General features: G+C 43.6%; 1 protein-coding gene and 2 long non-coding RNA genes across 5 annotated transcripts; all 3 read left to right on the top strand.

Moving 5' to 3' along the window:
* Window positions 1-6,673: 6,673 nt before the first annotated feature.
* PSMB1 (proteasome 20S subunit beta 1) lies at window positions 6,674-24,332 on the top strand. Of its 2 annotated transcripts, XM_040448650.1 has the most exons (6): window positions 6,675-6,839; window positions 10,628-10,735; window positions 14,495-14,576; window positions 16,869-16,998; window positions 22,924-23,030; window positions 24,039-24,332. In XM_040448650.1, exons 1-6 carry the CDS (start codon window positions 6,727-6,729, stop codon window positions 24,222-24,224), a joined length of 726 nt encoding a protein of 241 aa, XP_040304584.1. In that variant the 5' UTR covers window positions 6,675-6,726; the 3' UTR covers window positions 24,225-24,332. The 2 variants fall into 2 exon arrangements, with proteins under 2 accessions (XP_040304585.1, XP_040304584.1); XM_040448651.1 differs by lacking the exon at window positions 10,628-10,735 and having other exon boundaries at window positions 6,674-6,839.
* A 2,594-nt stretch (window positions 24,333-26,926) lies between these two features.
* Window positions 26,927-36,427, top strand: LOC121013161 (uncharacterized). The gene is made up of 4 exons (XR_005782537.1): window positions 26,927-28,016; window positions 28,218-28,439; window positions 29,152-29,163; window positions 36,289-36,427. It is a non-coding gene; the product is annotated as an uncharacterized LOC121013161 (long non-coding RNA).
* Window positions 36,428-38,386: 1,959 nt separating this feature from the next.
* On the top strand, window positions 38,387-46,356 carry LOC121013160 (uncharacterized). 2 transcript variants are annotated; one of them, XR_005782536.1, is made up of 2 exons: window positions 38,387-39,122; window positions 46,141-46,356. It is a non-coding gene; the product is annotated as an uncharacterized LOC121013160 (long non-coding RNA). The 2 variants fall into 2 exon arrangements; XR_005782535.1 differs by lacking the exon at window positions 38,387-39,122 and adding an exon at window positions 42,101-42,179.
* Window positions 46,357-71,362: the final 25,006 nt, after the last annotated feature.

A 71,362-nucleotide genomic window follows, 5' to 3' on the forward strand; every position in this document is an offset into this window, starting at 1 on the left:
AGATTTTTATTGAACTTATGCAAATAATTATAACTGCCATGAAAGAAAGAATACTCACTGAGAGTTTCTGGATTCAGGAAGGTTCATATAGGGAGAAAAGTTAAATGTTTCAATATGTTCACAAATGAATATTTTATCATATTTCTATAAGGCATAGATACCTTAAGAGAAAATTTCTTTAAATGTGGAAAAGCAAACATTAGAGAATCAGCAATGTTTCAAGTAAGGTTTATCATCATTTGTTTGACAGTGTTTCCCAAGTCGCTTAACATACCAAATAAACAAGCCTAATTAATGAAAAAAACTTATTTAGAGGCACCTGGGTGGCTCACTCAGTTGAACACATGACTCTTGATTTCAGCTTGGGTCATGATCTCACAGTTAGGTTCATGAGATCAAACCCCACATTGGGCTCTGAGCTGACATCAAGATGCCTGCTTAGAATTCTCTCTCTCCCTCTTTCTCTGCCCCTCCCCTGCTCATGTGCTGGTGCTCTCTCTCTATCTCTGACTCTCAAAATAAACAAACAAACAAAAAAAACCCTCAAAGTTCTAAAGCACATGCCTAAATACGATCATTATCATAACACTCAATATATAATTATCTTTTAAAAAAATTATTTTTTAAGTAATCTCTACACCCATTGTGGGGCCAGAACTTACAACCTGGAGATCAAGAGTCACAAACTCTACTGACTGAGGCAGGCAAGCACCCTTTATTACCTATTTAGCCAAGATGGCAATAAGAGATTCTACACAGAAGTTATATAGTTGTTAGCAAAACTTACCTCCTTTAATATTCGGAAGTTTTAGTTCTCTTAAGTAATCAAAGACCTGATAAAGACAAACATAGAAACTTTCTGTGCAGATAAAGAAAAAAAAAACTTTGTTTATACTTTCTTATCAAGAACAGACTGACAATCGAAGAAAATGTCTTTTTTTTTTTAAATTTTATTTGAGAGAGAGAGAGAGAGAGAGGGAGAGAGAGAGAGAGAGAGAGAGAGAATCTTAAACAAGCTGCACCATCAGCACAGAGCTTGACATGGGTCTTGATCCCACAACCTCGGGATCATGACCTGAGCTGAAATAAAAAGTCTGACATTCAACCAAGTGAGCCACTTGGGTGCCCCAGAATCCATTCATTTCAATCTTAGTTTTGACCACAAATAAAATTCTTTACCAAAGTTTTCCCTTCACAAACCTTCTACAATTTTTCTTTTTCACTCAGATTTTGTCCTAAGCCTTTTCTGTCTAAATAACCAGTCTCATTTTAGGACAAAATTACTTTTACCTCAACAAAAATGTAATCTCATTTCTTATATCTTTCTTACACATCTCTTACTTTCCTACATACAGAGTTGCTTTCCTTATTTCCATCAGTCTTACTGACATTTAGAAGAATTTTAACTCTTAGAAACCTTAGTCTCCAGTGAAAATTAAGTAGGAACCAATTGTGAACTGTCTGTTACACTAAGATTCTTTAGATGGTTGGGGTGCCTGGGTGGCACAGTCGGTTGAGCGTCCGACTTCAGCCAGGTCACGATCTCGCGGTCTGTGAGTTCGAGCCCCGCGTCGGGCTCTGGGCTGATGGCTCAGAGCCTGGAGCCTGTTTCCGATTCGGTGTCTCCCTCTCTTTCTGCCCCTCCCCCGTTCATGCTCTGTCTCTCTCTGTCCCAAAAATAAATAAATGTTGAAAAAAAAATTTTTTTAAAAAAAAGATTCTTTAGATGGCAAATTTATGAACACCTTCATAATTTCTAAAAACATGTTTTTTTGTACACTCTTTCAATTAAGTATGAACTGTGTTTGTTAGCAGACCCAAGTACCTTTAGTTTCTCTGTATGAAGGAGCCAGAAACAGATAAGCCTATGTTTAGTAAATATTTCAGTACTTTATCTCATTTGGAAAAGAATTAGATATCTAATGAGTTCAACCCAATTTATCATTTAACTTAGAAAAACTTTTAAGTTTTGGGTTGCCAAACATTTTGAAAGCTATAAAATTTTTTATTTATTCAGACTACTTATTCTTAACAATTAGGAAAACTTTGAGACAGACAAAATCAACCATCATTTTAAGTCATTTTTGTTGACAAATTGCAACTGATACGACATGATTTTAACTAATAAATTCAGGTAGAATAAAAGCTGATTATCTGTGTCCTATTCCATGTTGATAACTCCAAAAGCATGTCTATTTTAATTAAACCAAAAACCTTGAATTAGCTTTTATTATTTTTAAATTTTTTTTCAATTTTATTTATTTATTTTGAGAAAGAGAGAGAGAGAATCCCAAGCAGGGCTCCAACTCACGAACTGTGAGATCATGACCTGAGCCGAAGTCGCACGCTTAACTGTCTGAGCCACCCGGGCGCCCCAACCTTGAATTAGCTTTAATACCAAGTGTGTTGTGCCTGTGTCCACTAAAATTCAATTAATTTGTTCCCCACTGTCACTTTTTACTTGAGGCATCTGTGGGGAAATCTGAGATAAGTGGTTTAAGTTTGGGGAGTCCCTGGATCCCTCCATGGGAATTTGGGAGGTGCTTTAGCTTGAACCTCACAGGAGGGGCCCAACGGCTCAGGGTGCTTTTTGCTTCTTGATAAGGAAAGGAGGAGGAGGAGCAGAAGCTGACGATGCCCCAGGCACCAAGGATGGTAGAGGAGCCATCTATGTGAGCGGGTGCCCACAGAGGTACAGAAATAGGGGGAGGGGGAGGGGGAGGCGGAGGTGCGAAGGTGCCACCCGAAAGGCCAGAGGCAGATTCAGAGTTTAGAGTAACATCCCTTTTTTCTCTGTCTCTTGTCTCTCTCTCCTGAAAAACAGGGTTTTTGTCTGGTTGCTTTTCAGCTCTCTGTACCTTTTATTTAAATTACGTCCTAATGGGGGCGCCTGGGTGGCGCAGCCGGTTAAGCGTCCAACTTCATCCAGGTCACAATCTTGCAGTCCGTGAGTTCGAGCCCCGCGTCAGGCTCTGGGCTGATGGCTCAGAGCCTGGAGCCTGTTTCTGATTCTGTGTCTCCCTCTCTCTCTGCCCCTCCCCCGTTCATGCTCTGTCTTTCTCTGTTCCAAAAATAAATAAACGTTGAAAAAAAAAATAATAAATTACGTCCTAATGGACCTTCTTTGGGAAGAGAAGGTGTATTCCCAATCTTCCTGGCCAAAGGTTCAGAAAGAACACACAAGACACACAACTATGATTGAATGAAGCCCAGAGTATCTCCGTTAGCATTTGTTCTTTCCTAAAAGTTGGGGGCTTCACCAATTGAACTGAACACTTCCTAGTTTCTGGTTCCACCCCCGAAGTTGGAGTTTCACTAACTGAACCAAATGGTTTCCTTTTTTTTTTAATTTTTTATTTATATTTTAGAGAGAAAGAGAGACAGAGTGAGAGCAGGGGAGGGGCAGAGAGAGAGGGAGACACAGAGAATTTGAAGCAGCCCTAGGCTCTGAGCTGTCAGCACAGAGCCCGATGCGGGGCCCAAACACACAAACCGTGAGATCATGACCCAAGCCGAAGTCGGACGCTCAACTGACTGAGCCACCCAGGCATTCCCAAATGGCTTCCTAAGAGAACCAAACCAAGACCCCTTGTTTGGAGGCAACTGAATGGGAGGAAGGAACCCAAGAGAGTCATTTAGTGGCCATCTCATCTCTAAATGGTACATGGACCACCAAGCTGTGTTACAGTAAAAGACCACCTTCTTCTTAGTCATAGGTTCCTGCCTATATTCCTTTCACTTATTCAAAATTCAGTCCAGTGGGTTATTTGGTGGGATAGAAATGGAATTTCCCATTATACACACATTTAACATAACACAACCCCCTCCCCCTGCACACACACCAAAACAGATCTGTTCCAAATTCCAAATAAATTGACCATTATTCAAGTCCCTTTTAGTTTCTCCTGAAAGCTGTGACTTTCTAATGGGAAACAAAAAAACATGGACAATGAAACAAAAGCACCCAATGCTTCACAAATGAGAAACTTGCATCAGCAGGCACTCCGATGGACTTATCCGGTCCAGAAGTTTGTCAAGTCCCTCAAATGCTCCTTTCCTTTCCAGTCAAACCAAAAAGCGAAATTGGCAGCTAGTGTCATTCGGGAATCAGCAGGGAGTTTCCCGGAGACAAAAATAGTCTCATCAGCTGTACGGACAGATCCCTCAGATTTCCTCCTGGAGACCAACTAGCCCTGAGAAGCTAACGTCCTGCGGTCCTCCAAGCTACAAGCCCAGGAAACTAAAAGGAAGCCGTGGCCCTCAGCTCTGCCTTAGGATTCCCTGGGGGGGGTGGGGGGTGGGCGGGGACCGGATGCCACGGGGGCATTGGTTCCTGAATGGCTTGCCAAAATTTGTTAGTGAATCCCAAATTTGGCTGCCCAGGGCTTGAAAAGTCAATGCTCAAGTGGCACCTGGTGGGCTCAGTTGGTAGAGCATGCAACTCTTAATCTCGGGGTTGTGATTTCAACACCAACATTGGGCCTGGAGGCTAGTTAAAATTTTAAAAAGGAAGGAGAAAAGAAAAGAGAAAAGGAAAGAAAAGAAAAGCCAATACTCAAGAGATGAGTTTTGATTGGAAAGGAATATGAGCTTTCTTCAGGAGGCCAGCCACCTGGGGAGAAGGTGAACTCTTGTCCAAAGGCCAGCTAAGAGGTTCTGCCAGGGATTTTTAAAGGAATTTAGGGCAAGTAATCAGTAAAAGGAGTGCAGTGGTCCATAATATTTCTTGATTACGAGCAGCCCCGATGGTGCCAGCTGCAGATATTATTGCAGTGCTCAGAGGTTGTGCAAGGGGGTCTGGTTTCTGTTTCCTCACATGCAGAAGTGCTTTGCTCTTTCTAGGAAAGAATGCATGACATACAGATAAAGAAAGGTTAATCAGTCAGGCTAAGGGTGCTTGATAAAGTTCAAAGACTACTAGGTTGGCTGGAGGGGCCAAGGCAGTTTCAAGAGTATGGGTAGTTGTTTCTTAGTCTTTTCACTTCCGTATGCTTGGTTGGACCAGAGTATCTTCATCTCTCCTATGGCTCATTTAGGCATAATCATATATTGTATTATAATTTGCTTCCTTTGTACTCTTAGCCCTTGAACAACGCAGGGGTTAGAAGCACCAACCTCCACATAGATGAAAATCCACACATAACTTTTGACTCTGTTCGGGCTACTGTTGACTGGAAGCTTTGCTGATAACATAAAAGTCAATTAACACATATCTTATATGTTATATGTATTATATGTTGTATTCTTATAATTATATGTTGTATTTCTTATAATTAAGAAAAGAAAATGTTATTAAGAAAATCATAAGAGAAAATACATTTACAGTACTAAACTGTATCAAAAACAATCTGGGTATAAGTGGACCCATGCAGTTCAAACCTGTGTTGTTCAAGGGTCAGCTGTACTTTATATAATCAGTAAGGTTGTCGTTGCCATGAGGACGGGAAATGTATTATATAAGTTTTTGGATCCAGGACAGAATCTAAATAAGTATAATACTTTTATGTCCATAACCATCAAAGAAAATCCTGTTTTATCCTATGTTTACAATAAAACTTGGGGAAATTTTTTTTTCCCCAACGTTTATTTATTTTTTTGGGGACAGAGAGAGACACAGAGCATGAACGGGGGAGGGGCAGCGAGAGAGGGAGACACAGAATCGGAAACAGGCTCCAGGCTCTGAGCTATCAGCCCAGAGCCCGACACGGGGCTCGAACTCACGGACCGCGAGATTGTGACCTGGCTGAAGTCGGACGCTTAACCCACTGCGCCACCCAGGCGCCCCAAAACTTGGGGAAATTTTTAATTAAGCAAGTGCTTTTCAAAAATCTTCTGTGGTTCCCAAACTGCACGCATATAACAGGTGGTCCATGCTAAAAGAACCAATTGCTTGTTTGCTTGTTTTTTTAAAAAAATATTGTAAAACTGTAAAATATAATATTCATATAAGGGAGTGCATAAACACATGTGAAGATTCACAAATGGTTACACATCAATAAGCCTGGTGTTGCCAGGGCTGGAAACTCCATCCCATAGTCCAGTCAAACAGGTTCTTCCTACTCACTGTGTACTCATAAGTTATGTAACATATTTTCTTTTGCTCAACCTTCTAAGACTCATCCACGTTGCTGTATCTTTCCTGTCGTTGAAATTGGTTAGTTTTTTTTGGTTTTTTGTTTGTTTCTTTGTTTTGTTGTGACATAACCGTCAATTGGTTTATGCACTCTGCTGTTTACGGACATTTGGCTCATTTCCAACTTGGAACCATGAAGAACACTGAATGCCACAAAAACATTTTTGTACTTGGCTTCTGGCGAGGACGACATACAGCTAAGCCGGGAGTTGCTAGGTCATAAGCTGTATGCATCTTCAAATCCGCCAAGCGATGCCACTCCCTTTTCGGGTGCACCGACTTACACTCCCATACAGCATTCGAGTTTCCGCTACTCCACAGTTTTGCCAACTTTTTTTGTATGGTAAGACTTTAAAATGTTTGTCCATCAGGCGCAAATTCGAATGTTTTCTTAGGAAAGAAACCTTTCTAAGGAAAACAACAAAAAACCTGACCCGCCTCCTTGGGATAGGGGGCGCCCGGCTACCGACGGGAGCAACCAACGAGCGGCGCGAGATAGAGCGGCCAGAGCTGGCGCCGCGAGAAGCCGGAAGCGGCGGGATGTCCGGCTGGGCGCCATCTCGCCGTGAGACAGCAGCGGCCGGAGCAGCGCGATGTTGTCGACGGCCGCGGGGTGCTGGGGGCCCGGCAGAGACCTGGCGGCGGAGCCCCACGGCGCCGCCGGCCCTTTGGAGATGCGCTTTTCGCCCTACGCTTTCAACGGAGGGTAAAGACCAGAGAGCCGACCTTTCAATCCCCACCGCCTTCGTGCCTGCTGAAGCCTTGGGAGTCGCGGCCGAGCCCGCGTACCCCGCCGACCGCAGGCCTCCCTCTCCATGGGTTGCGGAGGGGCAGCTTTGGCCTTAAGTGCTTCACCTTGCAGGCCGGTCACTTGTGCATAGCCTGCTCTTTGTTGCAGTGAGACAGAAGATAGAAACTGAAACCTGGGCTCTGCTACGAAAGAGGTTTAAAAATGGGCCTAACCTTCTCTTACGGCCTAAATAGGTTTCGCATGTCAAAGGCGAGGCGAGGTTTAGCGCCTGATGTTAAAAAGTTAGGATTGGTTGGCCACTGTCGTTGGATGCACGGTCGTGTCTGCAGTTGATGATTCTAATCAAACAGCTTAATCGTTTTCTGTTGTTTTAAATGGAAGGCAGCGTTGGTTGACTAGACTTAGTTTCGTAGATGAGAGCTTGGTAAGAACCTGTTTGGACTATGGGATGGAGTTTCCAGCCCCGGCAACACTAGGCTTATTGATGTGTAACCATTTGTGAATCTTCACATGTGTTTATGCACTCCCTTATATGAATATTATATTTTACAGTTTTAAAATATTTTTTTTAAGTTAAGTTTAAGCTTAAGTTCAGGGGGAAAAAAGTCAGAAGAGGGACCCTTTAATATGTGTACTCTTGCATGTTACCTTCAAGTTGTGTTTTTAAAATTAGCTTTATCTTTAGTACTTTTCCTTCATTGTACGCTAAAAGTGTTACTAGCAATGTGGAAGGACCCTGCGTTTAGGACTTGTTAACAATGAAGAGGTGTAAATTGAGGCAGTGGTTGTAGGTTACCAACTAAACTTTGTACACACACCCGATTTGAACAAACAGACGGTTCTTGGACATAACCATGTTAATTAATCATGTCTTTATGGATTTGAAACTTTAATGCAGACTTTTGAAATACGTTGGAAAGAGAGTGGAAGTCTCCAATTTTAGCCTCGTTTCTGCCACCGAAGGACAGTGTGGTGTTTGAACAGTGTGGTGTTTCGACTTCTTGAGCCCAGATTTCATTCTCTTTCTTAGCTGGTCATAGTTTAGAGGGAGAATCCGTAGAAAAGCATTTTGTGTACTGCAGGCAGTTCCCTTTTTTAATTCTCAGGATAACGGAGTGTTAGGTGGTATTAGCTCCATTTTTACAAATGAGCCAGGGCTCTTGTCATTGCTCTGGTCATAAAGCTGGTGTGCAGTTGAGCCAGGACTTGAATCCATAGCTCGTCGTTGGCCACTGATTTTATGTATGCTTTTACCATTGCACTTCTAAACGCTTTCTGTGATAACGAAGTAGTTACGTCCCAACATGGGAGGCACATTGTGAGGCAGTTGTAAGAATGACTCTCCAGTGTGTAGAGTACTCATTACTCTTTAGCCCCTTGTAATCCAATTTCAGCCATTACTGCTTTACACATTAGTAACTTGTGACCTTGTGATTATTAAGTTACCTTTCTTCAGTCTTCTTTTTCTGTAGCGCCTGTTGCTGCTGGCTCATGGGCAGCCTTTGCTTTGGCAGAACAGGGCTTAGTTCCATGTCCTTTTTCTACTGTCTCGTTAAATGCAGTTCAATCCCATTATTAGCATTCACATCTCATTTGCAGAAGGATAATTCCCAAATTTGTTTCTCTAGGTTTACCTCTCATGAGTTCCTCCTTTCTGGCTTCTTAAATGAAACATTTCTACCTGAATTTTTTCCTGTTACCAAAACTCAAGATATTAAAACAAAAAGCTAGCTAATTATTCCTCTCAGTTACCTTTCCTTCTTTATGCTCATAATTATGCCATTGTGCTGCTCCACCAAGTTTAAAATCTTGGATGTCACAATTGCTCTTCCCACTTCTGTCGCATATTGGTAGTTAGAAAAACCATGTACAGTTTGTGTGTTTCCTCAGTATCCCCACTTCTTCCAGTACCACTGCTGCCTTTTTACTGCATTAGTTTTTTTTTTTTTTTAACGTGCACCATATCTTTTGTTTGTTTTATTTCGAGAGAGCTTGCATGAGAGAGAGCACGAGGGGGCGTGAGGCAGGCAGAGAATCGCCAGCAGGCTCCGTGATGTCAGCACAGAGCCCGACTCGGGGCCCAAACTCACGAACCCGCACGAACCTGAGCCAGAATCAAAAGTCTGACACTCAATCAACTGAGCCACCAGGCGCCCTTCTATTGCTATTGCATTAGTCTTATTGGAGCGGTGCTTTCATCCCCTTTCACGTACTATGTTATTGTCACCGTTGCTTCTTTTTTTTATTAAAAAATTTTTTTTAATGTTTTACTTATTTTTGAGAGAGTGTGAGCAGGGGAAGGTCAGAGAGAGAGGGAGACACAGAATCTGAAGCAGGCTCCAGGCTCTCGGCTCTCAGCACAGAGCCTCATGTGGGGCTTGAACCCACTGATTGAGAGATCATGACCTGAGCTGAAGTCGCACGCTTCACCAGCTAAGCCACCAAGGCGCCCCTGTCACAGTGGCTTCTTAAAACTTCACTCCACTTTGCAAATGTAACTGTTCTCATTCCAAAATCTTCAGTTTGGCATTTGGGATTTTCTCAAGTCAGACCCATGTCCCTCACATAAGCCTTATGTTCCTCCACTAGTTCACACAGAACACCTTAGTAAGTTGTTTGAATGTTTATTTGTATTATTACCTGTTTCCCTTTATTCATTGTCCACGTTACCTGAAATGCCATCCTTTTGTACTTCAGAACTTCAGTGCAGATCCCACCTCAGTAAAAATAATGGATAACATTTTCTCAGTGCTTATGTTCTGTGAGGTACCGTGCTAGGTGCTTTATGTGATCTGTGTCATTTGACTCAGTCATCCTGTAACACAGGAACTGTTACTACCAACAACTCGAACTTGGATAATTTGTCTGAGGTCACAGAGCTAGGAAGTGGCAAGGACAGGTCTCCAGTAACTCCAGAGCCCAGGTTCTCAGTGGTCACAATCTACTGCCTCATATATCTATGCCATAGCGATCATAGCTAACACTAGAGGACCAGTTATGTTTCAGGTACTAGTAAAAGGGCTTTGTAATTATTAACTTAATTCTTGCGGAATCCTAGTAAGGTAGTTACTGTTACAATCTCTGATCTATATGAGGACATTGATGCCTTGGGAAGTTGAACAGCTTACCCGCAGTCTCATATCTAATAAGTGAGAGATCCAGAATTAGAACTGGACAGACTGCTTTGGGAGTTCATGCTCTAGCCTCTTCAGTAAACTGAATCATAAATCATACAGCCACGAAAGAGAAAGTTTGTTCTTTGTTCATTCATTTCTAACAGATATTTGGGTGTCCACTGAGTGGTAGATACTAAATAAGGACTTGGATAAAAAATGAAAAGCATTAAGTCCTTTGAGCTCAGAGAGCTTTTGGTGTGGCACCACTGTCTACATCTGATCCTCATGGCCCTGTTTTGTGATATCAGTACCTTGCATAAGTAGGTATTTAATTTTTTGATGATGTTATGATAATTCAGTGGTTTTTCTGTTACCTTCTGCGAAGTGACCTGCGCTTTGACTTAGGCTTGTGTTGTTTTTTAGGGAGTACTTAAATTTTTTTTCCTAGACGACTTATAGCCAGGGATCCTTTCCCACTGATCTTTCAACTTTCTTCTGAGTCCTGCTCTTGCTCAAATCTAGTGGGTTTTGTCCAATATGTGCTATGAAGAGCTCTCCTCTAGAGAGGTAGTATTACCATCCGCAAGTATTCACTAATTTTTGTGTCGCCCGGCCCCCCCCCCCCAGGACTGTATTGGCAATCGCTGGAGAAGATTTTTCAATTGTGGCTTCTGACACTCGATTGAGTGAAGGATATTCAATTCACACCAGGGACAGCCCCAAGTGTTACAGACTGTAAGTAAATATTTCTAAGGACTTCCTGGCACCTTGTGATGATTTATTGCTGTAAGAGATTCCACTTCTAAACAGTTTGTTTCATGAGTTTTTAGATTGCCTGTTTGGAGCTTAGTTTGCATTTTTGTTAGAAAACAGTTTTCTAAATTAGTATTCCCTAATATGATATGCAGTGTTTTTAAAAAAATTTTTAGGGGCGCCTGGGTGGCGCAGTCGGTTGGGCGTCCGACTTCAGCCAGGTCACGATCTCACGGTCCGTGAGTTCGAGCCCCGCGTCAGGCTCTGGGCTGATGGCTCGGAGCCTGGAGCCTGTTTCCGATTCTGTGTCTCCCTCTCTCTCTGCCCCTCCCCCATTCATGCTCTGTCTCTGTCTGTCCCATAAATAAATAAAAATGTTGAAAAAAAAAATTTAAATTAAAAAAAAAAATTTTTTTAATGTTTGTTTACTATTGAGAGAGAGAGACAGTATGAGCAGGGAGGGGCAGAAAGAGAGAGGGAGACACAGAAACCGAGGCAGGCTCCAGGCTATGAGCTGTCAGCACAGAGCCGGACGTGAGGCTCAGACTCACAGATTGCGAGATTATGACCTGAATCGATGTTGGACACTTAACCGACTAAGCCACCCGGGTGCCCCCACATCGCTTTTATTATTAGCATTTTACTATAATGCTTTATTTATTTATAAAATATCTATAAAATATTTATAATATTGTAAATATTTTATCACATAGCTTTGTATTTTTCTATCTGTTAATCCATTATGTGTTTTTTAAATCTCCCACTTTTTTTTTTAGCCTGAAATGTTTAATTTAGCCATATCCTAAGCAGTTATATCTGTGAGCCACTGTCTTAAGGACCAGGTATATTTTTTCTAAAACATAAAAGTGAAGTCATATGCACTGATGACCAATAGTTTGTATTTGACATTTTTGGGAACTGTTACAGTTGGTGGTTAATTCCTAAATTAGGCCACAAGAGCCTTTTAAACCTGAATTGTAACAGGAATGGATTGATGGGATTTGGGTACCTTGGACAGGGCCTTGTGCTATAAGAAGTAGGTAAAGAGGACTCTGACTTCTTTCCTGGGTCCAGGGCTAGCGCACACCCTACCTAAAGAACAATCAATACCGGTTTTCATCTTCCCAGTTCTCTTCCTGTATTCTTCTTCCATCTTTTGATATTTAATTCATAGTGCATCCATGCTATCTTTTTTCTTCTAAGATGCTTTATAATTTGAAAGTAGTAAATGTCACAGATAAAATTAAGAACATAACTTTACAAATACCATTCTCTTGCAAGGTTCTGTTCATCTTTGTAATGTTCTGTTTTAGTGTGTGTGCTACTGAAGGGAATACCTGTTTTTTTTTTTTTTTCCTTTTTATGCAGTACTTTAGGTATATAGATAGATACAACATTAGTGATTTCATATGTCTCCCTTTAGCCTTATATGTCATCCGTCTTTAGCCTTAAATCATACATAGAGCTAAAACTGCCTGTCTGCACTTAATCCCATACCCTGTGGGCTGACTTAGAGCCAAACTTGCCTCTTGCCCACCTGTTTGAGACTCTACATTTAACTTTATTCTTTGCATGCAAACACTCCTTCCTTTGATATATGTGAAGATTTGGGAAAAGCATCTTGAAGCTCTAAGATTTTGTCCTACCCTATTGGTATTATTAACCCATCTTGTTAGTAAAGGCAGTATAGCTTTATGGGAGCTTGGAGCTCTTTAACTGAGTGCAGTGAGGTTGATTGTAGGGATAGATCAGGAAATATTGATGCCCCCAGAGGTGTCATTAGTCCCTCTAGTTGGACAGATATGGTTTGTATGAATCCCTCATAAATATCTGAAAGGAAGAGTTTATCATGTGATTTCTCCTATGTTTCTTGATGAGACTGGTGTAGGTTTTCTTATAGATTGATATTAAGATTTAGGAATTTTTGAGACCTGGTTGAATTTGTATGGATATACCAAAATTGAATCACTTCCCCAGTGGTGGGCATTAAATTGTTTTTTGTTTGTTTTGTTTTGGAGAGCCATTAACATAATATGTAACTTCACAAGAAAGCCTATAGTATATTATGTATACTTCACAAGTAAGCCTATAGTATATCTTTGCAAACTTATGTGAGTAGATTGATGGGATGAATTTATAGCAATGGAATTATTGCATAAAAGTGACGTTCACCTAAATTTTTACTGGATACTGCCAAATGGCCCTTCTAAAAAGTTAAATTGATGTATATTTTTGCCCAGTTATTAAGAGTACCCATTTTCGGTGCCTGGGTGGCTCCGTTGGTTGGGCATGCGACTTTGGCTCAGGTCATAATCTCACGGTTTGTGGGTTCAAGCTCCACATCCAGCTGTCTGCTGTCGGCACAGAGACTGCTTCAGATCCTCTGTCTCCCTCTTTCTCTGCCCCTTGCCTGCATTGTCTCTCTCTCAAAAATAAACATTAAAAACGGGGGAGTACCCATTTTCCACAACCCCTCACCAGCATTAGGCCTTATTAACAGGTTGAAATCATCACCTGTGTAGATTTGGATTTGTGAATGACATGAAGGCTCTTTTCATACATTTATGGTGACTTGCGTCTTTCTTTATATGACTCCTATAACTTTACCAATCTTTCCATTGCGAGGTTTTTTTTCAAATTGAGATATAATTGACATGTAACAGTGGTTTCAGGTGTACAACATGATTACATATTTGTGTATGTTGCACCACGATAAGTCCAGTTAACATCTGTCCCCATATTTATTACAGAATCTTTTCTTGTCTTGAGAACTTTTAAGATCTATTCTCAGCAACTTTAAAATATTCAGTACAATGTTGGGCGCCTGGGTGGCTCAGTCAGTTAAGCATCTGACCCTTGATTTCTGCTCTGGTCATGATCTCACGATTTGTCAGTTTGAGCACTGACCGTGTGAAGCCTGCTTGGGATTCTCTTTCTCCTCCTCTCTCTGCTCTTCTCCTGATCTCTCTCTCTCTCAAAATAAATAAACTTTTAAAAAAGTTAAAAAAATTCAATGCAATGTTATTAACTATAGTCACCATGCTGTACATTATATACCATGATGCACTGTGTTAATGCTTTTGATGTTTGTAGGAGCCATTTTATTTCATTTTTTAAGTGTTTATTTATTTTGAGAGAGCGAGAGAGCAAGTGCGCGCGAGCAGGGAAGGGGCAGAGGGAGGGAGAGAGAATCCCAGACATACTCCTCCACACCAGCAGTGCAGAGCCCCATGTGGGGTTTCATCCAAACAACCGTGAAATCATGACCTGAGCTGAAATCAAGAGTTGAATGCTAACCGACTGAGCCACCTAGGTGCCCCTGTAGGAACCCTTTTAGATAAAGGAAGTTAATATAAGACTTTGGTCATATCTACTACAATTTTTTTTTTTTAACTTTATCATTTTTCTCTATAAAAGTTTTAATTTGACGAAATTTATGAAATTTTTCTGTGAAAGCATTGGGTTGTATCATATTTAAATAGGTGGCTGTTAACCCAAGATTGTATCACCTATGTCTTCTTTAGGCAATTCATACTTTAATTTTTCTGGAAGTCTTTGATTCACCTATAATTTATTTAGGTATGAAATGATGACACTGCCCTCCCTGCGCAACAAAGGGCTAACTAGTCCTGTTACCATTTGGTGAATAACAGGAATAGGGGTTTTATATTTAAAATTGCTGAAGACATGTTTTACTTTACTATCTAACCAGCCCAGTTTCCTGAAATGTGCTCTTTACAGAACAGACAAAACAGTCATTGGATGCAGCGGGTTTCATGGAGACTGTCTTACCCTGACAAAGATTATTGAAGCAAGACTAAAGGTAGATACTTTTGTTACGTGTCTGCACTTTAGAAAGTTAGTAATGATTTATTAGATTGTCACTCAGAATAGCTGGAGAAGCTCTAAGTTAGCAGGTGAAACCATAACCTGTTCTAGAAGTGAAATGATACTGTTAATGAAATGATAGGCACATTAAAGTAGCGTAATGTGAAACTGCAGGGTATTTAAAATCTCTGTACAGTATAAAGGGTTCTCTACCCTTATGGAGATAGCCTGGTCAGGGTTTCTTCTGAAGATAATCTTCCTTCAAAAACAAAAATTCTGTGGAGGAGGCAAGCTTTTAGACAGGTGCTTGGTTTGGAACACCATCAACTGACGTGCTCTCCCTCGTTCAAGCATTGGACTCTTAGTTGACAGGATGCACGGGCAGGAATAGAAATAGATAAGTCAGGAGTTTGGATGAGAGGCACAACCTAAGCTATCACCACCTAACACCTTAGTAGGCTTTAGTTGACAGCCAGCTGAGGAAGTTTGGGCATAGAATAGATGGGGGCGGAAGAGCTGAAAAGGGTGGTATGAGGAGGAAGTGAGGAAGGAGGCAAACCAGCCTGTTCTGCAGTTTGTAAAGGGGCTGACACTGTCACTGCCTCCATGTCTTCTGTGCGAGATGGGGACGGTGTGAGGAACAGAGGAGTACTGACTTTTAATAAAAGTAAAGGCACGTCTTGATTTTTATTATGGCCCGTGTATATTAAACAGCATGTAACAAATAATTTCAAGGAGAGTAGGATAGGAGTAATTTAAACCATATTAAAATGGATTTTATCTGTAATAATAACCAGTAAATACAAACTCTTCTTAGCTGGCAAAAATGCAGGGCTGGTGTAGGATTTAATTTTTTAGGTTATGTGTCATAATTTTATGTAGTTGGTAAGGCCAACCTGGTACATGAAGAAGTTACCAGAGGTGGTCACGTTCTATGTTTGCTATTAGTGAGTAACACTTGAAATTGTATACACTTATGAATGATGTCCTAGGTATTGGAGTATGTAGTAAATTTAACAGATACTTGTTTTGGAATAATTTCAAAATTGTTCAGTAAAATGCAGAAATGATTTCATTTGGTATTGATCAATTGTTAATACTGATTTAAATTCTTTACATTGAAAGTTTTATTGATTTACATTTATTGACATATTTATTCGATTCCTGGTGCATATTTTGCAGATGGAACTTACAGTACAAAAGTACACAGACCAGCAGAATAGTGTTGTGTTAACAAAGTATAACAAGGAGCAGGGAATTCAACTTAATTACACAATCCTTGAAATTTCTCTTTCATGTGTCATTACATAAATGATGCAGTGATTATACTGTTGATGCTTGATTTTGAAATGAAATGAAGATTTTTTTCTAATCTTCCGTATTTAGCTATTGTTATTTTGGTCTGTGTTCTTAGGTAAATCTTTGGAGATGTTTGCTATATGGCTGATAAATTGGTGAACTCATTTTATGTTTGAAATTTTTGTAGAATTTCTCTATTGGATAATTTAGGATTCCCTAAGAGTAAATAAATCTAGGATTCAAAATCACTAAAAGGTTTGTTTTGGATACTTCTGGTCTCCACTATAGATGCTTTAAGGAGCAGGACCGCTTCCCTGTACTAGAATCATGCGGAGTAAGGGTCCTGCCCTCATGTCTTCTGTTCTCATAGATACCTCCTTTGCAAAGAGAAGGACTTCTATCTGGGTCTGATCAAAGGTCAGCAAATTTTACCTGTAAAGGGCCAGATAGTAATTATTTTCAGCTTTATGGGCCATTTGATATCTGTGGTAACTATCAGCTCTGCTGTTGTAATGCACGAGGATGTATAGATAATATGTAATGAAAAATTATGTTTTAATAGAGCTTTATTTGCAGAGACAGTTGTTGGGCTGGATTTTGTCCATGGACTATACAGTTTGCTGACCCTGGTCTAGAGGCAGAGTAAAGGAGAGCTGGATTTAAAACACCCTCCCAGGTCACTGTATAAACATATTATGTGTGCATTTGCTCTTGAATTAGCAGTTCCTGAGATATGGATGGCATGGAGAATAGAGTCTTTAAATCAGACAACTGAAGAAAATTTAGCATTCTTTCCCTTAATTTTTATAGCCCCCAAAATGGCACGATACAATAAATTATTATTTTGTCTTAGTATGTTTGTGTGTTCTTGAAAGAAATAGACATCGTTTCACCAAGATTTGCATTCATCCTTTAATTCACAGTTCCTTGTTCACGTCTGTAATATATTCTGCCTCTCCGTGCCTGTTACTTTCATTAATAATTGCAGATGTATAAGCATTCCAACAACAAGACCATGACTACAGGGGCGATTGCTGCAATGTTGTCTACAATCCTCTATTCAAGGCGCTTCTTTCCATACTATGTTTACAACATCATCGGGGGACTGGATGAAGAAGGTAGACTTCTCGTTCTGGAAAATGAAGGGGGGTGGCATTTTTTAGATATGTATGTTTCCCTCTAGAGTTGAAAAGAGTAATAAATAGCATCTTGCCCAACACTTTTATTTTCTGTTAATTAAAGCAATAAGGAACTGAAGCTTAAAGGGGAATAAAGAGATGATCCAAAGACACACCACAGGTTGTGTACTAAAACTCTAATAATGACTGTTAGGCATGCTGTTCCTTTACTGTTTACTGAATATCTTGCAGGAGTTCAGTAGTAGATAATTAGCATTTTAATCCTGCGGAAAAAATCTGACTTGGAGGAGCTTGACCTTATGATTCTACATAACAAATGTATTTGACTTAAGTTGTTAAAACTGATGCCTTAAAAGAAATGTATGCATTTCCAACAGTGTTTTCAGAACATTCTGAAACACCTCTTTGATTTTCTGTCAGTGAGACCAGGAGGGCCTAAGAAAATCAGTCTCGTTACTTGACATGTCCATCCTGTTTTTGATCTAAAGCTGTATTACGCAGCAGGGACACGGATGGTTTTCACCAGGTTTCATTTGGATTGACTTTCGGTTGTTTCCAACAACCAGATGCTATACTATCTCTCAGGACAGATCTGTGCCACCATTTACAGTAGTCCATTGAAGAAAGAAGTTCTAGAGATGTTTGGCTGAGAACAACGTATTGAAATATCTCTACAGAGAGGAAAACTTTCTGGATAGTAGGGAGTTGGGCTCCTCTCCTACTCTCCCCACTTTTCCTCCTGTCCCTTCTGTTCCATGGGCTCTTCCTTTGTTTTCCCTCTGTCTTAACAGCTGCCCACATAAATGGCCCCCGAGAGCACTCTGGTCATTTTACCCACCATGGTTTAGATGTAGACAAATTAGGGTGACAATTTATTTCGAGTCTCTCAGCCTTCCTTGAAAGTGAGACAGAATATAAAGCATAGAAACAGCCAATAAAAATTCATTACCCTTAACAAGTTAAATTCTAGCCACAGATTATCTTGCCTAGCCCAGCTTGCTGGACACTTTTTTTTCCACCTAAATTATGTCTGACTTGAATGTCAGATCAATAAATTCAGGTTTTAGCAACATTAGTCATAGCTATCATTGAATTTTAGCATGCCAGACAATGTCCTTTGAGTTTCACTGAGAGTCAGAGGCTAATTTGGGAACACTTACATCTACTGAAGGGCAAAGCTAAGGTTTGGGTTGGATCTGTTTCTCGAGTTCAAAGCCCTGTTCTCTGATGTTTTGGTCAGGCATTTCTGTCTTTTATAATCTTGTCTGCTTTGATTGTCCTTTAAATTTATTTTCACTTCTTAGAGGAATTTGTGTAGCAAAGCAGTCTTTTTTGTCTGTTCCCCCAAGACACTTCAGCTTGTACCATGCTTTCCTGTTTTCTTGGTTTATTTCCTTGCTTTGGTGGTGTGTATCTCTCAAGAGATTTCTGGAAAAAGAAATCCGGAGAACTTGTTTTGAGACTTTGCTTTTATTCTGGTGTTCTGCAATTTTATAGTGATACCCTTTGTACAAGATCTTTTCCCTATTTGTGTCTTCTCCTGTTCACTTCCCCACTGTCTTGACAATCACCTGGATTGTGATCTTCTATTTTATTATAATTCTTCCCTGGCATATTGTCCATCCCTTTGTCTTTTTCTTGTCTGAAGATTTCCTCAGGTTTAGATTTTATCCTGTACTACATTCTTACTTCTGCTGTCATTAATTTCCAAGAACTTTTCCAATTCTCTGGCTTCCTTATTTTTTTTCTCTAAGTATGTTCTCATTAGATGTACTCCCCTTGATATTTTCCTGTGATCTCCGCATTTTATCGGATTAATTTTTTTTCATTTTATTTTTGACTTCTGTTTTCTATGTTGGAGGCTTCCTTCAAATTTCCGTTGATTTTTGGCCATTCATTCTTATTGAAGAATGGTAGGCCAAAATCTGAGTAAAGGGTGGTATTAGCCTGACAGTTTTCCATTTACTGCCCTGTACCCAGACTGCACATATGCCAGGTGTCCCCAAGTCCAGGGTATCTGGGACCTTGTTTCCAGTTTTTCTTTTTTGTGGAGGTGGAGACTTGGAGAGCAGTATTCTTTATTGAGACCTTTAGGGTAGTTGGGTCATTGGCTGTCCTTCAGGACACTGGGGTCAACGGCTAAATTAGGACAGTGGGATCAATAGTTACCCTTCAGGACACTGGATCGAACAGCTGCCCTTCAGGATAGCCAGGTGAGTAGCTGTCTTCTTGGACCTCTGTGCCTTTAACTCTCTAGTTGCAGTCATACTTTAAAAATTTTTCCACCCAAAAGTAATAATGGCTTTAGTTTTTCTGTAACAAAAACAATAGTAGTTGCAGAAGTTTCAGATAGTACTGGAAGAGACAAAAATGAAAGTAGTTATCACCTCAAAGCCTATATTTAGAGTTAATTACAATTAAACTTCCAGTAAACCCGCTTACAGGTATCTTGGTAGTCATACATGTTTGTGCACTTTACAAGTAGAATGTGGTGTATGCATCTTTATGTTGGATGTATTGTCATGGAGATCGTTTTATGCTAGTGAATAAAGATGCGTAATGACTCAGTGACTTGCATAGGGTACAGCTACACTGCAGTTTGCCTCCCGGTCCTCTGCAGGTCATTCAGGTGGTTTCCAGTTTCCTTAATCTAAGCGATGTGATGAATGTGTTGGTACATACAGTTTTGTATACTTTTTCTTTTCTTTTTTTTAAATTTTATTTTTTTAAACTTACATCCAAATTAGCATATATTTGTATAGTTTTTCAACCATGCGTACTTCCCTGGACAAAATTCTCAGAAGTTGTGTGTCTGGGTCAGAGGATATATATTTTTGGCATTTTGATGCCATCACTAGTTTGCCCTTCGGAAAAGACCACCAGTGGACCCTCCTGGCAGCAGGTGCATGAGTACCTGGGGTTCTTTGGGCATCCTTACTACTCTTAAAGATCTTTACCCAATAAATATTTTATTATTTTAATTTATATGTAATTTTTGTGTGCTGAAGTTGGGCATTTATTTGTGTTTTTTGATCTTTGCTTTTCTTCTTTGGAGACTGACCTGTGTATTAACCTTTGCTTATTTCCTTATTTGCAGGTTAGTCTTTTTAAAAAATTATTTATAAGCATGCCATCTAACTGTGTCAACTCTGTAATATCCGTGGTGGTGGATGCCTCCCAAGAATGTTCTTCGTCTCTTACATTTTGGGGGTTGTCTACCTGTGCAGCATTTTCTGAAGTTTGTGTGGTCCAATCTGTTGGTCTTTTCTTTGTGGCATTGAGTGTCCTACTTTGTTAGACTCCCCCATCCAAGGTTTTCTTTCTAGCACTTGTTTTGACTTTATTTTTTTACATTGAAGCCATGGTGCTTTTTTAAAGAATTATTTTGGTGAGGAAAAGCACTCTACAGATAAGATTCATGCCATTCTGCTCTCATGTTACAAAAGTCTCTTTTGCCTTTGCTAAGTGGGAAGGTCTTTGAAACTCTGGTCTTCGACTTATTCTGCTCTTGTTTTTCTCAACTCCGTGGCATATGGTTTTTCTGAAATTGGTTCTGCCTTTAGTTGAAATTTTTGGGCCTCGTTTTACTTGTGGCCTGTTGGCCTCCTGAGAGAGATTGTTGTTCTTTTTTGGCTTTGTATTTCCTGTCCCTTTGTGTGTTGAAGTTAGTGAACTGCCCACTGTGATCTCAATGTTGTCCCAAGCTTGCTTCCAACAAAAACACTTAACCTGGGGGTCTCCTGAGTGACTTCAGCACCTTACATGCTGCCTTCTCAGCAGAGAATTGTAAGTAATTGTGCAACAGAAAAACTACACAGAGCTACGGGTGGCAGATGTCCATGGGTAGGAAGAAGACTGTCCTTATCCCACATCTCCCAGGTGAGCTACTGAGGTGCTTCAGTTCTGGCGTAATGTGTTTTAGAGATCAGTTATATCACTTTAAAGTCATACCTCGTCAAATGATCCATGATTTTTCACACCCAAAACACAGGGAATTTTTCGTTTTTTTTATTTGACAGAGTGTGTGCACTGGCAAGCAGGGGAGAGGAGAGGCAGAGAGAGACGGAGGGAGGGAGGGAGGGAGGGAGAATCTCAAGCAGGCCGCACGATCATCATGGAGCTTGATGCAGGGCTTGATCCCATGAGCCTGGGATCATGACCTGAGAGCTGAAACCAAGAGTCAGACACTCAGCTAACTGAGCCACCCAGGCACCCCCCAAACACAGCTGTTTTTAAAAGGCCTTAAAAAAAATTACGGTGACACGTGTGCTTTGTAACAGATTCAGTACCTAAGCATATAAGTGATTCCCTTCTTTTCTTGCCTTCAGTCGCACGAAGATAACTACAGTTTTCAGTTTATCTTGCCATACTTGTTTGTGTGCTTATACGAATACATTATATGCTTTTTTTTATTGCTTTTTTTTTAATGCCTGTAATAGGAAATAGGATTCTGTTATACACATTATAGAGTTACTCATTTTACATTGTCTTGCGGTTATGTCCCTAGTCCCATCTTCTTCTTCCATACCGGTTTTTGCTAATGGATTTTAGGTTGCTTAGAAGTTTTTGCTCTTTTAAGAGAGACAGAATAAGCCTTCTTATGGGTATATCCTGTTCTACAAGTTAGATTGTTACTGGGTCATTGGGTGCATGCTTTATATTTTGATAGATTCTCTTGCCAGATTGCTCTTTAAAAAGGCATAGCAATTTATGCACGCTTCAGGAGAGCTTGAGAGGCCCATTTATCCTTACACTGATAGTACTCTGCAACTGTTGTTAAGAATGGGTACATTCAGGGGCGCCTGGGTGGCGCAGTCGGTTAAGCGTCCGACTTCAGCCAGGTCACGATCTCACGGTCCGGGAGTTCAAGCCCCGCGTCGGGCTCTGGGCTGATGGCTCAGAGCCTGGAGCCTGTTTCCGATTCTGTGTCTCCCTCTCTCTCTGCCCCTCCCCCGTTCATGCTCTGTCTCTCTCTGTCCCAAAAATAAGTAAACGTTGAAAAAAAAAATTTTTTTTAAAAAATTAAAAAAAAAAAAAAAAGAGTGGGTACATTCAGGGGCGCCTGGGTCCCTCAGTCGGTTAAGCATCCTACTTCAGCTCAAGTCATGATCTTGTGGTTTGTGAGTTCAAGCCCCGCATTGGGCTCAGAGCCTGGAACCTGCTTCGGATTCCGTGTCTCCCTCTCTGTCTGCCCCTCCCCCTCTTGCACTCTGTGTCTGTCTCTCAAAAATAAATATAAAAAAAAAAAAAAAAAAAAGAATGGGTACATTCAAACTCTGGTGTTGTGTTTTGTTTGCAAAAGTGGTTCTTAACTCTGGTAGTACAAAGCAATGTTTATGTTTTAGGCAGAACTAACTTTTTGCATGTGGCATTTGTGTTTTTCTGAAAATTTTCCTGTATTAAATCAGTTTTTTTATGGTGTTGATGCTAAAGGTGCTTACTGTTTAAAAACACACAGTAAGTTTTCCTTGTGACTGTTCACATTCAACAGTAGTAGAATTTTAAACTCAGGTCTATGCTAGAACGACAATAGCATTTTTAGGAATGTGGTGAGGAGCTTGGTGCAGAACTCAGAGCAGGACCTATGACTGCTAACCAGTGTGCCTGTGAGACCACATACATATTGGGATCCACTGGGTGGTAATTGGCGATGTCAGCTTGACGAGAGCCTGAAGCTCCAGGTGTCAAACACGCCATAAGGAGACCAGAGTGGGCAGGTGTACCTCTGACTCCCTTGTGAGTGGAGGCGAGCACACTGCTGGGTTAACAGTGAATGTGGCTGAAATTTTAGCTAAGTTCATAGTCCGTTTTGTGTCCCACTTTGTGTCCCACTGGATCTATTTTTGCCGTGATTTGGGATGGTAGTCAGGATGCATCCTTATGGAAACTGTCTTATTCTTTCAGGGAAGGGAGCTGTGTACAGCTTTGACCCAGTAGGGTCCTACCAGAGAGACTCCTTCAAGGCCGGAGGCTCAGCAAGTGCCATGCTACAGCCCCTGCTCGACAACCAGGTAAGGAGACTGCATCCATGTTGCTGTGACGTTAACACAGAGTGCCTTCCTCTGAGTTCTCCTATTCACCGGCTCAGGAGAGTGGAGAAATCAAGGGTTTCTTGTGCATCGCTATTGTTTTCGGTGGGCTGATTTGCCCTACCCAGACCTTCTTGTCTCTCTGTGTTCTGCTGGCTCTCTTGTGGCCTCTCACCTACTCTGTAGTGTCTTCCCCTGATACCGTGACTTCCAGGTCTCCTGTGTCTACAACGGTCGACCATGTTTTCAGTTCTCCTCTTGCCACCTTACCTGAAGCACTTGCAAATATCTTTTTCCCCACATTCACCATTTGTTTGTCACCTGATTTTATATTCTAACTTCCAAGTACATTTTTAATTTGCCCCCTTTCCAAATCTTACTGTTGCCTGAAATCAGGCCTGCATTTCCCATCATCCTTTCTGCCGCCAAGCTTACTTCTTTGTGTTTCTGAAATATGTGTGTACAGTTACTTGTGCATATTACTTATCTTCCTCATCACTCGTCACTCCGCTTCCACCTAGACCTTTGGTGTGGTGTGCCTGTCCCGTCACCAGGCCTTTGGGCATAGCACACCCTGGATCTGGAGTGTTACTCCTCTCTGACTCTGGTTTATCCTTCACACTCTGTACCCAAGTGTGTCTTCTGATGAAGCCTCTCTCTTCAGGGAGACTTAGTTATGGCTGCTAGGGATTCTCGTGGCTTTTTTGTTTTTCTTAGTGGTAGCACACTGTATAATGGTACTCTGCTTTCGTATGTCCACCTCTCTAGGTGATGTGTGCTTCTCAGGAGCAGCAGCTTTGTCTCCGTGAACATTTGTCAGGTTTTAGGAATGTATCATTTAGCCAGGTCTGGAAGAATTTCAGTTGAGAGATATTTTAAATGTATGTGATGTATTCATGATGAATCCTTAGATACGTGAAGGCACTGGGGAGGCTTGAACCACCTTTGTACTGTCACATGATGCCTCATTCAAGTTTCCTGTCCCACCAGGTTGGTTTTAAGAACATGCAGAATGTGGAGCATGTCCCACTGTCCTTGGACAGAGCCATGCGGCTTGTGAAAGATGTCTTCATTTCAGCGGCAGAGAGGGACGTGTACACTGGGGATGCACTCAAAATCTGCATCGTGACCAAGGAGGGCATCAGGGAGGAGACCGTTCCCCTGAGGAAGGATTGATTTGTGTGCTGTTATCATTAATCACTTCACAACTGGTTAATTTTGTATCTTGGAACTATTGGACTGATGTATTAAATAAAACCTGAAGTAATTATTCTAAGCAGGACAGATCTAGAAAGTATAATTTCGTTTTCATTTCCTTTTCTTCATTCTTCTCATATTTTTCTGTCTTCCAGAGCTATTTCTGTATTTTAATTATTTTTTTTTTAATTAAAAAAAAAAAGTTTTTTAAGTAAGTTCTATGTCCAGCATGGGGCTTAAGCTCACGACCCCAAGATCAAGAGTTGTACATTTCCCGACTGAGCCAGACAGGTGCCTTTATTTTTGTATTTTAAAGATGAAAAAAACAAACCGGTCATGTCACTTTTTCCTTATATTTATGAGCAAGAAATTAATCTGGAAAAGATGACTGTTTTGATCAGCTTATCGTTGCTTGATGGCCAGCCTATCTTATGCAGAGGGTTTTTGGAATTGATTATAAAGTCCACCCAGCTTTCTTTAAAAGGTAGATTACCTTTAAACCACTGCTTTTATCAGTTTTATTAATGAATGTAAAGGGAAATGGAAGATCTTAAGATATTCCCTGGGGATGTTAAACGGTCTGAAATGACTGGGAGAAAAATCTGCAAATCAACCAGCATAGAAGAAAATTACAAAAGTAAATAGCCCCTTAAATGAGCTTTAGCCAGTAATCAGGAAGAATTTTTATAAACACTTTAAGAATATTAAATCTGAAGGGCGCCTGGGTGGCTCTGTCGAGCCAGTTGAGCGTCTGACTCTTGGTTTGAGTTCAGGTCATGATCTCCCAGTTCCTGGGATTGAGCCCCACGTCGGGCTCTGTGCTGACAATGCAGAGCCTGCTTGTGATGCTCTCCCTCTTTCTGCCCCTGCCCTGCTTGTGCTGTCTCTCAAAATAAACATTTAAAAAACATGTTAAATCTGAGACCTAAATCTTGATAGAGCTAACATAAAATACATTTTATCTCCATTACATGTAATGCTGGAGCAGTTTCTTTGGTGTGAACAAGTCCGATGATATGGTGTAACCTAGGGGGTGTCATTGGTTTTGTGGCATTTTAACAACAGGATTTTCCTGTTGGCCTCCTGTTCAGAACTGGACTTACCAGAAACTCCTATGAGATACATATTTTAACATTTGCTGAGAAGTCTGTTGATCTGCCACCTGCAAGCTGAAGACCCAGGAGAGGCGGTGGTGGGGCCCTGCCTCCAAGGACCGGGAAGACGGCTGTTCCAGCTCAGCGTTTGGGCAGAGAGCAGATCCTTGTACCTTTTCTGTTTGTGGCTTCAGCAGATTGGATCACATCTGTGCTGGGAAGGGCAGCCGGCTGTACTCCGTGTACCAGTGTAAATGCTAATCTCACCCAAAAGTCCGCACAGACACCCCAAAATACTTAGCAGAATATCTGGCACCCTGTGATCTAGCCAAGTTAATATAACATTAATCATTACAATTATATAAACTAGTTGTATGTTATTTTTTGTTTCAAAGGATGTCCCATTGATATTGGGATTCTACTTTCCACTATTTAAAATTATATAGATTTGTGTGCCTGGAACTTTGTATAAGATCCTCACCTCCAAAGTTTTCTGGGGAAGTTTTCCAAATTCATGATGTCTTTTTCTCACCTTCCGGTATGAATTATTTTAACCTAGTAATTCTCTACACCTTGAATGTGGTCTCCTTTGAAGGCCTGTGTTTGAAGGAGGCTGCAGTTAATACTACCTTGTCCAGAATATGCTGGCACGTGGGTCCTTCCAGAGCTAACTCTAGTTGTTTGGGTGGCTTTTATAGATCATTTAACCACAATACCTCGCCTGAAAAAGGCAGCCTTTTAGCACTTTGGTAGATTAGAGTTTAATTTATTGTTAGCCAGGCTTTAAGTTTCTGGTGAAAAAGCTGCCATTAGGTCAAGACTTCCCTTCATACGTCAGATTCGCATTTCTGCCTGCTGCACAGAATGAAAGGGGGTTGAGAATCAGAAAATGTTAGGAATTGTGGGAAAACAGTGCTTATTACTCTTTGTATGTGTTAACTGTGACTTGACTTACACACACTGAATTGGAATGTTGTGTATATGTTTTTTGTTTAATGATGAGAAAGGGCAGAGATATTTTTCCAAAGTCTGCTCAACGGAACTGCCCAGTGGGGTTGTCCTGGCTCAGAGCTAAGCCTGTGACCAGCAGGTGCCACTCACGCCTTCATGTGTCATACACAAGCATGTTTTCTCGAATTGCAGAGATTAAAAACAGGCTATGAGGCCGACTGCAAGCCTACTTGAAAGGAATATGGACCAATTAGTGGAAAGTGTCCTTATTACCAAAATGGCTCAACTATTACCCCAATGGGTTTTTGGTTTGTTTTTTTTTTTCCCTTGCCTTTCTGTACCTAATACCTAGAAGAGCCTTTCATGGCCAAGAAAATTCATTAACTTGCTTTCTGACTCTAGATCTCCTTTCCCTCTACTTGTGCCTTTCAGAGGGTGGGATCTCCTATATCAGAATTATGTAGAACACTGGGTAAAAACTAATTCCTGGGTGCACCCGAGACATATTTTCTTAAAAAAAAATTTTTTTTTAATGTTTATTTTTGAGAGACAGACAGAGCATGAGCAGGGGGAGGGGCAGAGGGAGAGGGAGACACAATCCAAAGCAGGCTCCAGGCTCTGAGCTGTCAGCAGAGCCCGATGCGGGGCTTGAACTCACAAACTGTGAGAACATGACCTGAGTCGAAGTCAGACGCTCAGCCGACTAAGCCACCCAGGCACCCCATAAGACATTTTCCTAGTCTCAGAGCTGGACCTGTATTTTTAAGTTAAATACCCACAATTTAAAAAAACTCCCTTAACTCCTCTTCAGGCACTTTTAATCAGAAACAATCATAGGAGACATAGTAGAAGATTTATTCTAGTATTTGACCTGTAAGTGCAATTAAGAGGAGGTAGATCTGGGCTGTGTGAGGTGCCGGAGCCTAAAATCCACGGTGCGGGCTGTTGGGGAGGGACAATGAGTGTGAAGTGGGGGACACAGGAACAGACTGGAACCTGCAAAATGGGGCCATGAGGACACTTGTGTCAGTCTCACTACCTTCAGATGTCCAGCTTCAGTGATGAGGACAAGGGACTGGGCTAAACGCTCACCTGGCCCAGCAGCTGGGGAAAGCTAGAATGAGTCAGACAAGAGCTGATGGTGCTGAGCCCAGGTGCTGCCCAGGACCCCGGAGGTGGACACAAAGCAGGATGGCCATTGCCTTACATCTCTCACCTGCCAGCCCTCCAGAGTTCCCAACAGCAGGCTACACCTAAACTGGGAAGGAGCTTCAGGTTCCTTCCCAAGTTGTTGCTTGTACAGAGGAGGTGGCAGCTGTGTCCATGGACAATCTGTTGGGGGAGGCTGAAGGCAAGGTGAGCTGGAGGTACAGAACCTCCTCACAGCCTTGTTTTCTGCTCATTAGCTTGATTTCCACCAGAACAGAGGTTATGAAAATGGTTTGAAGGGAGTTTCACCCACAGGATCACTGGGGTTTGTCTGTTAACATCCTGGGGCTTATTTTCTCTCTTAGATGGGGAAGCGCTCACAGTGTGTACAGTTTGGAGGTGGTGAGTCTGGGATGTCCAAAGAAGGGAGAGGCCCTGACTGTGCAGGCCATGATCCCCCTCTGAATGGGTGCCTAGTGTCTTTGTCCTGAAGATGCTTCACCGACATGTGCTTTCTTCTACCCTCCAGGAGATCAGCTGTCCGTGTGGCTCTCCCTGGTCTGAGTGGCTCCTTGGAGTATGTAATCAACTTTGAAAAGTATTTTTCTGTAATGGGAAAACCTCCATTCAAAGCACAACATGAGGTGTGGATTGATATCCATGGGCTGATTTAGGAAGTATAGGTGATCTAGAGTGTGATCTCCTACCACTTTGTCCTCAAGCAGACCCACAACCTGTGCCTTTTCTGCAGTAAAGTTGGCTGTTGCCTTTTCTGCAGGGAGTTGGCTGTGGTCCAGGGAAGAGGTTGGACCCAGGTTCTTCAACGGAGATCCGATCTGCATCAGTCACTCTCTCAGGGGCCGCCAGATGGCAGTGTTGGCTTGCCCAGTCTAAGCCACCCTGCCATAGAAGATCTGCTCTGCAAAGAAGCAGGTTGCTGGCCTGTGCTCTGCCAGTGCACAGACTTTGCTGAGTCTGTGGGATGAACCCAGCAAAATTGGTAGGAGTCTACTAAAAGGGATAAACCAGAGGTTGGTAGGTAGTAAACTCTGCCAGAGGTCTTGTGTGTGTATGGGAGGGGGAGGAATGTTTCAGGGAGAGAGAAGGGGGGAGAAGGGTTGTGGTTTGGAGAGACAAAAATTAAAACACAGAATTCCTCTGGAAACAGATTTATGGGGTGACTGGTGAAATTTATTATGGTGACCAGGTGACTGGCTGCAGAAATGAGATTAAGACTCAGTATTCATTTCATTCTACTGATTTCTCACTCTCTGGGTTTTCTTTGTTTTCTGCCACCAGCGAGTCCTCTTGTGTCTTGTACTTCAGCAAATTCCTTTCAAATGAACATTGATGTTATGATGATCTAAGGACTCAAGTCTCTAAATGCCATTGAAATTCTTGGTTGAGGATTTTGTAAGGATGCTGATAATAGGATTTTTCTACAAATTTTTCCACTTTGTCCTCAAGCAGACTTACAAGCTTGAGGAAGCTTGATCTTTGATTAGCAAAGTTCTAAGTTCAAAGTTCTAAGTTGCTTGCTTTGAGTAGTGTTCAACTACATCCCAAGAAAATGCAAGAGAAGACTTGCTTTTCTCACATTTAACTTAACGCCTTTGACTTAAAAGGAGTTGGTCTGTACTGCTTTCATTTAGGAGTAAATGTATTTTTCTTGTGTCTCACAGGTAATCCTGCCTTTTTTCTCTTTTGTTCAGAATAGAAATCATGTAAGTCCAAGAGAGACCTGCCCTAGAGATAAAAGGAAAGTCTGTAATTATTTTATTTTTTTAAAAATTTTAATGTTTATTTATTTTTGAGAGAGAGAGTGAGCAGGGGTGGGGGAGGGATAGAAAGAGAGGGAGACACAACTCAAAGCAGGCTCCAGGCTCCACACTCTGCACCGTGCCCGACGTGGGGCTTGAACTCATGAGCTATGGGATCATGACCTGAGCCGAAGGCAGACGCTTAACTGACTGAGCTGCCCAGGTGCCCCAGAAAGTCTGTAATTATAATGACTGTATTTCCTTAACCAAAGTTTGAATCATGCTATAATGTAGACTCTGACCAAAGATTTGAATTCAGGGCTGTCTTTGAAATATTAACAGTTGTAATAGACTTGTTAGGAGTCCCTATTTGATTTTGTTTTTCTTTCTAAATATTTCTTTTTAATTATTTATGTAAAAAAATGTTTAATGTTTATTCATTTTTGAGAGAGAGAGAGAGTGAGCATCAGCGGGGAAGGGGCAGAGAGAGAGGGAGACACAGATCTGAAGCAGGCTCCAGGCTCTGAGCTTGAACTCACGAACTGCTAGATCATGACCTGAGCCAAAGTCGGATGCTTAACTGACTGAGCCGCCCAGGCACCCCTATTTTTAATTATTTCAAAAACTAAAACTGGATTCTGATTTTGTTTATGTCCTTGACTCTCTCATATTGGCAGTTTTCATTTACTATTAGAGTTGGTGGTTGAGAGCCACAGAGTGGCCTAGGAGGGAAGGGCACTGCTGACCATCCGTGTAGAGCTGCTGCTTTCCCTGTCATTTACAATGTTAAGAAAAGTCATCTACAAACACGAAGATGTTGGTTAGCTCCTCAGGAAGCCATCCTGTTGGGCCTTACCAGCTCTGTTCTTACTGCTTCCTGAGAGCATTGCTATTTACGAATTCTCTAGAACCTTGTCAGGCATGGGGAAGCCCTCCAGAAGACCTGCCAGCCATCTTGCTCCTGGACTCTGAGGCTCTGAAACCCGTACATGTCATAAAGTATTCCCCATTTGGGGTTTCCCTGTGAAGCTCCTCAGAACTTTTCCTGAAAGCTAATTACAGTGACTCTAGTGAGGCCAGCGTTTCTGAGGGGAAGATGTGGGCCTAGAGAAAGGCACAGAGGACAAGAACAGAGAGCCAGGGAGACCCTGGGTAGCGTTGAGGAGCCCGTGTGATTTGCAACAATCCTTTCTGTGGGCTCTCAAAAGAATATAAATCAGCACGGGGCCAGTATTGATATATTATGAGAGCACAGACACCAAAATCGGATTTTTCTAGGAAATCAGAATTGGCTTGTTTATGTTGTTTATTTAGGGGTGGGGTTAGGATATTTGTTCAGACACTCACTGTGTTCAATGTATCCATTATTTCAGCAGTAGTTTTCAAGATCCTACCATGTCCCAGGCACTTTCTATGTCCCATGGGGACATAGCTGTGAATAGGGATATGAAGTCCCTGCTCTCTTAAGGTACAGCTCTCTTAAGTGTCTATGAGGAACACCAAAAGTGTGAGGTAACAGAGTAGGCAGGTGTCTACTTGAGAGGGTTGTGGAGAAGGTGACATGTGAGCTGAGACTTGATAACAAGAACAAGCCAGGGATTTGAGAGTCTTGGGATGAGCTTGCAACACACATTTGTTTCCTAAACGCCAGCTGAGCACCATCTCTGTGCCAGGCCCTGGGGTCTAGCCCTGAACAGAATAGACTCCAATCTTCCTCTCAAGAAGCTTGTGTTTTAATGGGGAAAATGAGACAACCAACACAATAGAAAGTGTATCTTGCAGAGTTATAGTGTGTTGCAGTTACAAGGTGATGAGTGCTGGGGAGAAAAACAAAACAGGCAAAGGTCTTGCGGGGTCAGGGGGCAGTGCAGGTATCCGGGAAGGAGCTTCCTCCAGCTAAACAGAAAGGACACTCTACTTCTGATTCTTTCTGAGAAAGAAGCCATAGCTTGGTGATTCTTGTGTTGTGCCTCAGAAGGAGACTGAAGCCTTGACACTGAAGCCACTCCTTGGCACTGAAACCACGGCTTCTTACTGTGCCGTGCTGATAGCTGTCTTTGAGGAAAGGGCTAGAAGACGGTCTGTGTGGGGCTCATCAATTAGCAGCTCTATTGCTGGTGGTGACATGTGGCACATCTGGGTAAATAAAAACCTGGTACAAGAGAGGGTGTTTTAGTTTCAAATTCCTTAAATAACCAACAGTTGGGAAATGGTTAGACAACTTATGAAATACTCATTACATGGGATATTATCCTGTCATTAAAAGTGGTACCTATGAAGTCCTTGTATGTAACATGGCAGAATATTAGGGCAGAACACTAACTGAAAATCAACAGAATACGACATTGTTTGTGTGCCACAATTATGACTATGTGGAAAAATGAAATCGTAATACAGTAGAGAAAGCACCCCGATGAATACAATGGGATAGCCCAATATGGGTGGGTATCTTTATAGACCTCTGTAATCGACTTCTATTATTTATTTTTAATTTTAGGACAAAGCTTTGTAATTTAGAATTCTAAATTTAACAACTCCTCTTCCCATTTTTTACAAGTAATTTCCACACCCACCCAAGGGCTCAAACTCATGACCGAGACTAAGAGTCCCGTGGTCCACCTACCGAGCCAGCCAAGCACCCCACTCCTCTTCCCTTTTTGCCAAACTTCTCAAAATGTTTTATTTTAATCGTAGATGCAGTATAGTAATCAACTTAATAGGAAAAAAAATCTAGGTGGTAGCTTGGTTTGAGTTGGTGAAAAATCAGGTTGTTTGACATAGTATCTCACTTTGAACCAGCCATAATGAAGTCGATAGATATACCTGATCATCTCCTAAGCAGTAAGAAAATAAAGACTTGTTTTCATGAGCTGTGCCTCCATAAGCCACAAGTATTTTCAGGCAGTGTGTGGGGCAAGATTGGGAGGAGGGTTGCTCACTTGCTCACTGCAAAGGGCTGGTGCTGCCTACCGCATGGGAAGACTGTTGGACAGCTAGATGGGGGCTTGGGCAGAAGAACAGTCTGATTTATCTGTTGGATTGTGGAACTGAAACCCCAGGCTTTTTAGACAGATGCGCACAAAGCCTCTGGGTTGTCTGGAGAAAACCACAGAAAATTCTGACTTTCCTTGAGTTTCATGAAGGTGAACGGGGTTTTAACCTTTATGCACATTATAAAATTCTAACAAGGCAAGTAATACTGAAGGGTGTAGAATTTCCCTCAGAAAAGACTGGTGTTAGGGAAAAATGACCAATGCCTTTCTTACTCCATTGGAAGCTTGGAATAATGTCACATTCCTTCTTACAGTTTTCACGAATTGGAGGGAAGCAATTACCAGGCAAAACTTATCAGCAAGTTTGGTGTAGGTTTGGAGGTATTTTTACTTTCATCCCTTTAATAAATTTACACTGTTCCATGTCCCTCGTAATTCTATAAGAAACATAATTTTGGAATTTTGCAGTAGATAAAACCTAAGTGGCTATTCAGTGGCTCAAAATGTACAGCCGGTTTGGAGCGAGGCCCTCCTGATACTTCAGCCCTCTTATTCGGACACTTCCCATTGCTGTGGGCATGGGTGCCGATGTGTTTGTCCTAAATTAAGTAATTTCCTAGAGGGCCAGATCTTATCTTTGTTTATCATCTGAAGTGACAGCATGCTTTGGTTTATTATGAAGCACAAGCCATGTTTTTCCTTGAATTCATCCTTTTTTCCATCCATTCATCCATGTATTTTATTATGGAACATTTCAAATGGACACAAAACAAGTTGAGAGACCAGTACAGTGAAACCCTATGTGCCCCTCACCCCCTTCAATAACTACTCATGGCCAGCCTTATTTCGTTCCCTCCCACCCCCTAGATTATTTCGAAGCAAATCCCAGAAATCCTGTAACTTCATCTGTAAATGTTTCAGCCCTCTAAAAGATAATGACCATATATTAAAGTACAATCACAGTATCGCAATCATACCTTTGAAAATTAACTATGATCCTTTAATCAAATATCCAGTCTATGTTGAAATTTCCTCGATTGTCTCACAAATTTCTATTTATAGTTCATTCAAGCCTGGAGCGAAAGAAAGCAATCTCTCTCTCTCTTTGCCTTGCAATTTCATTGTCAAAGAGTGCAGGTGGTTTGTCCCGCAGAGTTCCCTGCTTTCTGAACGTTACTGATTGCATTTCTGTAGTTTCTATAAGTGTCTTTTCTTGTAAATTGGTGGATTTAGAGGCTTGATCAAATTCAGTTCAATTTTTCACTAACAGAGCAAGAGATATTTATATGAGTCTTACTAATTTGCTTAGACGAGCAAACTAGACACATTTCTGTTAAACAGCAGTGTACTGTGATAGGTACTTTTTGTGATATGATGTATACCTCACCGTATTAATGATTTTTCAGATAGGCTTCAGTTTCTGAAGCCAAAAGCCTTCATTCGATCATAGGTTTCAGACTCAGATGGCCTCCCCCTCAGGCAGGAGGATGCCTCTTTCCACATGGGGGGTGGAGAGGGTCGCCTCTTGGCTTCTGCAAGAGCAGCTGGGGGGGAGGGAGGGATGGGGATCTCATCTGCCAGGCCACTCCCCTAGGCTACAAGGTCTCAGCTTCTTCTTCAGGGCCGAGCCTTTCTGCCAAGGTTTTTGTTTTTTTGTTTTTAAATGTTTATTCATTTTTGAGAGAGAGCATGAGTGAGGATAGGGCAGAGAAAGAGGGGGACAGAGGATCCGAAGTAGGCTCTTGCTGAAAACAGCAAGCCCAATGCAGGGCTGGAACTCATGAACTGTGAGATCATGACCTGAGTCCATGTTGGATGCTCAATGGACTGAGCCACCCAGGCGCCCGTTTTTTATTTTTTTTAACGTCTGTTCATTTTTGAGAGACAGAGTGCAAGTGGGGGTTGGGCAGAGAGAGAGGGAGACACAGAATCCAAAGCAGGCTCCAGGCTCTGAGCTGTCAGCACAGAGCCTGACGCGGGGCTCGAACCCATGACTTACAACTCATGACCTGAGCCGACTGAGCCACCCAGGTACCCCTGTTTTTGTTTTGAAAAGACAGTCCACTCTATCTCATTTCCCTGCTCTGTGTTAGTAATAGAAATGTCGCTTTCTTCCTCAAATAGCAAACATCCCAGCCTCTTTGATCCACTTGTCTGCTTTGTGAGCCCTCTTACAATTCAGCCCCTGCATTCAACACCTTTATTTACATGTTTTATTCATGGGGTAATAGTAATAATGCACTGTTAGTCTCATCTCCTCTCTGCCATTATCTCGATTCTCTCTGTGTTGGGACTATTTTTGGGAGAGTGCCTCAGTGACAGCTGTGGGACACATTTAACCTGCCAGCTGAAATGTCTTACAAAATGCCCTTCATGTTCCAGCTTATGTACATGGCTCGGCCCGGGCACAAATGGCACAGGGTAAGTGTGCCCGGTACCTCTTCTGGGAGGCTCAGGTGGTCCGGATTCCCTTTTAGAAACTTCAGAGTCAGGCTATTCGTAGTGATGACTCCTCATGCTCCAGCTGCCATGCCTGCTCCCTGCTGGCAGCGGGGACTCCGATCCCTGACTCCTTAAAAGGAAAGGTCTTGAGAAATGCTGCCCTGAGTCAGACTGTGGGCCGCACAGGCAGGAGCTTCTCTCTGAGAGTGGTGCCAGGGGAACGGCTCGTGGGGGCAAGAGGGTGTCCTCCAAGAGCATGGCCTCAAAATAGCCCGGCTGTCCTGAGCTTCCCCTGATAGCCTGCCATGAATCAAATACCCACAATCTATGCAAAGCTGTTGGAAACCTATTTATATTTTCTGTTTGTGCCACATGAAGAGCAGTTGGATTGAAACTATCTTTCCCGAGGTGTTTTGTTCCCCCTTGTTTCCCTAAAACTGAAGTTGTGTCACCTCTGTGACCAGGGATCACATGGAACGTGACGAGTCACATCGATTTGTGAATGTGCCAGGGAAGGTGCAGCTAACATCGAGGGTGTTACGGACACCTTCCATTGGTGTATTGTAGGGACCACAAGTTGCCTATGAGACATCAGTATGTGGGCAGAAACCAAACATCTTGCTTTTGGGAGTAGATTCCATCTCAAAGAATTGTCCAGAAAAGGAAAAGCTTGTTTATCCCAGTTTCCTTCATGACTACCCTCCAAAATCAGCTTCTATAGGGATGATATTCCAGGCAAATGTGGCCGATGGCCTGGGCAAGGCTACAGCCACCCCCCCCCTTTCTCTACTGGGCTACAGCTGTGACAAATGCATGTGCCAGGAGGTCAAATTAGGGAGGACTTCAGGAAAAGTTCTAGGTTGGAAGCGAATTTATATGGATTTCCATCCAGAAAGAGAGCTGGGCTAACTCAGCAGCCTGGCTGGGTCTGGCCCCCAAGAGGAACTCACAATGTCCATTGAGCCCCTGGGTGTTTACAAGCTATCAGGTTAGAGTGGGTGTCCAGGCAATATTTGGGAAAATCTAACAGAAATTGGGCATTTACATGAAATAGGGCCCAAGGATTAAGGAGACTTGTATGTTCACAGGACAGTAGTGGGGTCAGTCCTGGAGCTCCTCTCAGGTTTGTACCTCCACCGGCCCCTCATGTGCTTGCCAGAGCAAGCCCTTGGAATTGTGGTCCAGCCACACGCACATTGTGGTGCCCTCTCCCACACTCACTTTTCTGGCAACACATGCTGCTTATTGTTGCCCAGAGACACCTGCAGGTTCCTGGATGTAGGCTCTGGGGTCCAATCCCATTACTTCCAAGCCGTGTGTGTCCTCTGGAGAAGTATTCGACAAGGGAAAGCTGTGGTTTCCTCACCCATGAAGGAGGGTACTATCAGTACTTCCTCCCAGTGCAGAGTAAATGTGTGTGAGTGCACAGCCCAGAGCCTGACACGTAGTACCTCCTCAGGAAATTGGCCTTGATGGTAGTCCTGCTCTTCAGAGGGGACTACCACACACTCTTCTCCCACCTGCCTGGAAACTCTTAATTACCCTTCAGAGCCTTTGATTTTTGGCTCAAGAGTACCTCAGGGAAGCCATCTCTGACTCCCACCTGCCCTCCACCCCCACCTCCTAATTCACTGTCCTCTCTCCTCTTGTGCAGATTCTCTGCCGAGGGTAACTCCTCACTTGCTGTCCACCATCATCCCAGAAGGCAGAGACCTCACCCGCTTTGCACTCCTGGCTCCAGACCCATGTCCACCATTATTGCTTAATAAATATTGTTAAACTGGTTAATCATGTCAGTTGAGTAGTTTTTTTTTTCTTGATGTTTATTTATTTTTGAAAGACAGAGTGTGAGCAGGGGAAGGGAGGAGAGAGAGGAAGACACAGAATCCGAAGCAGGCTCCAGACTCAGAGCCTGATGCCGGGCTTGAACTCACAAACGGTAAGACCATGACCTGAGCTGAATTGGGACGCTTCACCGACTGAGCCAGCCAAGTGCCCCTAGTGGTTTCTTGATAAAACTCTGGTTGGCAACTATAAATGTCTTTGATTCTTGAAAAATGTGTTGTAACTAAATCTAGTTTTGTAGGAAAACCCTACCCAACACAGGGTGGATCAGTGGGGGTGGAGTGGAAAAGATGAAAAGAATTCTTGGTGGTAGAAAGTTTGAGGAACCACTGAGCTAGCATCTCCTCCCATCCCAGCAGGAGCTTGATCTCCAAATTAAGCATTTGTTTCTGAGCTTAGGAGGCAGCAGCTGCCACAGAAGGTTAGGATACAATGCTTTGCAGCTGACCAGTACCCTTCCTGAATTGGCTTCTCCCTCCACTAGGCCAGGCGTGCACTCCTGTTGGCTTTCTCTGGGCTGGCTTCCAGCCCCTGGCCACTCCCTAAGGTCCCTTGGGGTCACTTCGCTACCTACAGCCCTGCGATTTGGGACCAGCTCCTGTCACCTTCTGTTTAGCAGTTAAAATTCCATACGTGCAAAATTGAGGAAATGACCCAGTATGAAATGTTGGCTGTTTTCAGACCCCAAAACTTTCTTTTCAGTTAGTTGGTGTTTAATAACCTTGTATTTGAACTAAAATTATAAAATCCTAGTCCTGGATCCCTATCTTTCAGCATCTCATAAAATCAGTTTTCCCAAGCACATGGCTTTTAAAGTTTTATCTACTACGTGTAAATGACCATTTTGCGTACTAGTTCACTGGATGATAAGATTCACACACACACTTCTATGAAAAAAACCCACTTGCTTGGAATCCATCTTTCTATTTCCAGTCCTAAAAGAGTCCAAGGAGTTATTGAAACCATTTTCTCTTCCCTGTCTCCATCGCTACTTAGTTCCTAGTGCAGGCTCTGCTTGTATTGAACCTGGATGACTCCAGTAGTCTCCTCACCAACTTCCTGGCCTTCACGTCTTTGCCTCACCCCTCTGTGCCCTACAGGGCAACAGGTATGATCTTCCTAAAATGCAAATCTGACCATGCCACTTTCCTCCTTGAAATTCTTCATGGCTTTTGTTTTTACTCACTTAAAAACATTTACATACAATAAAATTAACTCTTTTTAGGTGCATTTGTATGTGTTTTGACAAATGCATACCATTAGTAACCAGCACCACAACCAAGATCGACAAGAGTTGCTTCTCCTCACAAAAATCAACCCCCAGCCCTTGGCAACCACAGATCTATTTTCTGTTCTTTTAATTTCTCCCTTTCCAGCATATCTCTTAAACAGAATCATACAGTATGTAGCCTTTTAAAAAATACCTTTTTATTTTGAGGTACTTCTAGATTGATAGGTAGTTGAAAGAAACAGCACAGAGAGATGCGTCACCCTATTTCTTTCAATGACGACAATTTGCAACCAGGATGTGCACTGATGCAGTCAAGAAACAGAAATTTCCATCACTACAAGGATCTCTCCTTTTGCCCTTTTATACCCTCCTCCTCCCCCTTTCCTTAAACCCCTGGAAACTGCTATTCTGTCCTTTATTTCTCTAATGTTGTAATTTCAAGAATGTTATATAGATGGAATCATACAGGATGTAAACTTTTGGAATTGAATTAAAAAAAATATTTTATTTTTGAGAGAGAGTATGCACGTGAGTAGGGGACAGGGAGGGGCAGAGAGAGAGGGGGACAGAGGATTGGAGAGAGAGGGGAACAGAGGATCGGAAGCAGGCTCTGTGCTGATAGCAGAAAGCCCGAAGTGGGGCTTGAACTCATGGACCATGAGATCATGACCTGAGCCAAAGCTGGACACTTAACCAATGGAGCCATGCAGGTGCCCCATGGGATTGACTTTTTTTACTCAGTCTAATTCTCTGGAGATTCATCCAAGTTATTGCATGTATCTGTAGTTTGTTTCTTGTTATTGCTGAATAGGATTCCATGTTGTAGATGTTCACAGATGTGTCTGTCCCTCTGCCAACCCCACACAGTCTTGATTATTGTAGCTATCTAATAAGTCTAAAATTGAGGAGGCTGATTTCACCTACTTTATTCCTCTTTTTCTGAGTTGTTTCAGTTATTTTAATTATTTTAGTTCCTCTGTCTTTCCATATAAAGTTTGGAATTTTCTCGTCTATCTTCATTAGAAAATCTTGTTGGGATTTTGGTAGGAATTGTGTTAAAGCTGTATATCAATTTGGGGAGTATTGACATCCTTACTATGTTGAATAGTAATCCAATCCGTGAACACATATGTCTCTACTTAGACCATATTTGATTTCTTTCATCAGTGTGGTGTAGTTTTCAGCATACAAGCTCTGTACATGTTTTGTTAGATTTACACCTAAGTATATAATTTTTTAAAAGTGATTGTAAATGGTACCATATTTTTACTTTTGGTGTCCATGAATTCATAGCTAATGTATAGAACCATAATTGGTTTCTTTATATTTGTCTTGTATCTGGCAACCTTACTGAATTCCAAGAATAGTTTTAGGTGTTTCTTTTTGTAGGTTCCTTCGGACTTTCTGTGTCTGTAAGTACAGACAGTTTCATTTCTACCTTTTCAACCTGTATTCATTTCATTTCCTTTTCTGGCTTTATTGCACTGGCTAGAACTACCAGCACTATGTTGAGTAAGAGTAGTGAAAACAAATATTCTTGCCTTATTCCTAATCTTAGGGGGAAAGCATTTAGTCTTTCATCATGAAGTATAATGTTAACTGTAGGTTTTTTGTAGATGTTCTCTATAAAGTGGAGGAAGACCCCCTCTATTTTTATTTTTCTGAGACTTTTTAATCATGAATGGATACTGGATGTTGTCAAATCTTTTTTCACATCAATTGATATGACCATATGACTTTTCTTCTTAACCTTTTAATTTTGTGAATTATTTCAAAATAAAATTAATATTGGGGTGCCTGGGTGGCTCAGTTGGTTAAGCGTCTGACTTTGGTCCAGGTCATGATCTCATGGTTTGTGAGTTCGAGCCCTGCGTCAGGCTCTGTGCTGACAGCTTGGAGCCTGGAGCTTGCTTCAGATTCTGTGTCTCCCTCTCTCTGCTCCTCCCCAGCTTGCACGCACACGCTCTCTCTCTCTTTGTCAAAAATAAATAAAAAACTTAAAAAAAAATTAAAATTAATACAATTTCATATAATTGATATAATTTAAATTATATTTAGAAATTATTTTTTAAATTATTGCTGAGTAGGATTCCATGTTGTAGATGTTAACAGTTTGTGTCTATCCCTCTGCCAACCCCACAAAGTCTCTATTATTGTAGTATCTAATAAGTCTAAAAATGAGTATATTTAAAAATTATTTATTTTTGAATATTGAACAGCTTTACATTTGTGGAATAACCCTCACGTGGTCATGGTGTATAATTCGTTTTTTTGTATTGTGGAATTCTATTTGGTAATATTTTGTTAAGGATTTTTGCACCTATATTCATGAGGGATATTTGTCGACAAATTTCTTTCTTTCTTTCTTTCTTTCTTTCTTTGTACTGTCTTTGTTTTTGAATAAGGAAAATACTAGATTCATAAAATTAATTGGGAAGTGTTCCACCTCTCCTATTTTCTGGAAGAAATTTTATAGAATTTGTGTTAATTCTTCTTTAAACATTTGGTAGAATTATCCAATAAAACCATCCGAGGCTGGAGATTTCTTTGGGGAGTTTTAAAATTACAAATTCAATATTAAGAGTTATAGGACTGTTCAAATGATCTATTTCATATTGAATGAGTTGTGGGAGACTGGATTTTTTAAGAATTAGTCTATTTCATCTGAATTGTCATATTTATGTGTGCAGAGTTGTCCACAGTGTTCCCCTATGTTCCGTTTGATGTCTGATATCTTTAGTGATATTTCCTGTTTCATTCTTGATATTGGTAATTTGTGTCTTCTCTCTCTTTGTCTCTCTGTCTCTCTCCTCCCCTCTCCATTTTGCTGAGGTTTGGCAATTTTATTGATCTTTTCAAAGGAGTTTCTGTTTTTTTCCCAATGTTTATTTATTTTTAAGAGACAGAGAGAGACAGAGAGAGACAGAGCTTGAGTAGGGAGAGGCAGAGAGAGGGGGAGACACAGAGTCCAAAGCAGGTTCCAGGCTCTGAGCTGTCAGCACAGAGCCTGAAGCGGGGCTTGAAACCACAAACCATGAGATCATGACCTGAGCTGAAGTTGGAAGCTTAACCAACTGTGCCACCCATGTACCCCAAAGTAGTTTCTGTTTTAATATTTTTCTAATATTTTAAATTACATTGATTTCTGCTCTTTATTATTATCTTCTTTCTGCTTTTCTTGCTTTGTGTTTCTTTTGCTCTTTTCTAGGTTCTTGGAGTGGAAGCTTAGGTTATTGATTTGAGACATACAGAATGTGTTCTCCAACCATAGTAGACTCAAACTAGAAGTCAATGACAGAAAACATAAAAATAACAGGAAAATCTCATCTATGAAGCCTCAAGGAAAATAAAACAAATACACTGAACTAAAGAAAAATGATGTATAGCATATCATATATTTGTGTATGTTTCTAATTCTTTTAAATTTATTGAGGTCTTTTCTTTTCTTTCTTTCCTTTTTCCTCCAAGATATCTTGGTATATCTTTTGCGGGCACCTGAAAACATGTATTCTGTTGTTGTTAGGACTGCCATATAAATACTGATTAAAACTTATTGGTTGGTTTATCAGTTGCTGAGAGAGGGATGTTCTCATCTCCAACTATAATTGTGGATTTGCCTATTTCTTTTTCAGTTCTAAAAGTTTTTGAATCACATATTTTGAAGCTGTGTTGTTTGGTGTGTGCAAATTTAGGATTGTTGTGTCTTCTTGGTGGACTTGTCCTGTTACCATTACATAATGACTTATTTGGGCTCTTGTAATTTTCTTTGCTCTAAAGTTTACTTTATTTAATAGTAATATAACCACTTCTGCTTTCCTTTGATTAATATTTGCACAATATCTATTTTTCCACCCTTTTACTTTCTGCCTATTTCATTATATTTGAAGTGGGTTTCTTCTAAAGAGCACAATGTTGGGTCACTGCTTTTTAATCCTCTTTACCAATCTTTCTTTTAATTGGAATGTTTAGACAATTTACAAGTAAATAAATTGTTGATGTTAGGGCATAAGTTGACATTTTATTTTTTATTTTCTGTTTGTTCTCTCTGTGTTTTGTCTCTGTTTTCTTTTTCTTACTTTTTTGTAGATTACCTTTTTTTTTTTACAATTCGATTTTAATTAATCTATATTGTTTTAAATTAAGAGTGTCTCTTTGTATACTCTTTCTATATTTTATATATATATATATATATATATATATATATATATAGTGACCCAAGATTCCTTCTTTTCTTAGTTCCTACCTGTTTAGAGAACTTTCCTTAGCCATTATTTTAGGGTAGGTCAAGCTGGCAATGAGTTCTCTTACTGGTCCTTCATCTGAGCATGTCTTTATTTCTCCTTCATATTATCTCTGGATATGTGATTCTTGACTGACAGTTCTTTTCTTTCAGAAATTGAAAAATGTTGTGTCACTTCCTTGATGAGAGATGAGAAATCTACTGTCATTTGAACTGTTTTCCCCGATAGGTAAAGTCTCATTTCTCTTGCTGCTTTCTACATTTTTTCCTTGTTTTTAATTTTTAGAAGTTTAGCTATGATGTGTCTTGGCATGGATTTCTTTGGGTTTATCCTGTTTGGGGTTCACTTAACTTTTTGAATGTATAGATTTATATCTCTTGCTAAATTTGGGAAATAGTCATCATCCTCATCCTCATTCAATACTTTTATGTCCTACCCTCTTTCTTCTCCTTCTTTGAGACTCCAGTGACATGAATGTTAGATCTTTGGTTATGGTCCTGTAGGTCCCTAAGGCTCTGTTCCTTTTTTCTTTCTTTTTTCCTTATTTTCTTTCTGTTGTTCAGATTGGATAATTTCTATTTTTCTATCTTCTTATTCTTATTCTTTCCTCTCTCCCCTCCTTTCTGCTCTTGGGTCCATTCATTGAATTTTTTATTCCTTTAATGTATTTTTTCAGTTCTAAGATTTCCTTTGATTCTTCTTATATATTCTTTTTTTGGCTGATATTTTGTATTTTTTCCATTTATTTTCAGTGTGTTTATATTTCTTGTTGCAGCATTTTTAAAAAATGTTCATTTATTTATTGTGGGGGGTGCAGAGAGAGAGAGCGAGAGAATCCCAAGCATGCTCCACACTGTCAGTGCAAAGCCCAATGTGGGGCTTGATCTCACAAACTGTGAGCTAATGACCTGAGCCAAAATCAAGAGTTGGATTCTTAAGCCACCCAGATGCGCCTGCTGAAGGATTTTTATGATTTAAAATTGTTGCCAGATGATTCTAACATCTCTGTCAGTGTTAGAAACAAATCCTTGTCGTTTCACTATCTCACCAACATGTGATATTGTCACACTTTTTTTTTAAAGCCATTCTGCTAAGTGTGTAGTGGTATCACATTGTGGTTTTAATTCGCATTTCACTGATGACTAATAACGTTGGAAATCTTTTGCTCATTTTTTATAATGAGTTGATTATTTTCTTATCGCTGCATCTTCATTAGTTTTTAAAAAGCTCCCTAGCATTTAGAACAATACTTGGCATGGCATATGGGGTCTTATTTAACATGACCCTGTTTGTATTTCCAACTTCATCTTCCAATTTAGTATTGCTCTGATGGCCTCACTCATGATTGAAAAAAGTATAATATCACAGTAGACCTCCTTGTTATTCCCACTCCCAAATCTATAACCCTATCTACACCTGTCCTTCTTTATTCCATCCTGATGTAATTCAAGAAGTGTCTGTCCTCCTAACAAAGATCAATTCTTTTACAAGAGTGTTTGATCCCATCCCCTCTCACATTGTTTAGGACTTTCCTTCCATTATTCCCTTTTCTCTCATGTACTATTGATCTTTCATCAGCACCTAACTGATCATTCCTACCAGTAAACCAATGTGCTCTTGTATCCTCCATCATAAAGAAACAAGAGAACCTCTCTTGTCCCCTAATTCCCTTCCAGCTACTATTTCTTTGATCCTCTTTATACTCAAATTTCTCAAAAGCATTTTCTATAAACGCTGGCCCCACTTCTTCCCTTCCTGTTCCCTCTCTCCTGCCCTCTGATCCACTGAAGTGCTCTTGTCAAGGCACCACTGATCTACTTGGGCAAAATCTAGTGAAGAATTCTCCTACTTGACCACTGCCTTCTGTTTTGAAGCAGTCTCTTCTCTTAGCTTTGGTGATGCCGTATTCCCTAGTGTTTTCTCTTCTTTCACTAGCTGCTCCTTGGATTCCTGTGTACTTTCTCCTTTTCTCTCTGTCTTCTGGTTGTGGATGTGTCTCAGAGCTCATAAGGCCACTCTTGAAGAAACTTGAAAACACTTGGCTTTTGTGATATAATTTTTAAAGTGATATTACACTACATGATGTCTTTTCATTGAAAAGAAGTCCACATTTATATGATGAGTTAAAATTCTACTAACCACCCACATACAGCCCTATTCCCCCAGGACCTACTGTATCCCAGTATCTGCGGCCTCTCCAGTCATTCTGTGTCCCCAGGGCCCCAGGCTGCCCAGACTCCTCTCCCTTCCCAGATGAGACATTTCCATGCTGACAGAAAATCTCTCAGCTCTGCAGGTATCAGCTTTTACCTCTCTCAGCTACTTTGGGTGAATGTTCTTTTTCACAGCCAACAGATTATGTTGTTCCTAGTAATTAGCACCATCTGCAATCATTTGTTCATTCCACATGAAGATAACCAGTCTCCTCCATTAGAACAAACCCCTTGGAGGCAGCACCTCTGTCCCAGTGCTTGGAACAAACAGTGCACATGAGAGCAATGCAGTAACAACTCCCGTGAAGCCAGGAGTTGTGTGTATGCAAATTCAGATTTACATACACAGAGGCTACATGTATACATACTCACGAATACAGGCAACCCTCAGTTCTCATCGATGCTGTGTTTGTGTGTTTGCCTACTTGCTAAGCTTTATTTGTAGCCCCATAACCAACACTTGCATGTTTTCGTGGCTGCAAGTGGATGTGAACAGAACTGGTGAGAGTGAGTCACCTGCACATACTCCCAGCTGGGAAGGAACCAGGCGATACTCTTCAACTCTCACTGGAAAGAGGCATCCTTTTGCCACCTAGTTAGTCTCATGTTTTCATATTTTTGTGCTTTTTGTTGGCGATTTTGCCATTTAAAGTGGCCCCCAAGCCTAGTGCTGAAGTGCTGTCTACGGTTCCTAAGTACAAAAAGGCTGTGATGTGCCTCATGGAAAAAATACACTTGCTAGATGGTTTATCCAGGCCTGAGTTCGAGGTCTGCTGATTGTGAGCTCAACATTCACGAGTCAACAATAAATATTAAATAAGGTTTCTTGAACAGAAATGCACCTAAAACAGGGTTATGTATTGATTAGTTGTTGACAATGTGACCAGAGGCTCCCAGGAACCTAACCATGTATTTCCTCCAGGGACAATGACTTAGTCTTCAGTAACTCAGGGTTTGTGTTGACTTTATAGAACATAATTACTGCAAATAAGAAGACTCGATGGGAAATATCTATCTATCTATCTATCTCCAGTTTGCTTCCCTCAATTATCAGTTGAGGGGGATGTTGGAAAAAATGTATGTACTTGTGTATGTTTGTATTTTGTCTGTTTCTTATGAATTGACTGCTTATTTTCTTTGTTCATTTTTCTTTTGTCTTCTTCCTATCAATGTAAATAATTTATATGTCATGCATATTAATTCTTTAAAAAAACTTTTTTTTAAACATTTATTTATTTTTGAGACAGAGAGAGACAGAGCATGAACGGGGGAGGGTCAGAGAGAGAGGGAGACACAGAATCTGAAACAGGCTCCAGGCTCCGAGCTGTCAGCACAGAGCCCGATGCGGGGCTCGAACTCATGGACCGCGAGATCATGACCTGAGCCGAAGTTGGCCGCTTAACCGACTGAGCCACCCAGGTGCTCCTTAATTCTTTATCTCGTACAAGCTTTGCAAATATTGCATTCCCGTTGCCATTCTTTAAACTTCACTTTTGTGGTCTTTTCACAGAGGGAAGTTTTAAATGTTTAGAAGATCAAATCTGCCCGTCTTTTCCTTTGTAGCTTCTGGGTTTGTTTTTTTCATAGAAAGGACTTCTTCAATCTATATTAATAAAATAGAATTCTCTATTTTCTATGTTTTTTTTTTCAACGTTTTTTATTTATTTTTGGGACAGAGAGAGACAGAGCATGAACGGGGGAGGGGCAGAGAGAGAGGGAGACACAGAATCGGAAACAGGCTCCAGGCTCTGAGCCATCAGCCCAGAGCCTGACGCGGGGCTCGAACTCCCGGACCGCGAGATCGTGACCTGGCTGAAGTCGGACGCTTAACCGACTGCGCCACCCAGGCGCCCCCTATTTTCTATGTTTTTAAAGGAAGGGAGCCTTCTACTTTATCGGGGATATTTTCAGCATTTTAAGGTGGGGAGCTGCTGAACTAGCAGCTGCTCAGACTCTTTTCTTCCTTCTTTTCTTAGACTTATTCTCAGTTCATGCCTCATGACCAGAATTGATTGATCGCCTCCCAAGTGAAGAGCCTCTGCCTGCACGTCTTACTGCACCCACTTCCTCTCTCAGCACTGCTCCCCCAAATGCTGGTCTGTCTCTGGTAGGTTCTGGCTCTGCCCCTCCCCACCTCAGTGCTCTGTTTCTCTGTCTCTCAAAACAAATAAACTTAAAAAAGTTATATATAAGTACAGACTAAAGACCATACTTTAAGTAAGAACTTAATGGCCAAGTCTGCCATGGGGCTTGAACTCAAACCATGAGATCATGACCTGAGCCCAAGTCAGATGCCCAATGAACTGAGCCACCTAGGTGCCCCTGGCCAAAGCCTTTTTAAAAACCTCTGAAGAGAATGGAAGAATGGACAGTCCTGACTTCACCAAGATGGGTGTCTGCTTCTTTTCTACAGCTCCTGCTGTCCTTGAACTCCCTCCTGGCTGTGTGACAGTTCCTCACGCAGACACCAGGCTGTAGCCAACTGAGCAGCGGGAGCTTGGAGCCTGGCTCTATATCTTCAGGCGTCTGATCATTTCACGTAAGAGAGGCACCCTGCCAATGTCTGCGAGGCTGGACATGTATGGCAGGATCATCCGCCAGAGTGAGACAGAGCCTTTTCTGCCCCTTCTGCCTGGCCAAGGGGCCTTGAGGCTGAAACAGGTCTCCCCACATTTGTGCTGGACTGACCCGCTGCCCTTGGGCCTTTGTTGGGTAGGCAGTTAATGTGTACAGGCTATCTCCTGCTTCCAACCCCTCGGCATTTTTGTCCTCTATCCCAGCAAATCTGAGGGCGGGTAGAAAAGAACTTGCAAACTCTTAGAAGAGTCTTTGTTTCAAGGGAGGAGCAGCTTAGAGATGTACGGCCCTGCAAAAATGAAACCAAGTGAGCAAAACTCAACCCAAAAGTCATCAACATTCAAAATAATACCAGAGCATGATAGTCTTTTTTTCCAGATATTAGCTGTGCTCTATTTTCTGTGGTGAAGACCCCCAAATCTCTCTCCAGTGGAAGAAACCTTCATTTCTTCCAGCCTCAACAGACCCTATATCCAGAACTGTTTGCCATTTTTCAGATTCTTTAAAAGACTTAATTTGTTTGAAGGGAAAAAGATTTTCCTAAAGAATCTGGCTACTAAGGACCTAATTCAGTGCCATGATTTTCTGGCAATCCAGATATTCACAGACATGGTCATGGCGATGATGAAGGCAAAGAAAGGGCTTAAAGGTAAGAGGAGAGAGATGCTTTCTCCCTCTCCTTCTGGGGATCTCTGAGCCCTCACCCCTCACCCCTCCAGTAGGCTGTGGGTTTGGTGCTGCAGCCTAGGTGGCTTCACCACCTGGATGCTTCTGGAAGCTGACATGTTCTCTTTCTGTGGTGTGTGGGTTAGCCAACTACTTCCAAATACAGGTGGCCCTTGAACCAAGTGGGGTTAGGGTAGACCATGCCCTGTGTAATCAAATATCTGTGTATCACTTTTGATTTCCCAAAAACTTAACTACTTAGTAGCATACTGTTGACTGGAAGACTTGCTGATAATATAAAGAGTCAATTAACACATATTTTATATGTCATATGTATTATACACTGTATTCTTACAATAAAGTAAGCTAGAGAAAGGAAGATCTTATTAAAATCATAGGGAAGAAAAAATACATTTATAGTACTGTGTTGTATTGATCAACAAAAATTCATGTATAAGGGACCTGTGCATTTCAAACCCGTGTTGCTCAACGGTCAGCTGTGTTCAGTTTTGTGTTGAGCCTTCTGTCCGGAGCCCTTGCTGGTCTCCCAGGCTGCTGTGCCTCATATTGGGAAGAACCACACGCTTCTCCTTTGCTGTTGTCCGTAGTGAGGGTTCTGAGAGCCTGGGCTGAAAAGGCAGTGTGGCTCCCTCTCACCTGGCAGAGAGCTGTGTCTAGGGCCATCCCGGGAAGCAAGGCCCACTGAGAGCAGGCTGGAAACTGGGCGTCCTCTCCCAGCAGGGACCCCATGGGCCTGTGGGACACTGTGCATGTGTAGCTTGCTTAGAAGACAGGGAAGGAGGGGCGTTGGCTTAGGTGTCCCAGGGACTCACTCCTCTATTAAGGTGCCACATTATGTGCTCCTCATTTCTTCTGGCCTCTGAAATACCATCTCCTCACTACCCTCATAGCTGGCTTGGTCGATACCTGGGCCATTATTCACATGTTTGTTGGTTATAATCTTGTCCCCTTACCAACTGTAACCAGGAGGGCAGGGCTTCATCTGTCTTGCTTGCTTATTGCCTGCCATTCAGGGTGTTTGGCAAATGCTTGTTGGTTTTTGAGTGGGTCCAGCTGCACCTGTTTGCACAGGGGATCATCTCTACTACACAGCCTGTGACATGGACAGACTGCCTCAGCTCCTTAGACAAGGTAGGTTTTGAGGAGACTTTGTGATTCCATGTCATGAACATGAAACCACACTGGGAGCTAGTAGACAGGAAATATAGTCACCTGGCTGTCAGTGAGCCTCTAGGTGGAGAGTTGTCCTTGTCCAGAAATGGATGGGCAGGATGCCCTAGTAGACGAACGCCATCAGAAGCTGCTCCAGGAGTAGTCTTCAGACTCCCTCCCTTATCAGCACCTGTGATATGATGATTTATGAAAGATCACTCAGATGACCAAAATATATTTCTCAGACACATTTGGTCTTCATCCACAGTTCCTTCAGAGCCAAAAGGGTGACACGGGTGTCTTGTTACTAATGAAGGGGGCTTTTGGACCCCATCTCAGGGCAGGGGCCCATGGCCCCAATGTCTCCCTCAACTTCCAGGGAGGGGACAGGGGCTGGAGATTGGATCACCCAATGGCCAATGAGTTAGTCAATCATGACTACATAATGAATCCTCCATAAAAACCCAAGGGACTGGGTTCAGAGAGCTTCGGGTTGGTGAACATGTGGAGATGTGGCAAAAGTGGTGCCCTGCAGAGGGCGTGGAAGTTCCATGCCCCTTCCCTGTACTTTGTGCTATGCATCCCTTCATCTGGCTGTTGATTCTTATCCTTTATCACACCCTTATATAAACTGGTAAATGTAAGCGTTTCCTTGAGTTCTATGAGTTGCTCTAGCAAATTAAAAGAGCCTAAGAAGGAGGTCCTGGGAACCTCTAATTTATAGCCATCTGGTCAAAAGCATAGGGAACGGCCTGGGCTTGTGACTGGCATCTGAATTGGGGGTGGAAGACAGTTTTGTAGGACTGAACCCTAACCTGTGAGATCTGATGTTGTCTCTGGGTAGACAGTGTCAGAACTAGATTGAAATCTTAGACACTATGGTGGTGTCTGAGAATAGCTTGGTATTGTGTGTGGGGGGACCCCCTCCCCCTTGTTTGAATTGGGTCTGGAAACCCTAAAAGGGGTAGTGTCAGGGGAGTACCTCATCCCATCCCAGACAGCTCCCCCTCAGCGTGGAGCTTTGGTTCTGATTGGGAGGGATGTCTTCTGTGCACATTGGCTCCATAACAGTAACTGAGAGAGCAATTAAGTCAGAAAACCAAACAGAATAGAGAAGACGGGTCCAGAAGAAATTCTAGATGGGTCTAGAAAGCCAGGGGGCTTTCTAGAGGACTGAGGGTCAGGGAAGGAGTCTTTGGGGTCATGTGGGGAAGGACCACCTTCCTGAGGGGTTGATGATCAGGCAGGATTTGGGGGAATGCCAGCAGGGGGGTCTTGGGTGGGCTGGGGTTCTCTCAGCTTCTCCACTGAGCACCCTATCCTCATACTGCCAACACCTGCCCCCACTTCTCCACGTCTGTCTCCTGTCAGCTCTCCCACAATGCCAAAGTGGCGGCCCAGCTCCATGGGAACTTCTCTCCAAGAAGCAGCAGTCTGACCCAGAGGGTTTCCTAACGCAGGGCTGTGGTTACTTTAAAAGCCTGTGAGCACCAAATAATACATGTAGATACTCTGCCTGCTCAGGAGGGTAGAGCTTAAAAATACTCACTCAGAACATCTTGGCAGACAGCATCTCAGCCGGGAGAAGGCAGCAAAATCCCATCACACGCCTGCCCCTGCAGCAGCACCAGGAGGTGCTCACACACCTGCGAAGCCCACAGCGTGTCTAACCATGAGAAGATATCACACAAGCCCAAATGGAGGGACTTTCGAGGGAAGACTGAGGAGCGGTCACAGGAGATGATGGGGACACTGGGCGTGTGCTGGGACAGGAGGGGGTGTGAGTGGAAGAAGCGAATGATGTCTGGAGCTCAGGTAATGGCATTGAGCTAATGCTGAGTCTCAGTTTTGGGAAAAGCTCCAGGATTGTATAAGATTTTGACATCAGGGTAAGTTGGGTGAAGGGAATGTGGAAAGTCTCCGGAAATCTGAAATCATCCCAAAACAAAAAGTAAAAAAGAAAAAGCCTTTGCAGGTGTGTCCCATCCTTGGGATGTTCCCACCGCACCAGACCATGCAGTCTGGCTCTCTCCATCTCGGCCCGCTGCCTCCTACCCTGCCCTGCTCTCAGCTCCCTCTCCAGATTCCTACACAAGAGCTGTGAGCCCATGCCCTGGGCTTCCTTGTGTCCTGAGGGGCCTCAGACAAGGTGGGGAGCAGTATGCATGAACTTCCTCACAGAGGGGAAGTTGGGAATCTCAGCCCAGCTCAGCACCCAGGCCATCTAGCTACAGACAATCGGATCTCTGAAAACTTCCACCTAAAGTCCTATGCTTTCATCCGTCGGCCTCATCAGGAGATTGTCTGGGCCTGGGCTCTGACAATGGCTGCATTCCACTTGCAGCGGACGCATCAGGAGATGAAGCCCCGCCACAGTCCAGGAGCAGATCCGAAAGAGTCCTGGGTTATGAGGGGAGGCAGGGGCGGCCTAGGGCTGCTCTCTTTGGGAGACTCTTCAAGAAGTGATCCTGGTTGGCCTCTCCCAGGTCTGCATCTGGGTATGATTAGCACTGGAGATCAGCAAAGAACAAACAGCTCCCAGGGGCCCCCCCAGGAGCCCTCCAGGGTAACAGTGGGCACAACAGAAGACAGAGACACTGAAGGAAGGCCAAGGGCCGGAAGACCTGGTCCTGTGCTAAACTCCGTAAACACACGCCATCTGTTTACTCCTGACAGCAGCCCTGCTTTGTCCTGCAGAGGAGGAACCTGCGACTCAGAGAGATTAGATTCTTTCCCGAACTCACACCGGCTGGAAAGAGGAAGAGGTGGTGTCTGACTCCAAAGCCTAAAAGGCTACAGATCTTTTAGCTTCTTATAGTTTTTTGAAAACTGCACATGGGACACAGTCAGATGGAGGGTGTGGCTCCTGGTGCCATCTCGGGTAAGTCACTTAACCTACCTGCCTCAGTTTCCATATCTGTAAAATAATGGGGATAATGATGTGTTTCTCCTGTAGGGATAAGTGAATTCGTTAATATAAAAAGCTTAAAATTATACCTGACATGTATTAAGTGACCACTAGCATCAGCTACTATTGTTATATTTAAAGAGCTATTACAGTGAGGGTGAGGTCTACCTTTCCAGGTTCATCAGCTGTTGCTTACTTACCATCTAGAATAATCTGCGGTTTCCAGGATTTTGCTGTCTTTACTCTATGAGGATTTTTTAGATGGCAAGTTAAAAAAAAAAACCAGCTTAAACAACAGAGGGATACCCAGCAAGGCTTGATCGAGCCACTCAGATGGTTTCCCTTAACTTCTGTTTTGCTCTTTGTGTGTCTGGCACAATGGCCCCACCTGGTTTACACGCCCACCCTGGGACCAGTCGCTCTGACCAGGAAGACAGGATGTGGGCAGGCCCCTGGAACGGGAAGCAAGGGTCAGTTTTATCCAAGTGCATGACCAGGGAAGCAGCAGTTCTTGGCAGGAAAAGCAGAGCACTATGGCCAGTAGATGGAGAGAACCTAGGTCGGGTTCGTTTTGCTCCTACTGGCCACCCTGCCTGGTATTCCCTCTGCCAAGCTTCTCCCCTAGACCCCTACCCAGTCAGAATGTGTTCCTTGCTTCAGGTCCGTCCCCAGTGCCTATGTGTCTGACATGCAGCATGTCCTCAGTGCATATGTGCTGAATGAATGAGTGAAATTTCTGCCTCATAAAACTTTTCCTGATGTTGTCAATAAAACATGTTCTGCCTTTTCTCAACTCCCACAGAACGTGTTCAGATTTTGCCTATGGCACTTGGCATTGCCTCATTTCCATGCTTGTTTCTGTATTTGCCTTCATCTCCCCATTAGACTGTACAATGCTGGACATGTGGCCTGCTTTTCCTCCCTTTCCAATCCTGGTATGAAGGGGCCAGATAAATGTTTGTTGGTTTATTGAATAAATGAAAGAAGGGGTGAATGAAAAATTAATAGTGTGAAGACAACCATGTAGGTCCTGCCTGGACTTAAAGCATGGGAAAGAGAGAGGAGAAATAAAACAGTTGGGGGCCCGGCAGAGGTAGCTAAAGGAGTGGCAATGCAGAAACAGGCCATGAGCGTGCGGCGGCTGGCAAGCTGCCAAGAAGAATCGGGAGAAAGTGGGTGGCGGGGCCGGGCTTCCATCTTCAGGAAGTCTGGACGTCATCCTGGTCATTCGTAACACCTGAGCAGCACTTAGGGCTTCAGAGTGCAGGGTGGGCTCTGACGGTAGTAGAGAGGGGTTAGTAGAGAGGACGGTAGTAGAGAGGGGTTAGGTGGACTGCGGTGGTGTTTAGACAGCAGAGGAGAAACCGTGGCCGTGGGCAGGGTGTGGAGGAGGGAGGGCAGTGAGTCCCGTCTTCCTGGAAGTCTGAGATGCCTGAACCCCAAGCATTCTCACTCTCCACCGGCCTTCTCGCCTACCCTTCCCCTGCCCACCCGCCCATCCACACTGGAAATGGGCACAAAAGGCAGGACCTAGAGCCCAGGACAAGCGGTGGAGTGGGAAAAGGTGGGTGGGCTCCCGTGAATCCCTGCGGCCAGCCCTATTTATCAGGACTCAACAGTCTCAAAGAAAGTGAGCTTTGCAAGGCCTTGTCCCCTCAGGAACTATTTTTGGGTGGAGCAGTGACCAGGGAGAGGGCAGCTGTCCTGTCATAGGCCGGAGGTCAGAGGTGGCATCTATAGCTGGCAGCCAGAGAGGAGAGTTGGAAGAATGCCCAGGCGAGCTGTGCCCACCAGCCAGGCTGAAGGGCTGCACAGGCACAGAGGCAGGAGGGGTTCACATGGGAAATGAGAAAGGAACTCCCCAGGTCCCTTTGTCCCTTGGGGATAGTATTCCCCCCCCCCCCCCCACTCCATCATGGCACCAGCAGCAGTCATCTACTGAGTGTTAAGGATCGGGCACTGCCTGCCGTACGAGCATCAGTCTGCCCAATCTTCGCAATACCCCGTGAGGGGGGTGCCATTATCACCCCTACTTTAGAGATGAGGGCACTGAGGCACAGAACTCAAGTAACTCATTCATATCCACCTGAAGTTTGGGCCTTCGGGTTAGAGACTGGGGCACTGTAGCCACTGTAACTCTGCACGCAAACGCTGCGTGCTTCTGAGGGTGCCGGTGACTTTCTCCATGACAGGAGAAGGGAAAGAATTTGAGGGAGTTTTCTCACGCGTCCTGCTCGAGCAGGGAAGAAATCAATGCGTTTCAGGAACAGATAGAAAGCATAGAAAGAGTTTACCTAGTCACTGTCAAAGAAGCTCGTGTTTGTCTTATCTCTGATTCAGCATTCACAGACATCACTGAGAAGTGAAGATCTTCTCAAGCTGTGAACAGAATAACCAAGAGCTGCCTGATGGCATCCATCGACTTAAACAGATGCCCCCCAGAGCCACTGCCCAGAGCTAATATAGAGGCACCGGCATGCCTGGTACCGAAAAAGAAGCTGGCCCTCACCCAAGGCAATTGTATATTATTGTTTTCTGGGTGTGCAACAGTTGAAACCACAGCTGAGTGGAGTAAATTAATGGCATGGAGATTTCCTATTGTGAACACACATACAAAGGAAACTGCTGTAGCGCTGCTCTGAAAGGCGGCCCTAGCTGCTGTAACAAGCACATCCTGAAGTCCGAGGGAGTCAGTGCAACAGGAGCATCCTTGTCCATGTTGAGGTTCACAGTAGGAACACCCAACAGGCAGTCGTACAAATGGTGGTGGGTCCCTGTTCCACACGCCATTCAGGTACCCAAGCTGATGATGATGTTCAAGGTTGGCCTGGGTCTCAATGTCCAGCTGGCAGACAGGAAGCGTCAGAACTTGGAAGACCCCATCGTAGTAAGCTTAGCCCGCCATAACAAAGCACTATCGGCTGGACAGCTCAAACGACAGCAATGTATTTTTCACAGTTCTAGAGGCAAGGGGTGAGGAATGGGTACCAGCAGAGTTCTGGTGAGGACTCTCTTCTTGCACCACAGACGGCTGCCTTCTCGTCCTCACATGGCCTTTCCTCGATGTGTGCCCATTGAAAGGGGTGGTGGGGTGGGGGCCTTTCTCCCATCTCTGCCATCACGGGGGCCCTGCAGGGTGACCTGATCTAATCCTAGTTACCTGCCAACATTCCCCTCTCCAAACACCATCACAATGGGGATTAGGGCTTCAACATATGAATTCCTGAGGAGGACATAATTCAGTCCACAGCAGTGAGACCACGTGGTCAGTTTCCATGAACCAGGTGTGGAGGTGGCATAACCACTTTCACTGGCCACGGCTGTCACATGCCCCCCCCCCCTCCCCCAGCTGCAAGTGAAGGCTGTGCCTACAAGGGAAGGAAAATGCATCTCTGCTGAACCTGTGAATTCTCTGTCCCACCAAAAGAAGGGCAGCATCTAAGTTTAACCTGAACAGTCATTGAACCTCACGATAGGCATCAGGCGACACAGGTAAATGCATCCATTACGTATTGATGGATAATCAACTACCTGAAAACTTAGTGGCTTTAAATAAGAAACAGTTTACTCTCTCAGTCTCTGCAGGGTGGCTTCATTGGGTGATTCTGGCTCGGGATTTCTCATGAGGTTGCAGAAAGCTGTCAGCCGGTTGAAGTCTTCTGAAGGCTTCACCAGGGGTGGGCAGCCTCTGCTCTTTGCCACGTGACTGGGTGCCTTTCCTCTGAGAGAGCAAGCAAGGAGGATGCGTGGAACTTTCTATAACACACTTTGGAGGTGACATACCTTCACTGCCTCACCTTCTATTCATAAGAAATGGATTGCTAAGTCCTGCCACACTCGAGGGGAGAGGAATTAGACTCTACCTTTCCACAAAAGGGATATCAAAGAATTTGTGAACATATTTTAAAATCACTGTGGTGGGTATGTCTAAACTTGATCCATAAGCATTTGACCCACAAACACACCTCATAATGTCATTTGGTCTACTTTTGCTGGTAGATTTGTAATGCAGTATAACTTGGCTACATGCCAGTGGTGGGACTTTAGAGCTCCCTTGTGACTCAGGTTTGTTATCAGTCAAATCAGGAGGCTCTTGGCTGCCAAGCTCCCAACCCCAGGGGACAGATTGTGCATCTGATACACACAGAAGCCCTGGGCCCAGCACAATGTGATTCACAGGGCTGGAGGTGACAGAAAGTTAGGGAACCTGGTGCCAGACTGGGCTTTCCCACTGTGAGCCATTTGGGTTACTAATGGCCATAGCTCTGTGACGTTTCTGAGCTCTGTCCATTTCACAAAGCCCCACCATGGCACCTCCACTTTCCACCCTTCCTCCACTTCTGGCCTTAAGGATAGAAGAGAGGTGGGGTAAGAATTTAACTGACTGAATTTCAAGGTCCTTGGGGATCAATGGTTCCACACGCAAACCAAATGATTCCGCAGGAATTCTGACTCCCAGTTCAGCAAGCATGTAGGAAACTAACATCACAACAGTGTGGATCTGCCTGAATTTTCCACCTATGCTTTGTGTTTTTCTTCCCTCGTCTGCAGCCAGCAGCACACCCTTCAGGGATGTCTAGTGTCTCGAGGAAGGAGGGTGGGTGTTGCCTGCTGGGCCTCAAGAAGAACTTGAGGGAAAATAATCCTCCCTTTTGTTCTTCTCCATTGCTTTTTGTTTGCCTGGCAGATGTTCAGCTTGGTCTCAGGCACCACCCAGCTCCTCTTACTGACAGGGACCTGCTTAGCTTATAGATCTCTGCACGTCCGTGTTGCTTAAGATGACTGTGGCCCCCAGCCTCCGGACCTTCCCTCTCCTGGTACTCCCCAAACTCAGGAGCCACTGGGAACTAGGTGAAAACAATCACAGGTAGCTTGGGACAGAGGTGATATAGACCCTCATGATTTTAGCAAGTGTAATAAAATGTGTCCCTATTTCTTTAAAAAAACAAACACCTTGGGGCGCCTGGACGGCTCAGTCAGTTGAGCATCCGACTTCAGCTCAGGTCATGGTCTCGCGGTTCATGAGTTTGAGCCCTGCGTCAGGCTCTGTGCTAACAAACAGCTCAGAGCTTGGAGCCTGCTTCGGATTCTGTATCTCTCTCTCTCCCCCCCCTCCCCTGCTCATGCTCTGCCTCTGTCTCTCAAAATAAATAAATGTTAAAAAAAATTAAAAAAAAAATAAACACCTTTTTTTTTTTTTCAACGTTTATTTATTTTTGGGACAGAGAGAGAGACAGCATGAACGGGGGAGGGGCAGAGAGAGAGGGAGACACAGAATCGGAAACAGGCTCCAGGCTCTGAGCCATCAGGCCAGAGCCTGACGCGGGGCTCGAACTCACGGACCGCGAGATCGTGACCTGGCTGAAGTCGGAGGCTTAACCGACTGCGCCACCCAGGCGCCCCTACACCTTTTTAAATTTTAAATAATGTCTACACTCAACATGCGGCTCAAACTTACAACCCCGCGATCAAGTGTTGCATGTTCCACTGACTGAGCCAGCCAGGCGCCCTGTGTCTCTATTTCTGATTCAGAAGATATTGTCACCCTTCTGAGAAGGAAGGTTCTTTTCTAGTTCTCATATTGTTCACAATAGTAAAATTTAGGCATAAAATCTGAGGCTAAAATGGAATATAAACCCTGGAAACAGAATCTGGGCTCTTGTCTGTTTGCTCAGCTAAGCACCACAGTCACCAGATTATGACTTCTATATATTTGTATTCTAAGCAAATGGAATTGGAAACTGAAAGTACTCTACCATCCTGTTGAGGTTAGAGTATGGCCAATCTTTTTAAACTTTTGAGATATATATATATATTTGGACAGAGACCCAGAAATATGACCTGAAAAATACAAGTTTATCTACAAACTTTAGAAAATACATATAGTTAAAAAACAACCATACAACATACTAACCAAAGACAACCACTGCTAACCTTCTTATATGTTCCTCTTGACATTTTTTTTTTTAACGTTTATTTATTTTTGAGACACAGAGAGACAGAGCATGAACAGGGGAGGGGCAGAGAGAGAGAGAGGGAGACACAGAATCTGAAACAGGCTCCAGGCTCTGAGCTGTCAGCACAGAGCCCGACGCGGGGCTCGAACTCACGGACCGCGAGATCGTGACCTGGCTGAAGTCGGACGCTTAACCGACTGCGCCACCCAGGCGCCCCCCTCTTGACATTTTCTACACACACACACACACACACACACACACACACACACGGCTTGTGGTAACAAACATCCTGATCCGAGCCATCATCATCTTCCCAAGCGTATAGTGCCTTTCCAGCTGTGTAGGTATGAATGTTGCCGTGCACCCTAGCTAGAGGGATGCACCCAGATGCCTGTTTGAAGACGCTGAAGAGTGGATTGGAAGGGAAGACAGCAAGTTTAAGTAACTGAATGTTTCAAAATATATTTAGAAAATCAAAATGGGATCGAGCCCCATGTATCATTTGAGACTTTTTCTGATACCAAGTGAGAGAAAACCAAACAGTAGCAGAATTTATTAGCTTACCAATGAAACATCCAGAGGTAGGGTTCACTTGAGCAAGTGGTTGGAATGAGTTGATTTCTCTCCAGCTGTCCACACTGCAGTCTGAGTGGCAGGCCCCCCGGCCTGTGTGCTCTGCAGGTGTTCCAGGCAAGTGGCCATGATGTCATCATGCACCACTCAGGGTAGGACAGAGGGCCTGATGAGGGGCTCTTTCTGAAGAAAACAGGAGTCCTTTTCACAGAAGCCCTGGGACACTTTTCTGTAACTGGGTATGGATCCCACCCCTGTAGCCAGTTGGATGCTGAGTGGTTCAAGTGAAGGAGCCACTCCAGATGATAGAGTCAGTCCCTCCAAACCCATAGCTCAGATGGAAAAGAGACGGTTCTCCAAAGTAGATTTGGGTATTATATTCCAGGAAAAAGAATAAATCATGGACAGCAAACACTTTCTTTAAAAATTTTTTAACATATTTATTTTTGGGAGAGCACAAGTGAGGGAGGGGCACAGAGAGAGGGGGACAGAGGATCCAAAATGGGCTCTGTGCTGACAGGCTGACAGTAGACAGCCTGATGTGGGGATTCAACTCACGAACCGTGAGATCATGACCTGAGCTGAAGTCAGACGCCCAACCGACTGAGCCACCCAGGTGCCCCCTTTCCTTTAAATTTTTAAATTTTATTTAATGCTACATCAGGAACCACTTTGTGTGAACAAGCATCCTTCCAGGTGTCCTTTTGAATGGATGCGTGGCTTCTCAGTCTATCTGCCAAAGCCTACTCGATGCACCCTACCTTGTTATCGACATTGCTTGTACCTTGTTGACACAATACTGCCTTCCTTTGCTCTCCTGTTTGGAAATTCCGTTGACTTGTTGTACAAATTTTTATTCAGTATCTACCGTGTGTCATTCTTCTAGGTGCCGGGAATGCGTTAGTGAGTGAAACACACAAAGTGTGTCCCTTATATTCTAGTCGGCAGTGACAGTAAATGAAGCATCCTGTGTCAAGGAGATAAGTGCCAGGAGAGGACAGAGCAGGGAGGGGCGTAGTGAGGGCTGGTGCAGAGGAAGCTCGGATCTTCTCTTCCTCTTCCCCATAAATTATTAGCACCCACCTCTGGGCGGGCCTTTCTTAGCATACACTGGACTCACCTGTTATGAGCATTTGGAGGCAGGCAGGGATGGGGTCACTTCCACACCCACGTTCCCAAGTGACAAGAGGTAAATGTGATGGTCAGGCAGCGCTCGGTGGCACCACGCTACTGCGGCCGGCACTGGACTAGGGAGGCCGTGTGGATGCCCCTTCACTCGTCCCACAGACTGGGAGACCATACTTAGGAGCTTCTGCTCTTTGACCGAGGTTGGAATGCAAAGACGTGTGTTAGACTCTAAGTCTTTAGATAAGATGGGATTCGTGGCAGCCAGGGTCCAGATGGGAAAGTGGAAACCACCCCAGCGATTCAAACAGGGAAGTCCAACGAGTTGATTGCACGGTGCTGGCAGGCTGACAGAGCAAACAAAGGAAGCCGAAAGAACCCAGAGATTAAGAACGGAAAGAAGCAATGGCTGGGCTGTGGCAGGGGACTCAGGCGGGCAGGGGTGGGGCCCTGGGGCTGGGGCCTCTGGCCAAGGTGAACGCAAGCTGGGGCTCCAGCAACATTGAGCAAATAGGAAAGCGAGGCGAGTCTGTCCTCTCCTGCTGCACCTGTCGGACCCCTGAGGGTCTCCCAGCAGCAGAGCTGCTGTAGAAGAAGTTAGTTGAGTCTTGGGAAGTGCAGTTGGTAGAGTGTTGGCCCCAGAATTTCAGCAGAGAATGCAGAAGAGTGAGTTCACACACAAAGGTCAGCGTCCGGTCCAGTCCTTGCCACTCAGCTCCCATTCGTCCCCTTCACCTGTACTTGACTTCCACACAAGAACTGTGACATTTGTACCAATGCTACTGTTCTCGCCCTCTTCCCAGAAGGGTGAGACAGAAAGTGCCATTAGGTCCTGGCCCTATCTGTGCAATAGTAAGTTTCACTTGAGTGGGCGCAAAATCACACCCTAGTATTCTGCAAACTGAAAATAACTTTTAAAGTGAACCGCTATAAACAATTCTTACATAAAACAATAGAGAAAAACAAGGGGAAATAATGAATACATACAAGCATATGTATACACAACACGGAAGCAAATGCAAAACTTTGATAGTTTTTTTCTTCTGTGGTTTATCTCTAGGCCACAGTTAACTTTAGTGATTTCGTTTTTTTTACGAGGAATTAAGTAATTGATGGAATACATGTACCATGAAGTACTATGTGTCCTTGAAAAGGTTGACAGTGTAGGATGTCCTTTGCATATTAGTGAATGAGAAATGGCAGGATTCAGAAAGGCCATAAAATGATTGCATGATTACTGCATACAGACACCCACCGAAGGCCCAAGAGAGGTGTGTGCTTGTGTTCGTGTGAGAGTACGTGAGCATGGAGAAAGATAGGAGGAGAAAAAGTGTACAAGAAGCTTCACATATGCAGGTGCACTGCTGAAGAATTCGTTTATCTTTTGTGCGTCTACCAATTTATTTTGACTTCCCTTTTGAAAGGCGCTCTCATAGGCGTGGATGATAGGGTGACAGTGTTATTGCAAAGCTTTACAGATGTTGACACACTGTCCTCTGGCTCACACTGTTCCTGATAAGAAGTTGGCCGCCGTAACTTTCTTCCTCTGTACATTATGGGTCTTTCTTGACTTTTTTTGAATGTTTATTTATTTTCGAGAGAGAGCGAGTGCACACTCATGCACATGCGTGCACAAGCCAGGGAGAGCCACAGAGAGGGGGAGAGGATGTGAAGGGGGCTCAGGCTGACAGCAGAGAGCCTCTGAGGGGCTCGAACTCATGAACCACCAGATCATGACCTGAGCTGAAGATGGATGCCCAACTGCCTAAGCCACCCAGGTGTCCCTTGTCTTGACCATTTTTTTTAATTAAAATAATTCTTTTATGTTTAGTTTTGAGAGAGAGAGTTCGAGAGCATGAGCGGGGTTGGGGACAGAAAGGGAGGGGGACAGAGGATCCGAAGCTGTCAGCAGAGAGCCCAACGGGGGGCTCGAACCCATGAACCATGAGATCATGACCTGAGCTGAAGTCAGATGCTTAACCGACTGAGCCACCCAGGCGCCCCTTGACAATTTTTAAGATTATTTCTTTATAATTGGTTTTAAGCCATTTACGATGTGCCATGGTGTTCACATTCCCTGTGCTTGGAATTGGTTGAGTTGCATGAACTATAACCCATTTCTGGGTTATAGTTTTCATCAGATTTGGGAAGGTTTTCTACAGCTTACTGATGCTCTACTCATTTTTTTAAAATTAATAGACTTTATTTTTAGAACAATTTTAGATTTACTGAAAAATTGAGCAGGTAGTACAGAAAGTTCCCATATTACTCCTCCTAGCCCACCACTACCACCCACTCAATGTCCCCTATTATTATTGTTTTTCAATTTCGCCTATTATTAACATCTTCAATTAATGTGGCATATTTGTTACAATTAATGAAGCAATATTGATACATCATCATTAACTAAGTCCATAATTCATGTTAAGATTCACTCTTTGTGTTGCACATTCTAGGGGTTTTGACAAATTCATAATGTAGTGTGTCTTCCATTACAATATCATACAGAGTAGTTTCACTGCCCTAAAAATCTGTGCTCCTTCTGTTCATCCCTCCCTCTCCTACTAATCCTGGCCACCACCTATTTTTCACTGTCTCTACAGTTTTATGTTTTCCAGAATGTCACGTAGATGGAATTGCACAGTACGCAGTCTTTTTAGTCACGCTTCTTTCGCTTAGTAATATGCAATTAATGTTTCTCCATGTCTTTTTCCAGTGTGACAGCTCGTAGTGATATCCCATTGGCGGGATGTGTCACAGCGAGTTATCCCCTCGCTGATCGAAGGCCATCTTGGTTGCCTCCAGTTTTAGGGAATATGAATAAAGCTGCTGTAACGATTTGTGTGCAGGTTTTTCTTATGGACGTAGTTCTCAGCTCGCTTGGGTAAATACCTAGGAGTATGTATGTTGGATTGTGTGGAAAGACTATGTTTAGCTTTGTAAGAAACTTCCAGATTGTCTTCCAGAGTGGCTATTCCATTTTGCATTCCTACTAGCGAAGAATGAGAGTTTCTGTTGTTCTGCACCCTCACCAGCATTTGGTGTTGTCAATAAAAAAAAAATTTAGCCATTCTAATAGGTATGTAGTGGCATTTTATAGCTGTTTTAATTTGCAACCCCCCAATAACATAGGATGTTGAGATTTTCACATGTTTACTTGACATCTATATATATCTACTTTGGTAAAGTGTGTGTTCAGATCTTTGCCTATTTTTAAATTGAGTTCTTTGTTCCTTACTGTTGAGTTGTAAGAGGGCTATATATATTTCAGATACAAGTCCTTTATCAGATACGTGTTTTGCAAATATTTTTTCCAGTCCATAACCTGATTTTTTATTCTTTTGACAGTGTCTTTAAGAGAGCAGAAGTTTTTTATTTTAATAAAGTCCAACTCATCCATTTTTTCTTTCATGTGTCACACTTCAGGTGAAATATCTAAAAACTCATTGCCAAGCTCAAGGCCACCCAGATTTCCTCCTGCGTCATCATCTAGAAGCTGTATAGTTAAATGTTTTACATTTATTCCTACAACCCATTTGAGTTAATTTTGTGAAGATATAAGTTCTGTGCCCAGATTTATTTTTTCATAACAATTTTCTTTTTCTACCTTCCTCTCTGTGTTCCATTCGTGCTCAGCTCTTTTTTTTTTTTTTTTTTTTTTAAATAAACTAGCTGTGTCTGATGTAACCCCTGTTCTGGCAGATATCTATATATTTGAGCGCGAGAGAGAGACAGAGAGAGTGAGCAGGGGAGGGGCAGAGAGAGAGAGAGAGAGAATTCCAAATAGACTCCGCACTGTCAGCACAGAGCCCGATGTGGGGCTTGAAATCATGAACTGTAAGAACATGACCTAAGCCAAAACCAAGAGCCAGATGCTTAACAGACTGAGCCACCCGAGCACCCTGCATTTGCTCTCAACTCTTGATGGGGTTCTTTCCATGATGAGATGACCCAAACATTCATTTCCACTTGGTTTTCCACTGACCTCTACCATTGGGCACAAAGCCCTCTGGGTTCGGACATCAGCTCTCCTCTCCCACAGCAGCAATGGGGTTTCCATCTGGCGGCCAGCACAGTGCCTCCTTTCTTTGCCTGTTGATCCGATGGGACAAGAAGCACAAAAGGACAGGCGGCAGCTTCAGCTTCTGATTCATTAGAACAATTATCGGTTCTTCTTTTGAGAAATAGAAACTTCAGACCAGCACAGTGCCAAGTTGAGGGGACAGACGGCAAAAGTTGTCACATGGGCTATTAAGTACAATGGTTCACTTCTACCCTTTGATTTCTGGACTCTGGCTATGGCAGGGAGAGCACCATATATTGGTCGCTGGTTCAAAGTATATCCATGTCCTATAGGAGACTACTCAAATTAAAATACTTATTGGGTGTTTTCAACTGAATAGGACTGCAACTGAGTGAGGCCATCATTCAACACAGCAGATGCTTCTGGGTGCTGAATACAGTGGGAGACACCACGGTTGGTACCTGGGCAGGACATGTATGGGCTCCATGGGTGTGTCCATGTTTTGGAAGTAAAAAGACCAAGTCCTGGCAGGATTAAAGTCAGCTCCAGCCATTTTGGGCATTCCAAGTCCTCCAGCCCCAAACCGCCTTCAAGATTTTTTTAGAGGTCTTTCTGGACGAGTGAGTGGCTTGTCAGTTTTAAGGTGATGGCTAGTTTTGAAGTGGAAGGCAGTGTAGGAGGGTTCTCAAAGCAGAAAGCCTTGGCTCCTCTCAGGTTATGAATCTGTTCTGTCAAATGTGCCTGCAGGGAGGGTCTGCCACGAAGAACAGGAACCTGGTTGGCTCCCTGGGCCACAGGCCGTGCTCAGCTGGCACATGGTTTCCATTGCAAGGATGCTACCTTTAGGAGGTGTGCTGAAGCCACAGATCTATTTCACATTTGAGATGTTTCTCTCTGGCCCTGGCTCTGTCCTCCCTTTCCGCCTCAAGCCTAAGCGCCTATTCTCTTCCTGTGAGATTTTTTTCCTACTAGAAAACTATAAAAATGCCCAGTGGTTTTGTAATTGAATTATTTATTTTTTTGCGGGCTGTACTGTTGTCTATGGCTCCAGGCCATGTGTGTGAATGTTTATATGAGAACGTGCACACGCACGTGCACACAACACACAAACACATATGCGCCCACATGTATGCACATGCATACACCGCGCACACAAGCACACACATGTGCACGCACGCACACATACACATGAACACACACATGCATGCGCACACACACACAAACAGGTCGCGTTCCTTGGTCCCAGACTACCTTGCCTTGCTGTGTCCTGGTCCCTGGACCTCATAGGAGGATCTCAAGGGAGCTGGATGCATCTTTCATGCATTCTAGTGGAAAAGGGTTTTTCACTACCAAACCCAGTTAAATATTCAACTACCCCTCCCCCCAGTTTCTTCTCTAATCTTCCAACTTCTCAAAGAGAGAGGGTGGTTTAATTTTACAGGTGTCTTCTAAAATTCTGGATGGGCAGATGCCCTTTCAGGGATGTGGAGAGTATGGCAGAGGAAGAGCCCAGACAAGTCTTCACCTGTGATGTCAAAGCGTCCACATACCAGCCCAGGTGAAAGTCCTGACCACATGACCATTGTTGGCCTCAAACAGCAGGGCCCTGAGAGACAAGTGTAAGCACACCCTTGCCGCAGGCTGCTTGGAGGAGGCACCACTCACGTGGGGCAGTGGCTGCACCAGCAAATGAACGAAGGCCAGCAGCACCTGCCAAGGATGTTCTTCTCGAAGTTTCTACTTATAAATGGAGCTGATAAACAGCATGCACGATGCCCTGAGCAAGAAGGGTGGAGAGTGATTTGATTCCATTCTTTAGTTTGTGAGCCAAGAAACAGAGTCTGGCAATTTACACAAAGATATATTGTAAGGCTGTAAGGAGGTCCAGAAATTCATGAGAAATTTTGCAAAAAGGCAAGAGGCAAGACAGCCTGGGTGGGAAGTCAGGAGCCACAGGGACAGCCAGCGGCAAGAAAGGCATTCAGGGTGTTTCTGGAGGGGACCTTCCATCATTTCTTTGGGTTATTGACCAAGGGACAAAGAGCTAAGGGGTGTCAAAGTGTGTGTGCTTAGCCACCGCCCACGTCCTGATGTTGGAAAGGCCCTGAGGGTCTTTATCCCCCCTCCTGATGGTGGGAATGCTGTCTGAAGATTATGCATTTACTCTGGCAGCGAGAGGCAACCACCAATGTCACATCTTAACAAATGGCATAAAATTCCCGGCAGTGCATGTGTATTTGGGGACTCTCTACTTAGAAAGAAAGACCTTAAGTTCAGAGTGGTGTTGAAGGATATGGATAATCATGTTGCCTTTGCTGTTGGGGTCAGAGAGGTATCTTGATGTTTTCTCTAGTTCTGTTCCAGATTAGAGATCTGTGAGGAGGAAGTGCTTGGACAGCAGGGTTCACCCAAACAATGCTGTTCACCTAAACATTCCTGAGGTCCCCAAGCACCAGCCTTTTTTGTTTTTTGAGGGGGGGGTACAAGTGAGCAAGGAGCAGAGAAAGGGAGAGGGGAGAGAGAGAGAGAGAGAGAGAGAGATTGAGAGAGAAGCAGAGCTCACCGGGGGCTCGTGCTCACCCGACACGGGGCTGGACCTCACGAACTGTGAGATCATGACCTGAGCCTAAGTCAGATCCTTAACGACTAAGCCGCCTAGGCCAGCCTTTGAGTGGAGAAGAAAAGGCAAGTTATTTATACGAGTCAAGCCTCTCTGACTTCTTTTCAAAGGCGTCTCATGTTTTTCAAGTTTTGGCCTTCTCTCCTCGAGCTGATTTGTTCGGCTGCTTCGAAGGAGACTCGTTCCAGGTGCCAAAGATCGCACAGAGGAGAGTGTGTCAGCAGATCAGTGTGAGGCTGGAGCATCGCACGCCTGGGTGAAGAGAAAACAAAACCTCACCACACGAGGTGGTCTGAACCTCTCACCTGTACCACCGGGGCTCATTCAGATCACCAGGGAAAGAGGCAGCCTTCGGACTATAAGGGCTCAGGGAACGGAGGAAGACAGTCGTCCCAGGGAGGGTGTCCTGGCCTTAGCCCTGGCAGTCAGGTGACCCTCAGCAGGGTGGTCAGAGACCCGGCACCCCCCCAGAAGCAGCTCCTTGTGCCTGGTTCCTGTGCTGTTTTCTCTTCTTGTGGCCTGTTCTCTCTGTTGCCTTTTTGCTTCTGTTCTGTGCTCAGCAGCTAGTCCTCTCTGTCTGTTTCCCAGTCCAGCTCCTGCAGAGAGGCTGAAGGTCCCCTTAGCTTCCCATCAGCTCCCTGGGCCTCCTGCCTTTCGGACCAAGGGAGAATTCAAGGAGTCTGCCCTTGAACTAGGGTGACTTAAGGACAGTGAGTCCTGCAGGGGACCCTACATGTGGTCTTCTGGATGTCCAGACCATAGCGTGGGGGCGGGTAGCTGAGACACGACTGTTAGAGGTGGGTGGCAGGAGAGAGACAAACAGAGACACAGACAGAGACAGACAGAAAGAGATGGAAAGAGAGAGTAAGAGACAGGGACGAAGAGACAGAAAGAGAGACAGAGTCAGAGACAGCCACCTAGGGAGTGGTGGGAGGCAGAGAGAGAAACGCAGGGAGGGAGGAGAGGGCACGTGTGTTTGCTGAAGTGCACGCAGTGTCCTCCTCACGGCTGCGTCTGAGCCAGCCCTCGCCGGCACGCTGAAAGGGACACGGGCCTGCCCCGTGTCGCGGGTGAGGAGATGGACGTGCAGGGGGCTTCGGGGCCTCGTTTGGGTTTGTGCAGCTCGGCTGGCTCCAAACCTCCAAGTCCTTATTCTTGGAGAAGTTGCAGGGGAAATTTAGAAGGACAGAGTGAGAGGCCGAGTCTCACTAAATACTTGCCTTGTGGCCGAGGCCTGTTTGCCAAAGACAGAAGCACTCGTCCACTTTCCAGACAGTGGGAAGAGGCTGCGTGTTCCTAAATCAACTAGAAGAAGTCGACTGGCAAATGTGAGCTAGGCCGTGGCGGCCAATATAATCACTTCCCTGAGAGGAGAGAGGGCAGCTTGGTTACGGGGGGGCAGAATGTGGAGTGTGTGTTGATTAAATCACACAGCGGGGTCTGGAGGGTGCGGCAGGGCTCTCTGGTGTGGAAGAGATTCCCTAAGAGTGTTTCACGGAGGCCGGGCTGGGAATCCAGCCTGAGCAGCCTCAGCAGCTGGACGGTGGCAGAGCTCAGCAAGCAAACAAATAAATAAAATTAGTGACAGGGTCCCTGGGGAGGAGACCTCGTACACTCGGGACAGAATGGAGGAGGGTAGACATGGTGACAGAGGAAGTCGAGGGCTGTCGAGGGGACCTGACCCCATCGGGGTGGAGGCGGGCACTTCCTGGGAAGCTCCCCCGCCGCCCCAGTTAGGTGGGTTAGGGTTCTCTCCTCCATGCTTGGTGTCTGAGTTGCTGCCCGAGCCGTGTGTGTGTCTGACGCTCAGGGTGCGAGGGCAGGTGAGAGGCGAAAGGTGGAGAACCTGTAGGAGAAGCTCCTGCAGTCAGATCCCACATACGGTTCTGCCCCTGGTGAAGGAAGGAAGAACTATAAGCATGTGGCTGCATGACAGAAACCGGGGCGGGGGGGGGGGGGCTTTCACGAAACGGGACACGAGGGCTTACTATGTGACGCCGCACAGGTGACGGGAAGGGCTTCCTATGTCCTTGCTCTGTTCTCAGCCCTTGGGGTGCTGACCAGCAAAGCTGTGTGACAGGTCACCCAGGGCTTGTTGGTAGGCGCTCATTTCTCTCTCGGAGTCTGTGGGTCAGCTCCGCTTCCGGCTGCGGCTGTGAGGTATCCCATCCGGGGACAAAGCAAATCCTTCTCACGGGGTGAGGGAGGGGGAGCTCAGCAGAAACTTTCCGCAGAAAGCTCCGCAGTGCTTTCCTAGCCTGGCTCTCGTGCGGCGCGCTCCCACTGATCCAAGCACGTGGGCGGCCAACCCAATATCCGTGGATGTGGGATGTGCCCCTCCCACACAGGGAAGCATCTGGAGTGAGCATTCGCTGAGCATCTCATCTTACAGGTTAGAAAAAATGAGGCCCAGAAGGCGGATTTGTTAACGAGCAGCATTCTTACCTTCCGTGGCACATCACCTCCGGTAAGAGCATCGTGGGCCCAACGAGGGGCAAACGTAGGATTTTTTCCGCAGTTCTGTTGCAGATATCCACCACTTCAGCCAGTTCAGGCAGAAAACTGTTTAACACAGGGAAGAGGCCCTTCCAGAGCCATCGATATGGAGAGAGGATCAGGCTCTAGGTTACCTTCGGGAAACCACCCCTATACCAACGGAGAGCTCGGCAAGCTGCCTCCAGACTGTGGCCACAAGGTCACCTGGTGTCTTCTATAGCCTCTGTGCCAGCGAAACGGATGCCAGGGCTCCCCTCCTCACCCCTGAGGGCATGGGGGGGGACCCTAGGTGCCTTTAAGTGATTGAATAGCAGGTAGAAGAAGTGGCCATCTGCTACATCTTTGGGCGTTTCATGTCTAAATACAAGTCTTTCAAAGGAAGGTTGACCTCCTATTTTCTTATCAGAATCGGAGAAGGTCCCACTTGATGTTAACAGGTCATCACCAATAGTTTTTGATGATACGTTATCACATGATGTTTGACATATAACTCTGGAGAAGCTCAAACAATTGAGTATTGTTGCTATAGCAGCACTCTTTATATAAACAAGGTTTCCTCAAAAATTACATCCCTAAAAACAAGAGCTGGGAAGAGAACTGATGCTGAGCTCTCTGTGACTTTAGAACTATTAGTCATGCAAAGAGAAATGCGTCGGAAACCCCCAGCCTCAGCCATGTTATTAAGAGAGGCATTTTATAAGTTATCCTTCATATTACTTATTTATCAAGATTTATAACATATTTATGCTGTTCTGATCAATTGTGTAGTACTAACAAATGTGATGATAGCTTTATGTGGAGTGAATTTATTACTTTTTTAAATTGAAGTACAGGGGCGCCTGGGTGGCTCAGTCGGTTAAGCGGCCGACTTCAGCCAGGTCACGATCTCGCGGTCCGTGAGTTCGAGCCCCGCGTCGGGCTCTGTGCTGACAGCTCAGAGCCTGGAGCCTGTTTCAGATTCTGTGTCTCCCTCTCTCTCTGACCCTCCCCCATTCATGCTCGGTCTCTCTCTGTCTCAAAAATAAACGTTAAAAAAAATTTAAATTGAAGTACAGCTTGCACACAATGTTGTGTTAGTTTCAGGTCTACAACATGGCGACTCCGCAAGTCTGTGTGTCACTCGTACCCACCACGGTGAAGTGTGGTCACCATACGGTGTTATCACAACATGACTGACTGTACTCCCGACATGCCGTACTTTCATTCCCATGACATTTGTTGGATAAGTGGAAGTTTGTGCCTCCTGTTCCCCTTCCCCGATTTCACCCACCCCCCTCCTCTCTGGCAACTAGTTTGTTCTATGAATCTGTTTCTGTTTTTTATCTGTTTGTTGGTTTGTTTTGTTTTTTAGACTCCACACACGTGAAATCTCACTGCATTTGTCTTTCTCTGGCTGGCGTATTTCACTGATATGATGCCTTGTAGTCTCATCCATGTTGTTGTGAATGGCAAGATTTCATTCTTTTTTATAACCAAATAATATTCCATTGTGTATATATATACCACATCTCCTTTAAAATTTTTTTTAAATGTTTATTTATTTTTGAGAGAGACAGAGTGTGAGCAGGGAAGGGGCAGAGAGAGGAGACACAGAATGTGAAGCAGGCTCCAGGCTCTGAGTCATCAGCACAGAGCCCGACGCGGGGCTCGAACCCACGAACCGCGAGATCGTGACCTGAGCCGAAGTCGGTCGCTCAACCGCCTGAGCCCCCCAGGCCCCCCAATCTACCACATCTTCTTTATGGAGTCCTCTATCAATGGACACGTGGCTGCTTCCAATCTTGGCTACTGTCAATAATGAATGCTACAGTAAACACGAGGTTCATGTATCTTTTAGAATTAGTGTTTTTGTTTTCTTTGGTAAATATTCGGAAGTGAAATTACTGGATTGTATGGTAATTCAATTTTTAAGGTTTTGAGAAAACTTCATACGGTTTCCACAGCAGCTGCACAGTTTGCATTGCCACCAACAGTGCCGACCAAGCAGGGTTCCTTTTTCTCCACATCCTCACTAAAATTTGTTGTTTCTTACCTTTTTTACTTTAGCCATTCTGACAGGTGTGAGGTGGTCTCTCAGTGTGGTTTTGATTTGTATTTCCCTGATGATGAGTGATGTTGAGCATTTTTTCATGTGTCTGTTGGCCATCTGGATGTCTTCTTTGGAAAAATGTCTATCCAGGTCCTCTGCCAACTTTTTAATCAGATTATTTTTTTGGTGTTGAGTCATATAAGTTCTTTACATATTTTGTATATTAACCACTTATCAGATATGTCATTTGTAAATATCTTCTCCTGTTCAGTAGATTACCTTTTTGTTTTGTTGATGATTTCCTTCACTGTACAAAAGCTTTTTACTTTGGTGTAATCCTAGATAGATACAATTTTTTATGCTTAGAGTAGGGGTTCTTAGCTTAGTGTGTTCATGAACTCAGGTGAAAAAAATTACATCTTTGTGTCACCAACCTCGAAGTGACATTTAGGGCTTCCTTTTATCACATATGCAAACAACAAATGTTACTGGTATTAGTGTCTCTAACTTTGTCACCAGGAGAAATCAGAAGGAGCTTTGTATCACATAACTTGAAACATTATTTCTACTTCTGCTTCAAAGTTACCATAGTTATTGAACTTACAGCTAGATCTTGTTAATGTGGTGATAAAGAATTACTTGTATTATTACTGCATCACAATTAAAACTATTTTGAAAACTATATCCCTGACACACCTGGCTTCCTTTTTAATCCTATGTATTTTATTTTCCGCACTTAAAAACATTACTCTGAGGAGGGGTCTTTAGGCTTCACCAGACCACCTTCCAAGTCAAAAAAGATGAGAAACCTCTTGGGACGCCTGGGTGACTCAGTTGGTTAAGCATTGGACTCTGGCTCAGGTCATGATCTCACAGTTCATGGGTTCAAGCCCCACGTCGGGCTCTGTGCTGACGGCTCAGAAGCTGGAGCTGCTTCAGATTCTGTGTCTCCCTCTCTCTTTGCCCCTCCCACCCCCACTCATGCTCTGTCTGTCAAAAATGAATAAACTTTAACAAATTTTTTTAAAAATGAGAAATCTATGAATCAGT

The sequence above is a fragment of the Herpailurus yagouaroundi genome, unplaced genomic scaffold (genome assembly GCF_014898765.1).
Source record: "Herpailurus yagouaroundi ecotype Mexico unplaced genomic scaffold, PumYag 198, whole genome shotgun sequence".
NCBI lineage: Eukaryota > Metazoa > Chordata > Mammalia > Carnivora > Felidae > Herpailurus > Herpailurus yagouaroundi.

Bases quoted from the DNA above. Each gene is read 5' to 3' on its own strand.
- PSMB1 (XM_040448650.1), top strand. From the start codon at position 6,727: ATGTTGTCGACGGCCGCGGGGTGCTGGGGGCCCGGCAGAGACCTGGCG. The intron at 6,840-10,627 runs GTAAAGACCAGA...CCCCCCCCCCAG, and splicing joins CCCTACGCTTTCAACGGAGG to GACTGTATTGGCAATCGCTG. The intron at 14,577-16,868 runs GTAGATACTTTT...TAATAATTGCAG, and splicing joins TTATTGAAGCAAGACTAAAG to ATGTATAAGCATTCCAACAA.